Source organism: Odontesthes bonariensis, chromosome 13 (genome assembly GCF_027942865.1).
Source record: "Odontesthes bonariensis isolate fOdoBon6 chromosome 13, fOdoBon6.hap1, whole genome shotgun sequence".
Taxonomy (NCBI): Eukaryota; Metazoa; Chordata; class Actinopteri; order Atheriniformes; family Atherinopsidae; genus Odontesthes; species Odontesthes bonariensis.
The window spans coordinates 31153829-31225917 of NC_134518.1; the positions used below are offsets into that span (position 1 = coordinate 31153829).

At 39.1% G+C, this 72089-nt stretch overlaps 1 protein-coding gene and 5 non-coding genes across 9 annotated transcripts; 3 read left to right on the top strand and 3 right to left on the bottom strand.

Annotated features, from left to right (window-relative positions):
* Positions 1-2839: 2839 nt before the first annotated feature.
* tlx2 (T cell leukemia homeobox 2) lies at positions 2840-14340 on the bottom strand. Of its 4 annotated transcripts, none has more exons than XM_075481939.1 (6): positions 13177-14340; positions 6942-7154; positions 6274-6511; positions 3697-3874; positions 3381-3440; positions 2840-3241 (listed from the first exon to the last, which is right to left on the bottom strand). In XM_075481939.1, exons 1-6 carry the CDS (start codon positions 13682-13684, stop codon positions 3230-3232), a joined length of 1209 nt encoding a protein of 402 aa, XP_075338054.1. In that variant the 5' UTR covers positions 13685-14340; the 3' UTR covers positions 2840-3229. The 4 variants fall into 4 exon arrangements, with proteins under 4 accessions (XP_075338054.1, XP_075338056.1, XP_075338053.1 ...); XM_075481938.1 differs by having other exon boundaries at positions 2841-3241; positions 3697-3877; positions 13177-14339; XM_075481941.1 differs by lacking the exon at positions 6942-7154 and having other exon boundaries at positions 3697-3877.
* A 23746-nt stretch (positions 14341-38086) lies between these two features.
* On the top strand, positions 38087-38158 carry trnac-gca (transfer RNA cysteine (anticodon GCA)). Its single transcript has one exon. It is a non-coding gene; the product is annotated as a tRNA-Cys (tRNA).
* A 1223-nt stretch (positions 38159-39381) lies between these two features.
* trnac-gca (transfer RNA cysteine (anticodon GCA)) lies at positions 39382-39453 on the bottom strand. Its single transcript has one exon. It is a non-coding gene; the product is annotated as a tRNA-Cys (tRNA).
* A 123-nt stretch (positions 39454-39576) lies between these two features.
* trnac-gca (transfer RNA cysteine (anticodon GCA)) lies at positions 39577-39648 on the top strand. Its single transcript has one exon. It is a non-coding gene; the product is annotated as a tRNA-Cys (tRNA).
* Positions 39649-40217: 569 nt separating this feature from the next.
* On the bottom strand, positions 40218-40290 carry trnac-gca (transfer RNA cysteine (anticodon GCA)). The gene has a single exon. It is a non-coding gene; the product is annotated as a tRNA-Cys (tRNA).
* Positions 40291-57644: 17354 nt separating this feature from the next.
* On the top strand, positions 57645-57717 carry trnar-ccu (transfer RNA arginine (anticodon CCU)). Its single transcript has one exon. It is a non-coding gene; the product is annotated as a tRNA-Arg (tRNA).
* Positions 57718-72089: the final 14372 nt, after the last annotated feature.

Sequence of the window (72089 nt, forward strand, 5' to 3'; positions counted from 1 at the left end):
TTCTGGTGATCACTGAATGGATAGGGGGGGAAATAAAGGCCAACAAACAACTGCTGGTTTAAGCTTTCCTTTAGAGTTTAAAGTAGATTCAGTTCGTTTAAGTTTGATTTCATCCGTTTGTGCCCAATTCAAGAATATCAAAACTCTACTTTCACAAATATGTCAAAACCCTTTGATAGATTTGTAGTGCTTGGACACATATCAACAAGAAACTGTACAGATCGCAGGACTATTTTTGTCAATTTACATAGATGTATATATATATATATATATATATATATATATATATATTTATATATATATATATATATATATTTATATATATATATATATATATATTTATATATATATATATATATAGATAGATAGATAGATAGATTTAGTGCTATTACAACATTATTGTCAGTCTACAGTAAAACCCCTCTTCAATATGCACTTCTTATTTTGCAAACAACTCAAGCTAACAGACCGTAGCAGGACTTCATAGTCAAGAACGATGAACGCTTTTGTCAACAAAGCCTCACATGTCAACACATTAGCAGTTAGCTAACAGTTTGGCACTGTCATAGTGTTTGCTTTCCTGCAAAATCTAGCAGCTGTCAAAACCTAAAACTGTTTCTCAGAACTGTAGATTGATAACGTTAGTAAGAAAAATGTAACGTTTAGGTTTGTAAAGTGAAGAGATTAATTTCTAAATCTAACGTTTATCATCAGTTGTGTTAGAAAATTCGTAGGAAACTATTAACGTAACAATTGCTGTTATCTGATTGCCACATAACTGTTTAATGTTGCAAAGTGACCATTTCATTTGAAACTAAAGGACATATTTCAGTCTTTGCTCGCTCTCAATGCTAAACCCACAAAACATCAACAGCTGCTTTATGACAACTTAGATATTTACTACTTTTTTTCAAGAAAGGAAACACCTAATGGGAACAGGCAGAGCGTGACAGAGAGCAGTGCAGCATAGTGTACAATGAATAGTTTTTTGGTGCCTCTGTTCAAAACAAGGTGCATGATAGGAAGCCTGATATAGAGTCTTGTGTGCTTGTTCATCTTGTGTGGTGACATTTTATTGGATAAGGACAGGGCTCTTTGGTGGCAATGAAGAGAGGGTGAGAAAAAAAGAGAGCCATGACAAGAGAGGTGAAAAACATCTTTAAGCACCTGTGGTAAAACACAATGCATGGCTCTGAAAACAGTAAAAGAAGGAATTTTTCCAAAATGGGCCAAGTCACGTCTCCAAGCCCTGTGAGACAGAGAGATGAAAGCAGGAGGGAGTAGAGGAAATGGGGGTTGAGGAGGCGTCACCTGGAGAGCTGCGTGTTATTGACAGGATCCCAACCAGGCGAGACGCCCTAAAAACTGACTAACATTGGCACTATGTGGTACAGAAAGCGGAGGGTTGTTGGGGGTGGCTGCATTTGCAGACAGCTGTTTTGAACCAATGCATCAAACTCCTCTGAGCAAAGATTTGGAGGCTCAAGAAGGCACATGCCAGTCATATCCAAACATAAACACAAATATGCTTACCTTCAAGTTTGCAAAATGCCTTTCTAGTGATAGGTATTTGTTAGCAGCCGGCAGTGCCAAGAATAACAGGAGGCCAACGATATGCTTACAGTTCAATGAAAATGAGCGATTCCCTGTCAAAAGAGAAGAGGTAAGGCGCAGCGAGGCCCGTTTCCTGTGACGTTTGTGGTGACGACGCCTCATTTACGAGCAGGGAACCTGAATGATATGTTTACTGTGCTTCTAGATAGGTCGTTTTTGTTATGACTTGGGCGATAAGCACTTGCATGATAGACTGGATGAGGCGATAGCAAATGTTTATGACTGTCTGGTGTCTAGGTGGCCACGATTCTCATAGACAACAATGAGAACCCAAAAAGGGTAAGGGAGCTAAGAGGAAGGTTTGTTGTTAAAGAAGAATGCTGTTCTTGTTAAAGCCCATGTGTATTCTTAGCTCAGATCTTCATCAGCATTGCTCATATGTTCAAAACTCGAGCTTGACCGAGCTCAAAATATACTTTGAAGAGACATTAACCTAAAACAAGCATATTGATCAAATGTGAGTTTTCCTGGAGGTGACAGCTGACTGAAAGTAAGGCCTAAAATACTGGCAAACTTTCACCAAATCAAAGTACAGTTTCTTATTTATAAAGAATGGAAATCTAATGCAGCAAAGGATGTCTTGTTGATGACGTGCAAGAATAAATTCAGTAAACAAAAAAATCAGTATGTGACGGTTTGAGCCCTGCTGCAATGCATTAGGAAACAAATGACCAGTCACCTGGAGGAAAGGCACAGTTTTAAATTGTATGATGTGTTTTTTTAGTTTCTGGCTCCAACCACTGAACACATTTTCAGTTTAAGTTTAACACTGAAAACTGATGAAATAGCACAAAACCATTAAGAAAAAAAAAGGTTGCAGCATCTCATGCATTAACCTGACAGATGTGCAACTTGTGCTTTTTTCACATCCTCTCATTTCAGTTTGTGCTGGCTCCGGCTTTCATACATTTATTTACCCGTGTTGGGTGTAACTCCCGTTTTTTTTTTGGCAACAGCCTGCTTCTCATTCACACATGGGAGCTGTAGTCATCAGTTTTTATGGATAAGAAAGGTATTGCAATGTCCTTCTGATACAGTTCTGTGGCATTTTACCTTTGGGTGGTTTGAAACTTTAATGTGTAATCAGAGCCAAATCCCAAGATGTTAACTACTCCCCAGAATCATAAACTATTATTGCATTGTTTTCATAACAGTGACAAATGAAAAACAAAGATTTTCAAAAACAGGCAATGAATGTAGGAACCCAGCAAAATAAAACGAGGCAAGAAAAAAGAGAGAGGTTTGTTATCTTTTCAAAAAGTCACAATATCATTTAATATAAAACACTTTTGAATATAACATAATGAGGAATCCATGATCAGGACCAATCCACTACCACTTGAACACTGCAGTTGGGGAGGAGATCCGCCTCGACAGCAGCTGACTTCAATGGTACTTCCAAGTGCACACAGAAAAGGGTTGAAACATGCATTTACTACATTGTACAAAGTCAAAAGCGAAAAACAGGAGGTCTTTTATTTGCCTTTACTGGCAGAGAGTCTCTGCCGCCTTGTGAGGGATCCAGAGGCAAAGGGGGGGACAGTCTTGATAGTTGGGCATGTACAGAGGTGTCCATTTGTTTCCTGGCACTTTGGGATAAGTGCCTTCTTCTCTTTTAGACCGACAGCTGAAGGGAAAGCGGAAACTTGGTGTAAGGCAGGATATGACTTAACAGACTTTAGATATTTAAGATAACACTTGTAGACTTGCTTAATTTTGACAAACAGCATTGTTAGTCCGGCCCCTGTGCTGTGTGGTCCACCTACAGTGTTTTGTTGGTCTTGGCAGTAACAGATAGATGTCACACACGCTCCCCCACCACGTTGCTGGTAACGATCAATGAGTAAGGAAACACAGTGTCCATTCAATTTTTTTTTCTTGGAAGCAAGCATCATTCTTAAGTGTGATTTCCCAGTTTTTCAACGTCAGATATGTGAGAAATAGACTTTAGAAGAAATGGAGGAAATTCCTCTCTTTTGTCCATTCACACTGACGTTCTTTCCCCCCCTCCCTGACTCTTCTAGACAGACGTTCACACACACATGCTCACACTACAGATGCCACGGAGGTGACGGAGGTCACCTTATTGTCTTCTGCCCACGGCTGCAGGTTCTGCAGGGCGTAGAGGGAGGAGTTATGCAGGCAGAGGGGGTCCGGCTGCAGTGGCTGGCTCAACGTCTTCTGGAAAGCTTCCTGCTGAAGCTGCAGCATCAGCCGGTTGGCCTGCTGCCTCTCGGCCTCTCTCTCCTCTGCAGTCTGTCTTCTGCATGAAAAATGACGCAAAACGAGAACAAAAGGATTTTTTTTTATAGTGGATGTATACACATGGATTTGGGTCACATACAGCGGCACGTTAAGCAATGTTTACCTGATGTTCCGAACCAAAAAAATATCATTTAGATTTACTTTGAAAAGAAAAAAAAAGTAGAAAGAAAATTTGACTGTTTCTCATAAATTACAGGATTGATTAATATATTCAGGCCTTAAAGATAAAACATGACAAGAAAAAAAACTACAAATGCATGCTGTAATTTTTATTTTATGTCAAGAGTGAGAGAAGACTGAACCACTGCATCAGCAAAGATCTGAGAAAAATAATGAACTGCCTGCAGAAGTACAGTAAAGCTGGTCTTTACATTGCTCTGAATAAATAAATAAAAAACAAGAAATAAACAATCACGCCGGCCAGAAATTGGATTGTCTTTTCCTAGTTTCTCATTAATAGCAAAGGAGACCATGAGCAAGACAATTAAAACATGAAGAAATTAAAAAAGCAAAAAAATCCTTTTCTGTAGGTTTCTAAATGTTTCCCATTAAAACCTGCTCTTTTTTGCCAAATGGTTGCTATGCCTGAATGTTTATTCAACACCTGTGCCACAGACTTTTAGCTTCAGGCTAGGAGACGGCCGACCGCGATGAGTGACAGGTGACGGTGAGGGAACACAGCAGACAGAGAGGGAGGATATGCAGAGCACCTCCTGCCTAAAGGTGAAAAGTTACATCTGTTTTTCTTTTCTTTTCAGAGCAATAACAGCGCACATCCTGTCTGTCCTGTAGGACAAAAATGGAAGAGCTGCAGTGTTTATGGAAGAAGGCATCTAATGGAAAACACTGTATGTATATACTGACGTGTGGATATTTAAGTCCTCGTCTTTTCCAGATTGTGCTCCCATTTACACTTAGATGTGTGTGAAACGTTGACTTCATGCAGCATCTCTATTTCTGAGTTAAACACAACATACAGACAAATTCTCGTCTCATATGTTTCCATAACTAGGAAATACGCATTCTCCTATCACTGTTAGAGCAATTCAGTTGGCTTTTAATAGCAATCTTGGTGTTACAAATAAAACAACCTGTAACAAATTCATTAAAATCAGCAGCAGCATCAAAATGGCAGGCAGGAATCACAAGCAGGAACACACCTCTAAAACACTCTTTCATGCACACTAACCTCCATCCATTAGCCACACATTATTGTTAACAGCATTATCATAATCTGATTCCCTGGCTGTTGATTTGATCATCCTCTTGTTACTAGCGTAGTCGTCACGCAAAGACATCCCTCATGCTCATCCTATCAGGTGCACACTGCACGGGGACGGCATAAATCTCAGCAAAAGTAGGAAATCAGAAAAGCGAGTTAAACCAATTCCCCTGTTACTCGTGACGTGCCGTTCAGTCAGCAAATAGTTTTATTATTATCAGATTAACATTTTCATTAATTTGTATTGCATTTTTGTGGTGGAAACGGGTATTGTTTGGTGTCATTGATGGATTTTTTTTAGAGTAAAAGCACCTTTTTTGTGTTTGAAAAGTGAATGATCACCAAACCAAATTCTTCCACGTTAATCTTAGACAAATAAGGCAATAAAGTTATTCAAAAATGCAAAAAAAAAAAGCTTTTAACTGTTTGCCATGTGAAACTAATATGAAATTCATTCTAAAGAGCATTAAGGTAATTTAAACATAAAACCCCTTAAGGTAATGACTTAAGGTAATTTAGTTGTTCGTAATATACTTATGAAATATATGTCCTGCCCCTTTAACAATAGGCAGGGCATCATAATTCGATTTCCTACTCATTTACTTCAAAATGGCTATAAACAACAGTTAGAATGAAGTGAAAGTGTGTGTGTGTGTGTGTGTGTGTGTGTGTGTGTGTGTGTGTGTGTGTGTATTCTGTATATGCACTTGGCAGTCAATTCCTCCTGTGAGTGTTTCAGTATTGCTTTGGACAGCAGGTTTCTAAAAAGCCTTTCAGGAGGCTCAGGAGTAATTGTGCTTGGTCAAGTGAACTGGCCTCGACTGGCAGCTAAGCTAAGCAAAATAGGTGTTGTGTTGTACAACTCCTTGAACGCTGTGGGGAGTTTTACTTGTATTTGAAGGAAGACATGGATAAGCATTTGGGAAGCAAGTGTAAAACAGAGACAAATTCAGAGCTGTAGGGTTTTGGCTCAAGAAAGTGTCGCTTCTGAGTGAACATTCTGTCTTCATAAAGTCAAATAGCCCCTGAAAAAATCCATCAAAGTCTTTTTTCTTTTTGCATTAAGAGATCATGAGGGGGAAGAAAAAGTTAGGTATGCCATGTGGAAGAGAGAAACACTGTACTGCACCAAATCCCATTTAAAGTGAATGAGCACCCTGCTGCAGTCTTACCGCCATTTTGTCCGCCTGTTCTGAAACCAGGTCTTAACTTGTGCATCCGTCATCTTTAGGGCCTTTGCCAAAGTGGCGCGCTCGGCCGACGCCAGGTACTTCTGCCGGTGAAATCGTTTCTCTAGCTCGCAGATCTGCACCCGGCTGAAGGAGGTGCGAGGCTTTTTTCTTTTGGGTGGCGTCCGGTTCTGGTAAGGGTGGCCGATGCGTCGGGTCACAGAGAAGGGCGAGAGGGCAGCTGAAAAAGGAAAAAAAGTGGACTTAGATGGTTTTTCAATTTAATATTTCTTCCATTCATAAACATACTTATTATTTCTATTTTTAACTGTAATGACATCATTATTTCTGAAGTGTGAACTCATTTCTCTTAAGGCTTTGTTTGGAGACAGTTGTAAACACAGTTCCAATTTCCAGTCTTCATATTGAAAACAACACACTGGTTTTTACAGGAGAGAGGAACAAAAAGTTGATGCACATCAATAATTCAAAGTCATAATTTGCTTGGAGCTGACGCAAATTAGCTCAGTATTAAAAAGTAATATAAAGACTGGAGATTCAACATTTTGCTTTTTTTACATGTTAAATTGAAGCCATGAGAGTGGCTCTTAAAAATGAATTGTGACACAAATTGCTTTGATACAGTTATCGGGGGGAAGGGGGTGACTCACCTGGGCAAGCCCCCTTTGGAAAAGGATAGTCTGCAAGAAGGCCACTGCCGTCTCGCAGGTGAGCAAACTCAGGGTAATAGCATTTGGCTAATGTCTCCATAGTGCTCCAGACAGGGACCCTGCTGATGTCTCCCTTGGGGAGGGGACAGAGGGACCCGGTGGCCTCCGGCCCCCCTGGGGCATCCCCGGCTCGGCTCTCCTCTGCCTGCTCCGCTAAAGGAAAGGGAGACACAGTGAGGTCCCACATCTGGAGCACAGCAGCACCTGCCGCCGGGCGGGCGGGCACCAACGCATAGCAGCTAATCATATGAAGGAGGCCTAAATGATGAACAGAGTCTACTTTAATGTCATTTACTGCTCGCTCTTAAGTTTGTGTTTGGAGATGTTTTGCTAGAAAATGAGATATCTGCCATTCAGAGAAAATAAGTGACAACCAGCAGGGTTTCATAGATAAATCAGACACAAACTGGTTGGCGAAAAAGACTCATCCGTTAAAATACTACTAAACTACTACACTAAAATACAATTCTGAGACTTTGGAGGATATTATCCTCCCATTACAGAAATCATTTCTAAATATATAAAGTATTAGCACAAAATATCTTAGACTTAAACATCAAAGCTTCAACAGTGTTCTTACATGACTTCTTGAATGAAAACATCATTTCAGCAGTATTGACAACACATTTTACACATACTGTTATTGGTTTTCATGCAGATACAAATACTTTCACACACATATATATTATTGAGGTTTTTCTCATTTGATTAAGCTGTAAATCTCCATATCATGTATAAAGTATCTGAAAAAGATGTTCCTTTTTTTCAATGGCAATCTAGTTCAAAAGGAAGAGTAATGTGCAATAAGTATGCATTCATTATAAAACAAAATCAGGAAAATAATGCCACAGGGGCTTTGCCTTTTCATTTCCTTTGTTTTTGTGCCTTTTATAAAATATAAATTACACATTGTCACAGCATGAGTGAATGTTAAGGGTGTTCCTTCTTTCTGTGCCTCAGGTCCTGGTGGTTCACTTTCACGAGCTGGGTATTAATAACAACTTATCCTCTGCATCATAAAATATCTATGAATTCTGTCTATTTTGTCAGCCATGGGTAAACAGAAGATCAATAAATGTAATGAGATCGTTGGCCATGGATCCACTCCCCCAGCCACACTCTTATTTTGAAGCTGAATGGAGATGAAGTGCTTAAAAAATGTGTTCCTCCCGATCTTTGTGTTGTTCCTCTCCAGCAAGCTGTTTTGCCTGCTGTCTTACAGGGTGTTTATCTGTTTTTGTTTTGTCAGAAAAATCACCAGGAGCCGAAATGAATATGAAAACATCTGCATGGATGTCCCCTCGGGGTTACGTGCTGCCACTGCCGCTGCTCTCAGAGTTTCAGCGACCTGAAAATTCATTTGCTGCTCACGCGTTGGCAATTTGGATGGAAAATGGAACATGAAGCCATTATGTGCTCGGCACACATTTCCAGGGAGCTTGCCAGTGTCCCCTGATGGTCTTGAACACGAGTGGCAAATTGAAGCGCACACAAGCAGATGATTTGTAAAGTAAAGATAAGCAGCTAGATTGTGCCGTTGCAGTAGGTCACAGAAAGTTTACATCAGCTTTGTGTAAATGAGCAACACGGATTTAATGTCTGACGTGAAAACCTGCTGAGTTTATTGGCTTTTACTGTGGATTTATTGTAGCCATGACCTCTCTGTTTTATCCTCTCTTAATGTTAATCTCCTATGGTAATATTCATCTATAATATAACTTCACGTAATGCGCTGCTTCGATGCTCAATAATAATAAAATGGTAATTGTAGCCCTCTTATTTTCCTTTTGAGACTTGGACAGCCATCTGTGGTATTTAGTTGTGACTTTATAATGAAAAAACCCTGTGTTATCTCTAGAATATTACTATAGGGTGACTGTAACACCTCTTTGGCCTTTAATACTGACTCATTGTGAACTTACTGTACTTCATAACTCCAGCAGACCCTAACGATGATTATTCCATGATGCCTCTGCTCTGTAACAACTGAGTGGTCATTTTTGGTTAGTCGTATCATTGCCTAAATCAACGTGGAGCCCTACGGGTCACAGGGGGAGAGCATGCAGGCCTGTTGTTGCTCCCAGCAGCAGGTCTGGCTAAATAATACTGCATTAGAAGGCTATTTCGGGCCATCTGTGGGCTAACTAATGGGCCAGGCACATACAGGCACGTTCAGAGGCAACCCAACATGCAGCAGGATCTTTTGGAGATGCCAACTGCAGCAGAGTATTGCCTTACAGAGTCCAAAATGCTGATAGATATACAATACATGGGTTCTATGGATGCAGCATAAGTTGGACACGAGGTGTAAAACCTGTGAGACTAAAATAGATCAGTGCATATCTTATTGATCCCAGGAGGGAAAATGATCATAAAGAAAATGAAAAAGCTATTTGAAAAAGAAACAGAAGAATAGAGTAAAAATCTATTTAAAAAAAAAATTACTCTTCCAGCGACATCTTTTCAAGGCCTGAAATAACTGCTGAGACTGTGAACTATACACTGTAAGAGTGCACAGAGATGTTCGTGTAAAGAGAGAAAAAGGAAAATTCAAACAATTAAAACTTTCTCAGCTAGAATTAGAAATATGTTACAGCTGTTACAAATTAATTCGTTGCCTGTATGAATTATAATATTCTTCGTATTTTTCATGTCTTTTTTCATATTGTTTCTTTGATAATATAACTTTAGTGATGTCTTGCCATAAAAATGTTCAAAAGGATGCGGAGGGGCGAGATAATAATGATAAAACTAGACTTGTGTCATTTCTAAGCAATGCCCATGATGTGTAATGATGTTATTATAAAGCTCACACATAAAAAATAATGCCAGGAACGAGAACATTAAAGAAAATAAAACACTACTGTGTAGATTATAAATCTGGTTGAGATGAAAACAGTTACTTTCCCTTACAATTAATCATCAAACATGAACATAACTGTCTGTAATTATTTTTGTAATCATTTACTGTTTTCCTAAGCGACGTTTAAACAGAAAGTGAAGAGCCTGTGTAAAAACTGTGAACACTGACACATGTCGAGTTCACCCTGTTCACACTTGTTCATTTATTTATAGACAAAAATAAATAAATAAAAATATTCCCACGACATAGATGCAAGAGGGAGACGAAAATACAACAAAAATAATCAGGCCTTTACTTCCCGGCTGAAAATACTAAATCTGCTGCCTGGGTAACACAATTTAGCATAAGCATTATCAAAAGATAAAATGCCACCGTTGAGAATATGTTTCCCATAATAAAACCACTTATACTTAATAACACTTCTCGGTGACAGCGCCTCCCTTCCCCACAGCGGATATTACCTTTGTAGCAATCTAATAAATATACCCGTGAAGGATTCTAAAGGGGATATTGAAATATAACGTGAACATACATTGCTATTTATTACACTATACGGGACAAAAGGAAATACTCTGTTTTCTGCCACGTCTAGAAACAGGAGGGCAGCGACGAGTTCAAGCACAGATGTAGGCTAAAAGGATTTTTCTGACTTTTTTTTTTTCTGACAGATTTACTGGAGAGAAAAGGAGTTTAATTATGTTTTTTATTGGTGTTAGGTGGATTATAGAGCTGTTCATGCTGTATTATGAGCCTGTTTATTGTCTAAATGTACAAACGACCTGCATTATCTTCTGTCATTAGTATTACTGTATAATCATAATCAGCATTAATGTTATTATCAGCAGCATTTGTCGTGCTGGTGGTATTATCGTTGATCACAGGGTTAGTTTATTAATTGGATTAGGTGGGTTATCACTCGTATCTACTAATAAATTCACTTCACATCTGACTTTGCTTCTCGTGTGATGCTGGGGACTTTTTTTAAAACCTTTGTAAGCTTTATATTGTTTATGAACTTATTATTAAACAGCTTAAAAGCCTGCATTTGCATAACAGCTACAGCTGAGCTACTTTCTTCTCATCCCATTTTTTTACGCCGTTAAAACAAACCGCAAACACGATTAAAACAACCTCTCAAGATAGAGATAATAAAAAATGGAAATAAACTGTGAAATTAAATCGTTAAGTCACGCAAAAAGAAGCAACATTTGTCTTTAGTGCAGGGGGAAAAATCCAAAATAATGTGCTACAATTAATAACCTGAAAAATACCATAAACACTGTGGTGAAATGTGGGATAAAACAATACTAAGAGGAGGTAAATGATTTATTTTACCCCTTCGCACCAACCAGTGTGGAGGCTAAACGAGTCAGATTTTTGCAGATGGATAACTGAAGACTAAATCCTATCTTTAGCCGCCGTCTGATTCTGCGTTGGCTACCATGATATATGGTCGTCAATTTCTGCTATAACGTGAAAAACGAGAGTCATTTGTGCCATTTAACTGGTTTCTTTTTACATCCCGAAGCAAAACTCCCATTGCCGGCAGAGCTAGAAGCCTTTGGCAGCATGTTTAGCTGCGTAAAGCTGCACTGGACCGTTTCCCCCTCCTCCGGTTTCATCTTGGAAGGCGAGGAGAAAAACAAGAAACTGGGAGAAACATTCAAATCGCATGCTCTGCCATGAGGATAGACGACACTCTGCTTGATTTACGGCCCTTTATATAGGACACGTAGCACGCTAAATCTGGATTGTGTGTGTGAGTGTGAAAGAGAGAGACAGAGCAGGTGCGTTTAGCCGTCCTGCTGCTGCTGCTGCTGTTGTTGCTGATCTTTAGCTGATCAATACAGAGGAAAGAAATAAGCTGCGAAATAATTACAGCGACACAAAGCTGAGAGAAATTAAACGAGGGGCCCTCGGTGACTATGAGTAAAATTGATAAGCCTATTTACACCCTATCTTTTTGCAGATGACATATCGTCCCCCAGTTTTTAATAATTAATCTGATGGAAAGAACTGAAATATGAATATTTAATGCCTTGAAAGGAGGGGTGAGCGCGTGCAATTCCTTGATGCCCTTCATTTTCATCTGTCTTGCGATGACGTCATGAGAAAAAATACTAATGGAACCACCCATGCTAAAAATCAAAATAGGCTGCAACGCGTTTTATCAAATAAAATAAAAAAAGAAAAAGTTTTAAGGTCTCAAACAGACACACCGTTTCTGCACGTTGATTATTTAAAAAAACGGGTTCTTTTTCTAACTCTCCATATCTTTTTGTGACATGAAATGAAAAACTCAAACAAAAGTCTCGAACCAGAAAGCAAATAATGCTTTGAGGAATGAGAGTGTGGGGCAGTGTGCAGAACTGAGAATTAAACTGGGTAAGATAATGGGCATTATGGAGAATAAGAAAAGCAAAGTAAAGGGGGAAAAAAGAAAAGAAACCTCACAATATTTTTTTGCTTTTTACGTTTCATTTTCTCTATTTTAAGAGAAAGAAATATTTATGTTACATTTAAATATTATAATATATAAATATAAATATTTATTATCTGTCTTATTTATGCGCCATTAAATTCCAAATGCCAGCCCCAATTCAAGCAAATGCAAATAAACTATATTTAGAATAAAAAAGATGGTCTCATCTACAAATTGGAACGAATAAGGCTGAAGTCTTTCATTCACCGATTTAATTGGATACATTTCAATTAGCAATGCCAGACTATTTAAAAACAGCATAATAAAATAATAATAATAATAATTATTATAGCTTTACTTATATAGAATTTTACCTCTCTTATGTTATTACTATGACTCGTCTCCCTGTTTTCTGAATTGGCTCATAGAAGGGGGAAAAAAATCATTCATCCTCATGAAAAACCGGGAAACGTTGTTATCCGTCATACGCTGTAAATGGTGAGTGATGGTCCAATACTGATTCATCAGCATGTCTGTGTCAATTTCTCTACTCGTTCATCAGGCTGCCCTTCCAGCATAATAAAAGCGACTCTGTGTGCGCATCTATGATTCGTTATGAATTACAATCTAGATTAAAACATCAGCTCCATTTTGTTGATCTGCTGGGCCCCGCTCGGCACGCGCTCCTCATCGTAACAGAACCAGTTATGTACACGAATTTTACCATTTATCCACACAACAAAAAAAAAGCCTAATGCCACCTATTTTCATCTGAATGCAGTGTGGTGGGAAATGCACGTGGAAGCGCAGAGGGTTGCTCTGAGATGCGTGCACCAACTCTAACTCTGCTATAAAGCAATGGGAAACATTAAACTTCAGGTCTGGTTTACCTGTTAGTCTGTCCTTGGCAAACCTCCTACTGCTCTCCATCCACGGAAAGGTGAAGTTAGCTGCATTTCCCATTCCCATCCCGGGCACCGAGGGGATGCCGGGTCCAATACCCGGCGGATGTGTGGAAGGGGGAGGGGGAGGCGCAGCAGCCCCAGGCGGTGGTGGCGGCGGCATGGGTCTGTGCGCCGGCACCCGAATCACCCCGCCTGCGCCCCCAGAGTTCACATTTACGTTCATGTTCATGCTAACGTTCATGTTCATGTTGACATTATAGGAGCCGGCCAACCCCGCCGCTGCCGCCATGGAGCAGGCCGGGTTGTAGACGCTGTTGTAGCCGTTGCTGTAGACATTGGAGGCCAACGCGTAATCCGGGTCGCCGGTCCGGTTGGGCAGCATGCAACCGCTGGACTGGTCCGAGCTGTTAAGGATCTGGTCGATTCCGAAGCTGATGGGTTCATGCTGCTGCTGGTGCGTCTGGTTCACCTCCTCGATCCCAGTGTGCTCCATTTTTTTCTCTCCCGAAGATGTTTCACTATATCTTAAAAGTGTAGAGGTGTATTTTCGTCATATAGTGATTTACGTGAAAGGAAATCAAATGTTTGTTTGTATGCTGCAGTAATGGGCTGTTTTGTTGCTTTTCAAGCATCGACACAATCTACTCCCAGGAAACTAATAACGTGTCCAGCTCTATCCAAAACCGTGCCATTATTTTTGTCCAGCGGTGGGATCGGATGTTTCCTAAATTAAATGCCTATCCGCCGGGCTAACAAAAAGCGTAGCCTATCCATCTTTAATAAAGCGTTCTATCCCAGTGAATTAGTCACAAGACAGTCTATCAACAAGAAAAGCAGCCGACGATGCCAAATGGTTATCCAGCCTACTTACAGACCAAAATCCGTGATTTCGAGAGGAGGCAGCTCTCTGGAGAGACTTGATGCGCTTTGTTCGCCTACTCTGGCAGAGACAATCCATACGCTGGGGACATGGCAAGATAACCAAGCTCGTCGTATCAAAACGAAGAAGAAGAAGAAAAACGGAACAAACCGGAGGAAGCGAGAAGGAAACGCTGACCTCGCAGGCGTGGATATTAATTGGAGGTGAGAGCGAAAGAGGGCTCTGTTGTGCTGAATGGTGAAGTGCGTTTCAGCAGGTGAGACAACCCTCTGCGTAAAAGCTGCCATTCGGTCCTCCAGCCAAACACCTCCCTCCCTCCCTCCCATCTCTCACTCTTCCCCTCCTCCCTCCTCCACGCTAGGACGGTTGTTTTGCTCGGATCTCTTAAAGAGGCCGCAGCGTTCTATATTTTCTGCAGCTTTTCTTGTATCGAAGTGGAGGTTTGGGGCATTTTATTAAGGCTCGGGCCACAGTCAAGTGGCGTTCAACAGCCTTCCAGTTAATAGTCCCCCTACGACATAGAGATTCGGGAGAAATGTCACGTTGTGAAGAATGTTTGATGTACAAAATGTAATTTTCCATATTTGCAGATATGTAGTTTGAAAATGTTACAGGTTGTGTTTTTAAACAGATTTTCTCAAAGCGGTGATAAAAAAATATATATATTTTCATTAACTTGTATCTTCAAGAATAACCCAAACGTGATCAAGCTTTTGATTTTGTGAAAACTAATCCACATTGTTTCGCTTTTAACTCTTTATAGTTAATTACCTGTTCATTTTTGTAGTTTTGTCTTACTATCCAAAGCTGAAGGCTCCGGGGAACCTTCTCTAACTGCTTGGTTTGAACACCAGAGAGAGCATCTGGGGCCAGGTTTGGTGCAGAACTTAACAGCAAGCGAGAACCATCGTGAAAACAATTAAGCACGAGACGTTTCTGTGCTTGTGTACGTTGAATTAAACAGTTTACATCCAGTATTCCACGTAGGCTACTCACCCACATTCAGGTCAGTAAACTCTCGGCGAGGATGAGACAAAATGGCCAAAAAAAATATGAATGGGCCTGGTGATCTTTAAAGGCAGGACACAACAAATGGCGAGCAGATTGATGTGTGCGAGGCGGGCTGAGACAATGATCTGTTGCGCTTTGACGGACAATGAAGCCATAAATCCGCCGATATTGACGGGAAGTGTGCAGAGTACAGGCCTGGTTAAAAGGCACTGATAGGCCCATTTCAGCGTACATTATCACAAAGTAATGAAATGTAAACCCAGTGGTGAGCCAGATTTAGTCTGCGTCTGGAAGACAACATATTGACCCAGCATAGATAGATAGATAGATAGATAGATAGATAGATAGATAGATAGATAGATAGATAGATAGATAGATAGAAAATTAAACAAATAAATAAGAGGTGGACTCATGGAGCCAGATGTGAAAAGCGGAGCTGCTGATTTGCACAGATTATTTAACTTCTCTTCGCCCGAAGCGACGACGTGGATCGCCAGGTCTCAATTCAATAAAAATGAAAAATGGCTTATAATAAAAGGGCGACACGGGGAAAAACGAATTTAATATATCACCGTTTTATTACGCACTTATTTCACTTTCCGTGCGAATAAAGATATCTCTCAACTGCACGAGGTGGCTAGAGGGAAGCATAAAAATCAATTGTGAGAATTCAAGGCCATATCAATAACGGCGCGGGGACGAGAACAGCGCGAGTGGAGCTGCTATTAGGCCTGTTTATATTTGCGCGTTACGGTGAAATGAATAGGGACGAGAGGATGCACTGAGCCTCAGATCAGCTTACTGACAAGGTAATTGGCCGTTTATGCAAAACCGGGAGGATCTATGGGCAGGAAGGCGGAAAATAATGTTCGAAGGCCTCTTTGGGGTAACACCTCTCCCTGTCTGTGATGTCAGCTGCAACGATTTTGATTAATCTTTAATCATCTGTAGTTTTTTTGTGCATAACTCTCAATGCAAAGCAAGCAACGGTTTGTACACGGCGTCACGGCTGTTATACTTAACCAAGTGAAGGATATAAAGGCACACAATGAAACGCCTGACTGAAAGTGTGTCAATAAATAAATGTGTACAATTTCCCACTGTTTCTAGCCTCATGGTGGGAAACCTTTCACACTTACGTGTTCATTTTGAGTGCAAAACCTGTCATGATTTTAAAGCAAATTATTCTTAAACCTTTATATTTATATATATACATACATCAGAGAACCAATAAGTTTGCACAGATACGGCTAAGCTCATGCCATTCTCAGTGTTATATATCACTTATGTGAAGACGCATTATCACTATTACACATAGCCTAATCTAAAATAACAATGTATCTCCACTTTGGGGAAAATTAACCAAAATGAATGCACATTGAATTTGTCTTAAAGGGTATTTTTGGAAACAATTTAAAATACGAATGGAAGAATCATTAAATTCCGGTTCCACGGTGAAAATCTTCCAGCTTCCAATGAGACAGAGTATTATATGGTTATAAAAGCTTGCATGCTGAACAGAGTTGTAAAACTGCACACCTCTGATCATCAGGAGCAATATCTAAGATGTCTTTATTGAGCCTGACAACCCGATCTTACTCAACAAGACACCAAGTGTCTCTTTTCATTATTCTCAACAGTTCAGGCTGTTTGTCGTGATTAGCTCCCGAGTCTGCTGTTGGAATGAAGCACCAGGGAATCAAAGGGCTTTATAAAAGTTATCTCCTTTCTAATGTGCAGTTTGGGACTCTTAATGATGGATTGTGTAGCTTGTTGTCATGTGATCATATTTGATTGAATTACATCGATCTGCTGCTCTGAATTCATTTCAAACTATTATTTGTGTTTGAATGATGTTTCTTTCCTGTGACCAAGCAGGAACCCCCCAAAAATAATTCAGCACCATAATACACAGTCTAAATGGATGTATACACGTTATACACCACCTATAGATACACGTGCCTGCATTAACTGCAACAGCAATCACTGTCTCACCGTAATGACACACTTCTGTATGAATGGCCTAAGCTCCCTTGCTCTAAATGCCTATAAATGTATCTTTTGTCCTCCTCTTATATATCGCCCCTTCAGCTAAATTATCATTAAAAGTTAATTTAATAATCCATAGCGGCAAAACATACAGGGGGGCTTACATTATAATATTTTTTTTTTAATAAGGGCCCCTGATTGATCACGGCTTGCCGTTATAAAGATATATAAAACAGGCCAGTTTGTCTATAGGTTTTAAATGCACACGTAACGCGATGCTGTGCAGGATTGCAATCAGCAATTTTACTAATGCAATAAAGTCCCATAACCATTGAAGGTATAACCTCACAGCCATGCACTGACACACTCACACGCACGCTCTCAATAAGAGAGCCCCTCGCTGACTTTGCCCAAAGGCGTTGTCTATGGTTGCCGGCTGTGCGTGATGAATCGTTATCTCCAGGCGATGCTGCTCGCCTGGGTAATAAAGTACCAGCAAAGCGGAGACAAAAGGAATTTGTCACAGTTGCCTCCCCGATATATTAGTGACCTACCGGCCGATTTAGCTTTCATTTGGGTCGGGACCAGGGGGCTGCACACCAAATTAAAATGAACGGGGAATATAAGAAGCAAAAGGGCAAAGTTACGCTTGTACCAACCAATAGAAGCTTGGCTCAGGTATCGGGAGGGGTTCATCGTTTTCTACTTAAAATGACTGTATAGACGTCCTCCTGGGCCTACACAAATATATTACACTGCTACTAACAGTATCATTCATTTCTATGTGGCCTTTAGTTGTGCTCTCAGTATGCACAGGGCCATCCGAAACAGATTGTACACAGACTCGCAGGGGCGCAATGCTTCTGAAACAGCACAGTCAATCAGTCTCTCTTTATTAGTTTAGAGCATTAAAGTACATTTGAACAGGCACATCAATCTAGATTGGTTTCTATATTTATATAGTGTTTTAATCATATCAGAAAGAAAAGAGATGCACAGATGGCAAATATGACTGTCATAACACAGCAGAATGTAACATGCTGCAGCAAAGAAAAAGCTGAGAAATTCTGTATTTCTGTCATTTTCTGTAACATGTGAGAATACTCAAACAACATGGGCCACTATTCCCTCTATAAACTTTGCACCACAGTGTGGAGCATGAAGTTCTAATCATTTAATCTGATTAAGCTTGTTGCTGTTGTAGCTGCTGCTGTTAACATTGTTAGCTTTTCTTTTGTGTCATTATTTGTGTCAAGTTTCCTCGTTATTGGTGCCTATTCCACAATTCGTTCCCCAAGATGCTTCTATAAGGAAAAATAATGAGGACAGAAATAAGGTTGGTTTTTTTAGTGTAACCTGAGTCCATTAGTATGACTTATGTTAGTCTTGGTATAGCTCTGTTGTCAGAGAATTATCTTCTTAGAATTATTCACCTATATATAGTTCAAGAACTATTTGTTGATGGATTTGGTTTGAGCTCTTCAACTTAAAGCCAAAGACCCCACCAGGATAAGGAAATAACATTTAACACCATTTAGAATTTGAATCAAGCACGCAATTAAAAGTTGCATTTAGAGGATCCCAAAGATCATATTATACCAGTTAAAAAACCTAACAAAAGCTACACCAGATAGTAGGAGTGTCCGATAATGGATGTCCACTTCCTAAGTTGTCTGATAACTGACTCATTTAAATTGACAGCTGAAATGATCCCAGGCCTAAGAGGGGGGATCATTAATGTCAGAGATTAATGTGACAAAGCCTGTCAGCCTCCTCTGCTGCTGTTAGGTTGAATTTCAGAGCAGAAACACCCAGAAAAAACAGGGTACAGTGGTTCAAAAAGGGAGTTTGTTCATTTGTAAAGTCTTTCACACCAAGATTTGGAACACACCAGACACAATGGTTCTGAAATCTGAAATGCTTGTTTTGCTGTTCATTGCTATTTATTCTCTATTTCTGTAACGCATTCACAACCCTACAGCACATGAAACTTTTAAAAACAACGCCACCTCATCACTTTGTCACGTAATAAGTTTAGATTTCATGGTGTGAAAAAACAAAAAAGAAACACAACTAAAATGGGCGACTGTACGTGGACATAATTTTTTATTCTATAAATTTAAAAAAAAAAAAAAAACGGATGTCCCAAATGTCCAAAGGCTTGTTTGGAAACACATTTACAACCTGGATGGAGCAGAGGGGCCCAAAAACTTATGCACCCACCTCTGACTTTATGATGTTAAATGACATGCAAACTGACCAGTCAAGAGAAAAGATCAGCACAGGTTTTCATTACCCAAGAGTGTGAGCAAAAAGCAAACTTCAAAAGGCATGAAGTGGCACTTTATTCATCAGGGATAGCTATCTTAAACCTAATCACCTGCTCTGCCAACTTCATCACACCGCACTGTTTTCATCCAATAAATTACAAATACAGAGAGGTGAAGAGTTTTTATAAATGCCTAGACTTTGTGGCATAAAAACAGAAGTTGTATGATGCGTAGTTGTAAGAAAGCAGTTCAAGTGACTTATTGTGCCAATCTCCCAACCTCAGAGCCAAGCAAACTGTTCAGTCTTTACATTTTGTGTCAGTTCCTATTTTCAACATTAACCACTTTTCAAAAGGAAAATTCTTTGCTTATAAAACACACAGTGACCCAGTTAACTTCAGCCTGGTCGCATAATGTAATAATAGCTTCCTAAATAATGTAATAATTAATATTATTCCAACTCATTTGGCATTTCTTTCTTCACAATGCCATGATAATGTGCTGCTAATTGCTCCTGGATGGGACAGGCCAGCCATTCTCATACCTTATTCCCATTTTTTAAAAGCTATGCTGAAGTAAAAAAAAATCTATTCAGTATTATCACTGTTGATGTTCAAAATTGAAAACATAAAAAAGACAAAAAAAAAAGGGGTGACTATAGGCTAATAGCATTTTGCGGCATGAGAGCATTACTTCTTTAACGGTGAGTTTCTGCACTGGAACCATACTTCATGGAGGATGTTGCAGCCTGTGGAGCCTCTTTTGTTTTCAGTGTACAATAAACAGGGTTCAATGATTCAGGGAGAATCACCAGTCCGCAGAGCGCAGAGCCGCCAGTGTCCTGCAACAAATTAGAAAACCCATAAAGAACCATCGCCTGCTGCGGAACCCTTTTTATTGAGAGTGTAGAATTACATTATTCTGCATTTGGAGGGTTCAGTCCTTGACTCTTCGCCTCCCTCAGGGGAAACCTGGCGCCTCTTGCCCGTATCAGACGACTCGAAACTGAACGGAGAGGAAAAGAGGAGGGGGGGGGGGGGGGGGTATGGGTGTGTGTGTGGGGGGGGGGGGGGGGCATAGGAAAAAAAAAGACGAGAAAGCGCTGAAATGCAGGATTGGGACTTGAAGGATGGAGGGATGTCATGTGCACTGAGCTTCACAGGCCTCTGTAGAAGGTAACTTACTATTATTATTATTACCATTATTATCATTATTATTACTCGAACCGTTTTTCATCTCTCTCTAAATGTCAATTTGAAAATAAAGAGAAAAGCGACATCATGAGGTAAAATAAAGACCGTCACTTCATTACTAAAAGTTAGATTTCTGGACTCCATCTTTTCCTCGTTTCTTTTAAATGCAAACCGATTCATTTTGCTTTTCTCAGCTGTTTGCCTCAGATAAACCCATCGATTAGACATCAGTTAGATTCCGAGCCGGGGCTTTATTGAGTAAGTTGGTGAGCCTTAAAGTGAATTACAGAAACTGCTCTGCCCCTCCGGTGAACTATTTACGTGAATCTAATTTACTTTGATAAAGACCATCTATTTTATTTACTCTGATCGCCATTTTCATCGCAGCTTTATTGTGAGATTGTGGAAGATTATGAGTTTCCTTTTCAAACCAATCACTTTATTTAGGTGAATTCTGTCATTTAAACCGAAGACAATGGACTTTGGATATTTTATTCTTCTTCTTCTCATCACTATTATTATTATTATTATTGATGTTGTTTGCTTTGAATTGCAATTCTAATTACGGAATGGTTCATGATATATGCAATAAAGTTGTGTTGTTTTTTTTTTTCAATCAACACTCTTTAAGCAATTAACAAGCAACGTTTTAAAAAAAAAAAAATTAACATTGATGTATTTTTTGTCTACAGGAGTAAATCGCTAACAGCACCGATTTCATCCAGAACTGTTGCAACACAACCAGGAAGAAGTTCAGCGTTGCATCCGACTATTTCCTGCTGTGGTGGTGCAAATGAACATTCTGTTGCCTTTTTAATGACTAGTTATGTTTTTCCTTTTCTTCTTTCCCCAAATTTGTGTCTTATTTGATTCGACAATTCTATGCAGATTGAATATTTAATGTTATTTGTCACCTTGTTGTATGTCCCTCGTTTAAAAACGTTGTTTTAACAGAAAATGTACCCACCTCTTTTGCTAATTGCCAGCATTAAAGGCCGACATTTGAATAATCTTAACATCTGGGCCCCAAACTGTGACGAATTTCTACAGTAAAACTGTCTCAACTGTTTGCTCATCCTCCTCGACAACCCTGCTCCTGCACTGAGAGCCTGCTGTACACATGCGTCGTATTTAAGTGTAATTGGCCGTATCATTGGCTTTTGTCTTGTTTACAAAGCGGGCAACAGGAGCGGTAATTTAATTTCCTCCGCCGCATTGAAGGGCCACCAGCCGCCTGTCAAGCCGAGCTCAGCCTCCCTTTCCCCGGGCTGCGGGCAGGAGAATGGCCCCCGGCGATTCTGGAAAGGGAGGAGGAAAGAGGAGGAACGGAGGGGGAGGAGAGAGTGGCATCTGCCTCTAAATAAAAGTCAATATGAATGATGAAATGAGCTGAGATAGAAACAAAAATAAATAGATGAATATAAAACAGCATTTATAAAATGATATATGGCTATAACCAGGAAGGATGTAACATGTTCCTTTCATGTTTTATGTGTTTTCCCACAAGCATAACATTCTAAATGTATATCTGGAAAATCAACTTTCCAAAATGCATATAATACTTATTGTGCTTAAAGTCCAACTAGGTTAATTGCTGTCTATCTTTTTTCAGTATCAGCTTTTTTTTTTTTAGATTTCTTTACAGACATTTCATAGAAAGGATCATTAGATCATCACAGGAACAAGATGACTGGGAACAACAACAAAAAGGCAAGCTAACATAAACGTTATCTAAGGGAGTGATTTAATGAGATTATGATGAAAATAAAAAGCAACATTTCCAGGTTGAAGTCTTGAAAGCCACGTATGAAAACAACAAACAGGGATTTTATTAGCCAGTCGGAGGTGGAGTTACAAATATTACATGTGTTTGTTTTTCCAGAAAAGCATAAATGGGTTAGGAGGGCTTTAAATTCATGGTTACGGCTTTGGTTTACTATAAAACATCCAACAGTTTGAAGAAAAAACACGACTCAACTTTAGGAGCACGAAATCTGAAAAAAAAAAAAAAAAGCTTTTGGTTGTTTAATTCTTCTGTTTAAATAAAACGCTTTCATTAAGTCTTTGTGTTTTGTCCAGAAATGTTTAAAGGGGTAAAACTATTTGCAGTCTTACATGAATGAACTCTATAATTGGCATTAAACAGGTTTGAGGAAGAATTAGCCGTATACAGTGTTGTGTTTGTTTACTACACCAGCAGAGAGAAAGAAAGATGGCACATCAGGCCTGAGGGCACATCATTATTAGAGTGCCTGGCTTCCCTCCACCTCTTTACATCTACATCCCCACCCCCACCCCTCTACTAGACTCACTTCATCCACTCCTAGGGGTTGTCGAAGGCCAAACACAGCCAGTCACCTCGTGGAAGCTACCATACAGTGCAGCACTAATTACGCCATGATACAACGCAATATTCCTCTGCAAATATTCCCACATAAATTTCACAAGCCATTAAAAATACAGCGGGTGAGATCGTTTAAATCACGGCGTCCCAGTACATTACAGCATGATGCTGGATTTTACACCACCGCCAAATGTGCCAAGTCCCCCCGGTTGAATGGCAACCTGGTAGGCATTAACTCAACATAATGTCTCACAAATTAAAGTATTGCTGGGGCTACCACCACGGCATCAGATAAATGTGCTCTATTAGGAGACCCCAAGCTGTGCACAAAACAATTGATTGCCTGTTTGTGTTTTCATATGGCATCCGTGCACATGCGGAGTGATGGATGAGAGCCCGCCATCTCAAGTTGCTGTTAGTCGATTGCTGTTTTTCTTCCTTCTCTTTTAATAGGAAAGTTGGCCAGTCCACGCACACGAACGCTATGTTTTCTTTATTGAAGCTGGAGGAAGGCTGAGAAGGCGAGGCGGTGCAGAGGGGGCTGATGGGAGTTGAACCTGGGCCAACGTTGCCAACTGTAATTGTACGGTCACGAAGGTGTTAACTGCAGTAATGTTCACACCGTAGAATCTCTTCAGTCTTCATTTTTATTTTTATTTCGTGCTTCGTTGATGCAGCACGTTTATTTTCGGATGCAATCTGAGGCAAACTGAATCTGCATCAGCAGGGACGTCAGAAAGGTCAGCGTGTCGTATTTGTTTTTGAGTCAGTCACGTTTAACATAAACTTACATGATAGTCCAAACGCACTCTCACTGCAAAAAAAAGAAACAGCCACAAAAATACGCTCCATTCATATCCACAGACATGAGTTTCACAGTTTGTTTTTTTTGTGTGTCAACAATCCTCCCAACCTGTAAAACCTGTAAAGTACCACCTCTATTAGAGGCAGAAGGGAAATGTTTGCGTTTCCACACCAAAGCAGATGTCATTCTCAAGTGTTTCCTTTAAGAAGCCAGAAAGTCCTCATAAGGAGGAAGAAGGGGAGGTGGATGGAGCAGCCAACTATGGCTTTTTGGGGGGCAAGAGGTTGAGACCAAAATACATTCTATTTAAAATGCGACTGTCGCCATAGCTTGCTCATATCGATGAATATTGGTGTGCAAATCAGTGCAGAGACACTGCATAAAGGTGCAGGTATGTCACATCATGTATGAGCCTATTGTAGCTCAAATCCAACAGGCCTGCAAGGATACCGTGTAATGCCATCCATTCATTTAGTCATTGTTACAGGCTTCTCCCCAAGAACTATTGGTAGTTTCTGGACTGGTGCTGAATATATTTTGGTGTTTAAATCACTGAGGAATAAACACACTGATACTGATACAACTGAAAAGGTTTTAATCGGCTTGTTTTATTGGGCGTCACCGTGTTTAAGAAAACCACTTTTAAACATGTGTCTTGTTGTATGAAAATGGCATAAAGCAGACTTAAAATAAAATATTTTGTTTGAAAGTATTTCTTCCAGGTATGAGGAGTATTACCTTTTTTTTCATGTTGTGGACAGGAGCATACAACCTTTAAATTTAACTACAGTTGCTATGCACATGTATACTGGGAAACAGTTCTAAAAAAAAAACTTTGGCAATGAACAGGAAGTAGAAGTTTGTCACAGAATCTCTAAAGAATCATTTACAGAATCTTCTCACCTTGACACTCACAGTTTTCTGTATCAACATAATTGTTTCCATTCAAGATGAGAAGAAGACTCCATTGAAAAACAAGTGTGCACTGAATGGATGCAAAGACAAACATCTGCAATTACTCCCAAACATGTTTTTCAGTGCAAAGTGATCGCCTGTGAGGAAAATATGTCAGTGTGTTGGTTGAAGTGTTTAGAATTTTTGTCTTTGATACAGAAAGAATATTTCATGAGATGAAATCTGTGACCTTTAGGTTACAAGGCATTCTCTGTTCTTTAGGTTGAACAAAGGACACAGATGGGTATTGTTCCTTAAATAAAAATTCCTCAGTTTGAACCGTTTAATGTCCTTCTCCACCGTTTGGTGGAGCACATTTTTTAGATTTTTTGTATCTTATCAGAAGTTTGGGGAAGTTGTGGAAGCTGCTGGAACACTTGTCCACTCAGTTTAGGTTTGTAATGCTAAAGGAAAACATCACTTCTTTTTGAAATTGCGATTCCTTTACCATTTAATTTCAATTACTTTTGTCCTAAGAGCAAGTTTCATTTGCTTTTTTCTAAGTTATGACATTAAAGGGTTAACTATTTGTATTCATCATGCTTAAACATGCAACTCAGCTATTTCCTCATTTTCAGCGTCACTTCTCTGGCATCGATTTATTCAGCCATCTTATCTAAGTTCTGTCCTAAATGATGGAGGCTAAAAATAAAGAAAGCATGTAATGACCTTTAATGCTAATCCGTGTTTAAAATGCAAAGTTTTAACAATAAAAGTCTCAAGTTGATATTTCTAACAATTCTTCTGTGTCTTCATCAGAGAATAATCTTTTTTATTTCTGAGTTGACTGAAAGAATATCTCTTTCTTTCTCTCTGTCATGTCATGATAAAGTATCACTTCTGAGTCCCAATGAATTCTCTCAAATTAAACAAGCATTCATGATTTCCACAGATTGTGTTGAATGTCAGCATAAATTACAATACCATTAAGGGTTACCATGTGTTGTCTCAAAAGAAAAAGGCTTTCTCATGAGTCCCAGCTACTGTGATGAACTGGCGACCTCTCTGGGTGTACGCTGTTCTTGCCTGGTGGTCCTTGGGATAGGCTCGTGATGCATGAATGCAAAATGTTTAAACCGTAACCATGTAGCTATTAGTAAAGAATATTAAAAATACAGCTGTTGAAAGCATTGTACAGAACGACTCTCAAACCAACTATCTTTAGCACAGAGGGGTTCAGAGTGTGATAAAGGTCAGTGAATTATCGGGTTTCCTTATAACCTTTTGTGGCCAAGTTTATGTCAACACATATGGAGACGTGAGAGATCGATTTGCCAGTTAATCAAAATTCTGTTTGTAGCTGCCGGTATGGAACACTGATTATACCGAACTATGAGATACTGGCTAAACATAGCTCAGAGGTTGGCTTAGCCGCATCACAAAGATTATCAATTATGACATTATGGAGAATGTATAAAATGCTTCCTAAAAGATGACATCATTTATCATTTATCAGGTGCTTTGACCCCTTAAAGGAGGACATTTTGCATCCCATTTGATATCACAGATAACATTGGTTAAATGTGCACCTTGCAAACCAAGCTAGCTAGCTAGATTTGGACCACATCTGGGGGACATCTGGCTAAGTTTAGGCAGCCACACTCACCCTCAGTCAACACTACAATTCAAGGATAAATGTGGGCCACAAGTAAAATGTAGATTTGAGCCACATCTGGTGGACATCTGGCTAAGTTTAGGTAGACATGCTCACCCTAAGTCAACGCTGTGAGGATGTGGGCCACATTTGGGCCAAACATCTTTTGCTACGTGGGGAGACTTCTGTCCACAAACAAATGGGTGGACATGCCATTCTTCCATAAATGTCCCTATGGTTTGTTCATTCTTGCAGGGTGTAATGACTCATTATCACGCTCAAAGAGTATGCAATCTATAGTGATTGTGAGCGGAAGTGCGTGTGAAGTTTCAGAATGAACAAACAACCAATTAGTCGATCTGATTGGATGACATGCTGAATTGATGAGGTGTTGCCGGCTATGCCCACTTCTTTAAGATTCCAGGTAAGAAATTATTTTCACCCTCACTATCCTTCCAAATTTTATGAAGTGAAAAATGTATGAAAGCTGATGCAATGTGATTCAAATCCAGCATGAAACATCATCTTGAGTCAGAGTCATTACTGAAGTAAGGAGTCTGCTGCGTGAGTCCAGGAGAGAACAACTTGGGTCTTTAAAAGAATATTATCGCATTAATTGATGTTAAACACAATCAGTCTCATGCTCATTGCAGGTGCATTAACAGAAATAATAACCCTCTCCCCCATTGCTCTCTGCCATTACTCATTTCCACCAGCTCCACCATTCCCACCAACAGTCTGCCTCCTTTCACAACTCACTTTGATGTTAGGGGAAAGTGTTATTTTATGTTTTTTCGTTTTGTTTGTGTTTGTTTTTTTTACTTCATTACAAGTTAATTTCATAGTACTTGCGGCACAAAAAAGAAGCAATTTTTTGTAACGCATCGTCTTGTCAGCCTGAATCTTCGAATATATCTTTGAATTTAAATTTAATATAGACATTTAGATTTTAAATTTTCATAACATGAATAGATATTATGAAAAAAATATATGATATATAAGTGGCTCCATATTTTCATGCAGTAGATGTGGAGTCTCCTGCAGTAAACTGGGTGTTTTATCTTTGGGAAAGCAAGCAGGCAAGAGGAGGCCTGGCTGCCACAGCAGCCAAGGCAGCTAATTACATTTTCCATCTCAACAAGAATGGAGGATACCTTCCTATGTTATTAATCATAATGAAGGGAATATAATAAGATATCATAAATCATGCCATTGACAGTCATAGTTTGCAATTTGCAAGCCAAAGCATTCTTTTTCTTTTAATGGCCGTAAACTGAATGAATGTACACTGAGTTTGATGCATAATCTATTGTGCATGAGATTGAAGGTCTTTTAGCTTCTCCCTCCAACATTTTAGATGGACATAAAAAATCGTACTTGCTCAGGAAATCACTGTAGGTGTTTACATGCGTTGTGCAGACACCAGTTTATCTGATGCAGGATACTAATGTGATCACATTCAACACTGGTTCAACACATTTTAGGGAAAACCACCCTTCAAATGTTTTCTGTTGAGCAAATACCAAGAAATATTTGCAAATAATATGAATTCCACTCGTTCATCAGTGCCGCGTCAGTACATCTACTGCAGGGTTCATGTCCAGACAAAAGACTGTTTTCAGTACGGATAAGTTCATTGCTTTGTGTAGCACTCTCGATTGTGTTGTGAAGGAAATGCCATCACCTGTCCCGAGCATTGCCAGCAGTGAGAACACCTCTCACGCTCAAAACCTCCTGGTGTTTGAATTTCTTTAATTCATGTGTGGAAACAGCTTAACTCTGAGCAGCACAGCAAACAAGGACATCGAAATAAATCTTAAATTTCTTACAATATATGGCGTCTTGTTTATTTCTTCTCTTATAAGTTAAAAAGAAAGAAATGAAAAAGATTCCAAAGAGTTTTCAGAAGCTTTAACCATTTAAAACATTGAGCACAGAAGAACAGCAAGAAGCTCATAAGCTTGTGGGACATATTTTAAAAAAATCAAGCTGCATTTCAAGTTTTCTTTCCACTTTTTAATTGTTCCTTGTACAGACATGAAATGTTGACAGTTTGCGTGATTTCTTCCTGTCATGCAGTGTTCCCTGTTTCTCTGTTTTAGTATTAACCCTGTTCTTTGGATTTATGGTCTTCTTCTTTCTCTTTTACTTTCTTCCTGCACCTTTATTAGCTTCATTCCTGTTTAATTTGGCAGAGCATTGTGCATTCTGTTGTTTTTATTTCCCTTTCCTCATGCACATCAGCTCTCATTTGCCATTTTATCCATTTGTTTGTATAGTTTGCATTTAACAATCAGAGTATGAATACTTACAGGATTTCTTTGGTCTTTGCCAGTTTGTTGTCTTTTTTCCTTTGTCTTTGGTGCTCTTTAATCCAACCTGTTTTTATCCTTTGGATTTCTGAACTACCTCCCCTGGCATTGTCCTGTGTTAAGCTTATTCAAGCACTGAATAAAGTTCCACCTGTATCCTCCTGTGAGTCAATATTTGGGCCCTCAGCCCACAATTCAAACCATGAGACATTCATCTGTGCCTTTATGAACAAACAAGTTGTTAGTTCATCATAAGGCTAACACATACGCCTTGAGCCATTTCCCCGATCGCGCACACTCACATCTTCCCTGGATTCCTCTCCTCGCGCCTTAGCCCGTTCCACCAGAGATACTAGTAAAGGAGGTGAGGACAGACACAAGGAGAAAGGTAACAGGAATGTTAAGGGATGTCTTTTTAAACAGATATCCACTAAATGTGACCCACGACACAGATGCATAATCAACCACTCTTTGTTGACGCCTACTTAAATATTCAATAATTTCTGTTGGATGGGCAATAAATCTGTTTGTGACTATATTTTCACTTTTAATTCCATTTACAATGTGGGATTAATGGGCCACACTCCATTCAGACTTCAAAGCAACTGAAAAGACGTATGTTCGTTGTTATAACTCCTCTGTCAAGCCTCCTCTCTCCTTGATCCACTCTTATTTTGGTTCATTTTATACATCCTTCCAAATATTTAGCTATTAATGATTTCCAGGTCACGGGTAGAAGGACTGATGAGAGGCAAATTAGTTAAATGAGACAAAGCAAGAAAGAGAGACACCCATATAAGCTTTCCATGCACAATTCTGAATTTTGGGAGGAATTTGGAGAATCTGGAGAAGCTTCCTGCTGCGAAGCAACAGTGCTAACCGCTGCTTCTGTTTTATTGTGTCTTTAGTGTGTTTGTTGCCACTGATCTGATGTTCAGGATGGCAGGAAAGTGCAAACAGCGAACCACATTTCTTCTCCTGCCGTTGACCTGGCATTTCTGAATCAACCGGGGGAAGCCGATTCTATCACTGTGTTTAATAACAGCAGGAAAAATGAAAAGCTCCTGAAGGTAGCTATACCTCCTGAATGGCTATCTGGAGAGGGTAACAGCACTGCAATGTAATTTATTGTGACTGAGCTCACAGCCCTTGGGCTTCTCCCTCGAAAGAAAATCTAAAAAACTAACAAATAGGAAATAAAGGTATTTCTCCTCTTAATCCCTCTTACCTCAAGGGTGAAAGACATAGGTTAAGTACTTCTCAGCCCTATACAAGTGAGATAAGGTCTAAGTCAGTCTGGTCAGTATTTCAATAACGTCATCAATCCTGGAAAATGCAATCAGATACAGTCCAACTCTAAGCCCTGTTGCCCTTTGGGAGGTTGAGGGAGACATTCATTTTGGTGAGGAGGGCACATGATCTCCCTTTTGTAATTAAGAGTACCCAAATAAACTGTGTGTGTTACCCCTGAAGTGGAACAGTTAGAAACAAATAAAAGACTAATGAAGAAATGATTGCTGTTTTACAGGAAGAGGGAAGAGGAGGACTCTTATGGCAGTGAGCTGCATGCATGCAGTCGTCCAAACTTGCTTTGTTCATGGTTGAAATCAGTTATAAGCAAATGAAGACAGGTGTGTGTGTGTGTGTGTGTGTGTGTGTATGTGTGTGTGTTTGTGCATGTATTACGTGTGGAATCATACACAATTTCACATATTTAAGGTTGAAGGCGAACCTCCACTGATTTAAAACAAGAGCTTCGCAACCAGTAAAAAGTGCTGACTTCAGTTCTGAAGGAGTTTTTTTAAGAAATAAGTGATTTGACCATGAGAATAGGTTTAAAAGATGGAAGGATTTTACAGGCAAAAGGTGTGTGTCATGAAAGTAGACAGAATATGAAAAGACAGGACGTTCTGGCCTCCGTTACATTGATTACCTGCTGCAACGGCTCGGCACATATTTTCACCTTGGTCTCATATCATCATGACAACGTGAGTTCCTGCAGAAGGACGGAACAAAAAACTTTTTCTTCATCTGTCAAGATTTTTTTATTATTTTTTTAAATCATAATAAGGGCTGAATTTGCGCGCTGTCTCAGCCATGATTACTGAGCAAAGTATAAACATGCTGAATAGATTTTTTCGGTTTTGAGCGAATGTAAGTGTGTGTGTTTCACTAAACAAACTGTGGTCTAGGATACCCCTTCTGTCAGAGGAACTATTGCAACTGTGATTTTTAGAAGGTGTTAACTGGTCTCTCTGGCTGTCTGTGTGCAGATTTTGTCATTACAATAGTCGTGCAAAATGCAGTAACTGAACTTTACAGGTGTGTTGTTGATAGGGTTCAAAGGAGGGTGAGGTCAGGGAAAAATGTGTTGTTTTCTTCCTGCTTTTCCTTTATATGACGACAGTATAAACGTCTATGTGTGCTCTGAAGTTTATTCATCCTATACAGCATTGTTAAGGAATGGTTATTCTCTATTAATCTAATATTATGCTTAAATAATTGCGCATTTAAACTAGAAAAAACATTCCTGATTTCCTGGTAGTTTTAAAAAAATATTTTTTAATATTTTTGTTGCTCCACTAAGTATATTGTAGCCTGGTTTCATGGTAAATTTGGAAGTGGTCACAAATAGTCTGTTTTTCAGCCATAATTTGTTTCAACGTCATGCTTGTGTATTTTCCAGAGGAGGTTTTGTCAGGTTTGGTAAGTTGGAACGCTTGAAAGTAAGATCCGAGGAGCATAAGAGGAAATTTGAATCTGGCAAAAAATTCATTTGGACGGTTTCACAAAATGCCATGTGACTGTATTTCTATGTAGACTTATTTTCATATCCAAGTGCACTAAAAAGCTGCGCAAAAGACCTAATATTAATTTGATAGTTAGATTATTTTCAGAAGCGCCATCATTAAACAGAAAACATGTATTAAACTACTTAAACTATAACAACTTATGGGACAAAAGTATTGATTTATTTTTCTTAAGAGAAGCAGATGCAGTTTAAATGGATACATTTATGAATACTGAATCTTTGATATTTAGTTTGTAACTGTTAACAGAAGATTCTTCTTCTTTGCATCACAAAGATATAACCATCACATAAAATAAGGTGCAGTATTACTGATCAAACTAATACCCAAAAGCTTATCAAATGGTTAAATGAGGTTCATGACAACATGTTGTGGCAGTGAAGTTTCTCTCACATAGACTCTGTGATGGTGCCAACCTTCATAATGGCTGTGAGATTATTTGATATCATCATCAACTTTCAGTGGAAGTTTATCTCAATGAGAGGATTGCATCCCATTAGTAGCGTTGTCCAGCTTAAAGAAACTTTTTTTATCCATTTTCTCTGTGATCTGATACATCAGAAATATATCGTTCAACGGAACAGTGGTTTGTAATTTTACACAAAAACTTCGGCAAATTTCAGATCCTAAAGCCCCAAATTATCTATTTTTAATATTCTAAAACACTTTATTTATGCCTCTTTCTTTAAAGCTAAAATAACCTAGGATTGCTGGACTTTAAATTAGAATTTAGGACCCTGTTCAAAGGCTCACGAGCTGTGAATCACTTGAACGTGTTAAGCGTCCACAAGCTTCCCATAATTAAAATGTTTCTCAGTGTCTCTGTTACTCTATATTTCTTTAAGTGTGGGCCTTTTGTTTCATGTTTACCTCTCTTGGCAGATAACTGACGGCAGATCAAGACGGTGAGCCATTTGCGATGAAAGGTTTTGACTACAGAGATGAAAGTTTGTGAATTCCAAAGAACAACTATGTCTCTGGTTACAAAGCAAGGTCAATCCACTTGCAGTGACTACATTTAGTGTTCAGGGCGCCATAGGTGGAGGAAAACACGGCAGACATGTCGGCTATTTCAAGATTTCAGCTGCCAGTCTCCCTCATTTGAAGATACTGCTTTGGAGAAGACGTGAAAAGGAATTGATGAAATTTGTTCACGTGTCATGAAAAACTCGATCGTCTGTAGAAAGTGTGACACATACCTCTCTGCAGAGCCGATGCAGAGGCTTGTCGGAGTTATTGGTGTATTAACGCTCATCTGAAACATGATCTTCCACATCTGCGTCTTTCCACTGTGGCGAAATTCCTGGCTACTGTAACTAAAAGGATTGTTTTGTTCCACAGCAGTGCAACTTCTCTACTCCTTTGACTGTCCACCCATAAAAGTGTCAAGATTGAAATATCTGGATTAAGAATGAGTGAAGTGGCTGCCATTTTCAACAGCTTGTGTGAAATGTCTTTGTCGTTGACAGCACGGCCTTCCAGCAGGAGGAAAATGCATTAGCTTCAACAGATCATAGTCTGCCCCAGAAACCAGATATGGTGCTTTTGTTAAGAAGGGCACAAGTTAATTTATGTTAGAGCTTAAAATGAGCCTGTTGCTGCCTCTTATGTTAATGATGAAGCAGGTGTGAGGGGTTTAACCACGGAACAACAACTGGCCCTGTCTCAAGGTTGCGTCTAAATCTAGATTATTTCATTTCCAAACATTATCAGTACTGTGTAAAGTCAATATTAGTCAAAGTGATTATGTTTTATTGGAACAAACCATGAGGATCTTTAGAAAAGCAAATACAGCAACATGTTGGCACAAGTTTTAACAGCTTACAAGTTCCTTGAGAGGCTCAGGGAAGAAACCCACACACAAGCGATACACAGCAGCAGAATCAGAGACTTTTGAACTCTGCATTGCGTGTCCAAGCACGCAGAAGAAGGCCTCTGCTAATATCCAAGCATTCCCATCTGCCGTTGTCTGGCAAAAGCAGAAGCCTGAATAACACAGGTCTGAGAAGAAAAAAAAAACAAAAACCTGCAGCCTCTCCCTCCAGTGATCGACACGCTGACTCATGGAATGAGCACTTCAAGTAAGGCAGAAAGGAGGCATCTGGACAGCATCTCTTGCCTGGATCCTCTGAACTATCGAGCCTCTTGAAACGTTTTGTCGTCATGCTGTCCAGGCTGTGCCATTTTCATTCCAGCACAGACGCTCTGCTCTTCCACCTGTCATCTGCACTCTGTGCTCCCTGCGGCCGACCTGCTGACAGCCTGAACGTGAGGGGAGTCACAATAGCAGCAGCCAGGTTTATAGATAAAGTCTACATACAGTCCTGAACTGTCATTGTGTTCCTCTGGTGATGGAGGGCTTCATCTCCATGTTATCTTAAAACTAAAGCTTTTGGAAGCCATCAACCAGCAAAACATTCTATGATGCAAACTATTGGTAAATATGTAGTGTGCACCCAATTCCAACAAGATCTGACAAGCTGGAAATCCTGAGCACTAATTGGCAGAAATAATTTTGTTTCCGCCTTTGCTGCTGGTCCTGCATTTGTTGGAAGTTATTCTCCTCTTGCTCTCTGCACTTCATTTGATCTGTGTTCAGACAGAAAGAAAAACAAATATTTCCCTTCCATTATTTAAGGAAATTTGACCTTTTGTACAGTTTATTTCTACCAGACCAACAGCCGATTTAAATGTTTGCGACAGCACTTTACTCAAAACACCTCTGTTCATTTAATCTGTTCATACTTGGTATCAACCTCTGTCTGGGTTGATCTGATCACAAGCGGACAGCTCCAAGTGTGTCAGTGTGTACATGTTGGAAGTCAAAGATTTCCAACATGTACACTTATTCATTACAATCCCCAAACTAATAAGCATCATATTGATATCTGATTAAAGGTTTTATTGTTGTCAAATTATTGTTATTGCGGCGGAGAGAGCGGTAAACTGCATTCATTTTTATTTGAATTTTCTGATGATTCATTGCTCATTATGATTTTGAAGTTCCATTATTAAATTGTTTATTCAATTGTTTACACTTCTACTTTTTTTGGTGGCATTTATCTGGGTTTAAATGCACTTTTAATGTTTTAATTTGATTTTCAAATTGCAGTCATTTTCCAGGCTTGTTAATTCACTTTATTTTGGTTAATGATTTTTTTTTTTTTTTTCATTTTGAGCAACAGAGAGGCAACAGTTAACATCAATTAGTTCTACCTTGTCCTATTGTTGTTTCACAGTTACCTTCATTTCTGGGTCACGTGGGTATTATGAGCACTTACTCACTGCTGGAGACAGTTTGCATTACACTCTTAAATTTCAATTTGCTTCTCACTGTTTTCTCTTGTGCCCATCTTTGATGCTATAATTACATTTGGGCAATAGGGTCTACAGTATTTCAATTAAAGGAGAATGGGGCACATTTCTTTGCTTGTAGCCCCCACTTTGTGATTCATGACATGAATGCTGGGTTCTCATGATCATAAGACCAACCAAGCAGGACACCCAGCTGGGTGTAATTTCACAGGGAAAAATATTGCCTAGTTAAAGTACTGCAGCAGCAAAATTTACCTTAGTGCTAAACTTTGATAATGAAGAAATTGCATTTCATGGCAGTCTAATTTCAAATGTTCCAAGTAGGAATAATTAGAAATAGAATAAGCAAATATTTAATGTCTATCTCTCTGCAGGTGACAGTAAATTGTATTTTCCATGGTTCCTCGGTGAAAACATAACATATAAAAGAGTAATTAGACACAAAACAACTGCATAAAACATCTGTTTAAACTCCCTGAAGACCATCAAATAGCTTGTGCACCTACAGGGGCCAAACATAAATACAAGTATCTCATAAGATTACATTTGACACGTCAGGAACAGGACAAGATCTCGAGTTATTAACAGTGGCTACGATCATCAGGGAAATCAGTTTGACCCACTGCAGCTTGGTTACTTTTACAGACGCTTGATACAGATCTGAGTGCTCACAGGATGTCTCCTTCACAGAGCGTAAGAAAGCCCTCAGCCACCATCGCTGAACAGGTGATATATGAGGCTCAAACCATTGATGTTGGCCCCATTATAATCCCAGACAAAGATGAGTGTTTGGAGGAATACAAACACTACCCTCATTGCTTTAGCCCAGATTCATTCATTCATCAGCCTATCTCTGATCTCCTGCTTGAGTTGCAGTACCCTCACCTTTAAAGATGCTAAGGAGCGATCAGGTTAATGACTATTAACAGTGAAGATGGTTATACAGATGAAACCTTTGATCATTTCTGACTCAATGCAGGATTGTTGCTCCAGTTTCTTTGTCACTGACAATTGTAACAGCTGTATGAAGATAATGTATCAGTTTGTTTTTCAAAGGTGAACTAAATTGTGAGAGATTATTGTTCACACATATTTCCAAATGAGTAATGGTAAAACCGCTCATGTTTGTACTAGGGTTAGACTTCTTTCTTGGGATTCTGCTTCCAGGTTGCTGCTCTTTACTCATCCAACACACTTTAGTCGATCCGCAAATATACAGAAATATAAGTTATTTGCTTCCTATTCATTAATGTTTTTATCCTGTTCAGGGTGGCAGAAGATGGATGGGGAAGGTAGGTGGGAGTATCTGTGCAGGAACAGGGAGAATGTACAGACTTCACACAGAAAGGCCCCAGCTGTGAGGTGACTGTGATAACCACCCCTGGTAATCACTTTGATATGGTAAAATATGTGTAAAGTACATACACTTGCACTTAAACTTTGTTCCCCATCCCATTATGAATTGGTAGGTTTTGCACCAAAAGTTTATGAAACCTTGAGCTCTTCTTATTATTGAGAGGTAACACTAAATCAACCTGATGTCTCACAAACTAACCAGGTTTCCATTCACTACTGAAGCAACTATGAAGTTGATTTTCTATGATTTCCTTTTGAAAATCCACAAAACAGAAATGTGAATCAGAAATGTTTCCATTGACTGGTGTAAAGCAAGCTAACTGGGCTGCGTCGTGTCATCAGAAGGTGAGAGTTTACCTCAAGGAGGAAAAAATCAATTACTGTGGCAGACATCCACAAGAGGAAAATGGAAAGAACTTTTCTTTCAAAATGACTTACATAACTGGGAATAATCCAGGATATGATATCATACCTGGGCAGATGCTGGTCAGTCATGTCTTTTTCTGTTTGCTGGACCAGACTGGAAACAGCTGGTGGAGTCTGTCATTTCAAAGTCAAGTGTTTTATCATTATAATCATTGTTACATTTACCTTTCTCCATTCAGATCTTGTAAATACAAACCAAAAATGAAACCCAGCTTTTGACTCCATTTGACTTTTTTACAGTTTCAATTCCTCTAATTGAAATGGGCATATCTGTTTTTTGTTAATAACTTTCTAATGCACCACCGCTGACATAAAGATCTGACAAAGAGAACATATGTTGCTCTGTAATAGAACTCAAAAATGACCGTGACATCATATTAAGAAATTCTCACGGCAAACATGAAAAACAAGCACATTCCTGAACATTTCGTCACCACAGTAAAGATACTGACAGCTAAAATGTAATTTAGCAAAAGTACGATAAGCACCTAACCTTAAAGGACAGCAACAATTCATCTAAAGCTTGCTAGTATTATTATTCACCTGACGATCATATCAGTCCAAATAATATATATCACTACATTAGTGCTAAAATGACTCCCATATCATGCTGCTGTGAAGGTATGTTTGTTGTTCCTACTTCTGGGTCAAAACAACCGGAATACTACCCATAACACTAATAATGCATTGATTTTGGTAGATAATTGTCCCTCACTTTGTGTACTTCTAGTTTGTCGGCTCATAGTGAAGATAACATGACAGAGCAAAAAGTTTGCATAGGTTTACTTGTTGGTGTAAGTAAATTTACTTCAGTTAGTTTAGTCTTCTGTGATTATCTTCTTGACACCATCCCCTCTTGGCTCTTGTTTATGGTAAAGCTTTCCTAATCTGAAGAATCTTGATAAGGGGGAAAGCAATACTTAGGAAGGAAGGACCCCTATGTGACTATCAAGTCAAGCAGCCTGCATGCTCTGGCTCTCACATCTCCAACCGCTGAGCATCTAAAAACTGAGAGGAGATAGGGGCCTGAGGAAGGCATGTTGAATTACACATTTGACTCATGACTTGTAATCGTGCAACCCAATGCATGAACAATGGTGGTTAATGGGGTGTGGACGAGGTATAGCTCTCACTAAGTGCCATCACTCATGCATTTCAAGCCTCAGTGGTTTTGCTTCAACTGTCAGAAATGAAATGCATAATTGAAAAATTCTCCACAGTCCAGAAGGACGTTGATCTACACGGTCCTTGAAGTATTTTCAGTCAAATCTGAGAAGGCTACATCAGGTTAAACAGGATGGTCTCTGACAGGAGGATCATGGTATGAATCCATGCTAGATGAACTGATCACAGCTTTACTTTATTAACACTTACAGTGCCAGAAGCAACTCGGAGAAGGAATTTATTCTACAGCTTACAGTTTTTTAAAGAGTTAGAATAAAACTGTCAACTAAGCCTGGATTGTAAATTGTCCATAAACGTGCCAGTTTGGGTATTGAACGGGTAACATTATACAATTGGCTGCTCCCTGATAATATGAATTTGAAATAAGGAACAAGGCCACCAATTTAAGTCACCATATGTTGTTTGTAGGGCTGCGCAATGATTACATTTTTTTTTTATCTACTTCATACTGGGGGGTATAGCTCAGTGGTAGAACATTTGACTGCAGATCAAGAGGTCCTCAGTTAAAATCTGGGTGCCCCCTGTAATTATAACAATATCACATTAGTTATCTTCTCAATACTTAAAGGAATTGAGAAAACTTTCTGGTTACTGAGGAAAAGACAAATGTAGTGTTTAAAGCAAACATGCTTAACTGTAGGTTTATGTTGGTAGTACTAAAGTTGAGAAGTGATCAATTAAATGTATCTCAGGGCAGACTGGACAGGATATTACACCATGGACTAGCATGCAACTTCACTTCACATCCATTGAAATATTGCAAAGCAACCTTTATCTGTGGACATAGCAGTGTTAGTTGTCCCATTTGGCTGTGAATTTTCTATTCTGATAATGTGAATTTCAAGAAAGTAATATGCATTGGGTACTTATTCTGTACTTATATACTTATATGTATTAGGGCTGGGCAACGATCCATTTTTTAAATCTAATTAATCCCTGATTAATCACGATTAATCGCATTTGTACGCAAAATCCAAAAATGAATTCAAAAGTAGTGTATAGCTTTTAGCATTTTGTTTTATTTTAAATGTGCTGCCATATGAATGAAAGTGCCATAACATTTGTTGTGCAAACAAACTTTTAACATCAGCATCTTTCTGTAGTTTTTATGTAGAAGCCTCGCTCCACTGTCTGTTTCCTTGAATGACTTGCTGCTATCAGTTGTGTGTTTTGCCTTTAAGTGATATTTTAGACTGGAACTACTACGCTGAGAAGACAATTCAACTTGGCAGTGTTTACAGATGACTTTGGTTCTGTCGACTCCGCCGTCTGGAAGAACTTTAAAATGAAAATGGCCGAGTAAAAGTTCCGTACCCTTCTCCAGGTTTGGTGGATCAGCCGATTACTTTCTTTTCCGGTTCCGCAGCAGACAGCAACAGACTTTTACAATAATAAAAGCCTGTGAGCAACAGACTTTTACAATAATAAAATAAATAATAAAACCTGCGCTAGTGCACGATAAAATATTTGTTGGCGTTAAATAATTAATGAGTTAATGCAATAATTACGAGTTAACTTGCCACGCCCTTATATATATATATATATATATATATATGTACATTTGCGGATTAGTAGTTTTGGGAAGTTAACAATAGCAGTTTCAAACATCAGTTAATTGTTACCTCTCATCACTACAACTTGGCATTCAAGAGAACCAACTCCAAAAGTCCATCTGACACAAGATTGTAAAAGTGATTTTAATTTTTGCTGTATATCACAAATTAAACCTACAATCCTTGGAAACACAGGGGGCACCCAGATTTGAACTGAGGATCTCTTGATCTGCAGTCAAATGCTCTACCACTGAGCTATACCCCCCTGTAAGAAGTTTCTGTCAAGTACTTTTTAATAAAAGTTCCAATTCCATATGGCAGAAGCATTGACCATCAGTTTCTGATGTCAACAAAAAAGATGTCATTGATAGAATTTGTGTAATTGTTGGGGGGTATAGCTCAGTGGTAGAGCATTTGACTGCAGATCAAGAGGTCCTCAGTTCAAATCTGGGTGCCCCCTGTAATTATAACAATATCACATTAGTTATCTTCTCAATACTTAAAGGAATTGAGAAACCTTTATCATTAATGAAGAAAAGACAAATGTAGTGTTTAAAGCAAACATATTAAACAGTCTTAGCTGTGGGTTTATGTTGGTAGTACTGAAGTTGAGAAGTGATCAACTAAATCAATGTATCTCAGGGCAGACTGGACAGGATGTTACACCATGGACTAGCATGCAACTTCACTTCACATCCATTAAAATATTGCAAAGCAACCTTTATCTGTGGATATAGGAGTGTTAGTTGTCCCATTTGGCTGTGAATTCTCTTTTCTGATAATGTGAATTTCAAGAATGAGGAATATGCATTGAGTACTTATATACATATACGTATGTACATTTGCGGATTAGTAGTTTTGGGAAGTTAACAATAGCAGCTTCAAAGATCAGTTAATTGTTACCTCTCATCACTACAACTTGGCATGCAAGAGAACCAACTCCAAAAGTCCATCTGACACACGATTGTAAAGGAGATTTTTTTATTTTTGCTGTATATCACACATTAAACTTACAATCCATGGAAAAGCAGGGGGCACCCAGATTTGAACTGAGGACCTCTTGATCTGCAGTCAAATGCTCTACCACTGAGCTATACCCACCTGTAAGAAGTTTCTGTCAAGTACTTTTTAGTAAAAGCTCTAAGTCCATATGGCAGAAGCATTGACCATCAGTTTCTGATGTCAACAAAAAAGATGTCATTGATAGAATATGTGTAAATGTTGGGGGGTATAGCTCAGTTAACTTGCCCAGCCCTAGTTGTTTGTTTTTACTCTGAAACACAAAAGGTACAACAATCCATTGTCATTCTAGTACATAGTAGCCCTTGGTCAAGAGACCAGTAGTGGTTTTCAGGGAACTACGTTACAGATGCACATTGTCATTTATGCCTCTGCTGGTGGTGGTAAAACAGACAATGTAAGAAGGTTGGAAAGAGATACACACAAGGCACTAGAATCATGTTTTGGCCCACCATTGACAATTTTGTTTTTCTGTTGACTTGCTTTGCTATTCTACTGTGCTACTTTGTGAGGCATTAAAAACAGTAAAAGTGCTTGGTTAAGGTCAGGAAAGCATATTTGTTAGGCATTTAACAACCTTTGCATCCTGACATTTTATATGTTGCCTGGTTGGTGTGTCCCTAAAGTCCCTAAACTTTACCAGTTTAGGACACCCTGCACACTGATAAGTGATGCTAAGGGGATACCCTCTGTGTTTAACCTCGACACAGTGGGCTTCTGACCAAGTGATAGAATGTAACGAGTTGCAAGTGAGAAGAGGTTGCATAAGAAAATATATTACACTGCAAACAGAGTAAAGATAATTGTGTTTACTTGAACTAGCCACAAAGCCTTCATTCATAATTTTGGGCTAAAATACATGGATTCTCAATCACAATGTTAAGATACAGCACACCATTTTGTAGGTTGCTTAGTTTAGGTTTCAACACGAGATTTCACATGCACTTGTTCACAATACCCCTAGAGGTTGAATGTGTTCAAAAGGTTATTCTTTGAAATCTTGTAAGGTTTGGGCAACAGACCAATATCTCTGCAGATTTATGCGAAAAAGGGAATCCCACCATCTACAATATTATTAGAGTACACCTGTGCATTGTAGACATGGAAACTAAGATTCACAACTGCCATGCCAAAGCTTGAAATGATAGATTGGTTAATCACACCAGAACAAACTGTTCAAATATGCTGTTTTTCGGTCGTAAAAGACGCCCATTCATCAATGGGAGATATAGTTGTTCATTGACAGTTGTTTGGCTGCCAGGAAGAACAAAGGAAGTTCACTCAAAACAATACGATACGTGATTATAATCAATGCTCCGATTCTCATAACAAGATAAGTAAAAGCAGCAATCTCCTCCCTCAGCAGCTCCTTCTTCACTTACTGAAACAACAGCACACTAACTTTTGTGTCAATGTCAGCAACATGAGCGCCAAACCAATTGCATCCAATCAGTCTAATTTGCATCGAGCTCTGATGGTGGGCTCCAGCTGAGAGTGGCCTCCTAAATGAACTCTTAACTTTGTAGGCTCCTCCATCCTTACCTAAAGAGCTCTGCCACTCAGATATTGCACTGCAAGAAATGTGCATGTGATGCCTTTTTGTTTAGCTCCTGACAAGGTTATCAATGTTTCAACAAGGAAGATATTCATTTGCTATTAAAGGACTACATGCATTAACAATAATTGGTGAATTTCATAAAAATGCCTACCGTTGGATATGTATTTTTCAGAGAAAAAAAGGTAAATATGTGACATCTTTTCTGACTCTTTCATTTTAACTTTGAAGTTACTATATACTAATCTGAAAGGAAATGCATAAATTTAATATACCCCTCATTTTTTGCAGTGTTTTCAGTGTCGTACAGTTGCTGCCTAAGCAAGCGGATCCTCTAATGAACCAGCGGGTATCAGCAGATGTGGGTCTATAACTTAATTTCCCCCCTCAGCTATAGAGCAGATCCTATGGCGTGTAAGTGGTCTTGATGGATGAGCACTTCAGCTCATCATACCCCCACCACCATCAGCACCAGCACCCTTCATCCAGCACCCTTCAGCTGTGTCTCTGTCATCCCAGAATAACCTTGTAACTGCAACTCTGAAACGTTTCTTGTTGACGTTCATTGTGTTCATTCTAGTATTTTAGTTAAAAGCTCCAAGAGCTATGTGCTCTTTGCAAGGCTTTCAAATACACACGTAGGTCATCTATCTTGCAGGCACTTTGTCTATTATCTTCTGTCATTTTAAAAAAAAACAGAATCCAAAAGAGGACAAGTGATTTATTGTGGCACAATTATCATGACCTAGTCTCAAGTCAAAAGTGTGACATAGGCACGTAAATCTAATCTATTGATTTGTCTCCACAGATTTCCGCTGCTTTGTCGTGTTAGTGAAGAGAAACGTAACTCCATAGAGAAAATAATCACGTTTTATTGCGTCATATTTATTAATAAGCCACAGAATAGATGGATGATGACGTCACACAACAGTGAAGTGGAAGACTTGAGATCGCATCCTGACCTCTATTGTACTTCAAAAGGTTCTTTTTGCACTTTGTCGATGTTTCCTTGTGGATCTGCTCACTTTTTTGTTGCTGTTTAACACAGTTTTATACATTACGGTTAGGTATTAAAACCGAGATGGTTCGAGTCAGGTATTAAAAATTATAGTCAGATTTTGCAATGTACACGGTTTAGGCTAGGTATTCAAAATGACATGGTTAAGATTAAGAAAACATCTTGGCTTGAATTAGAATTTACCCTGCAATGGTTTCTCACATCAAAATGATCTTTTCCAGGATTACTGGCTGCCCAGCATTCTCAAACCACATGCCTCAAACATGACTTTGTCATCATTTTCAATGAGACTCGGCTAATTAATCTTCAACTGTTTAAAAAAACTTGATGACTTCACAGTGTTTTTAACTGTTGACATGTTGGTTCCCCATTTTGACAAGACTGAACGTGCAAAACACAGCAAGTTCATGAACATGAACATGAACTTTTCCTGGTCAAAAATTAACAGTCGTATAAATTTCATGAGCAAGCACAAATCAGAAGTTAGAGGAAAGCATAACAGCTATTGAGCTTTTACCTAAAATGGACCTTCAGTTGAGGTTTTTAGGCCTAATCAGAGTGCCCAGCCTGTTATTGTACTTTTTAATGGAAGTGTTCCAGTTACTGTACCCTCACACCTCACCTCTTACAAAAACAGACAGCAGTATGTCATATGGTAACGGGACCACTGAAACAGTGATGAAACCACACCAGCATAGGACATGTTCTCAATCCCTAACAACAGATTTTTTTTTACTTGTTTTTCAGCACATAGCTAAAGTTTTCCTGCTCCTATGTGTCCATCACATTGATGTGGGCTGTGGACCCAACAAGAAATAACTTAGTTATAGCATGCCAAGTCATGCTGTGCGTCATACACATCCTTTCCTGTTGACATGATATTTCACGCTGTGCACTGAAAGGGATGACACCGTGCCCTGTTCTTTTACTCCACCCCGAACCATTTGGCATGCAATGCAAAAAGACACATGAAAAGCCATAATGCATATAAATGACATGCAAATTGTGCTAGAAGTGGTGTGCTATTTATGTATATTGCCATGAGATGATATTTGTGGATCAGAGTAGGACTGCAGCGATTGTGACAGCAGAGGAAACAAGGCCCTCGTGTGTAAAAAGTGGCCTCTTTTTAACATTTACTGCTTGTCTCTCTACATAGCGAGCGGTCTAAATTTTTTCCTTCCACTTTTATCATTGCAAAACCAATATATCGTATTTTGAATCATCAGCTCCATAAATTCCTAACATGCTGAATACATCTCTGAAGGGGTTGGACATGCTTTCCATTTCCAAGTGTCTCAAGGCAGCACTTGCCTGTTGTACCTCCACTCAACCACACAGCCTGCCTTCTTCTCACTGAGCATGAACTGCCTACTGACTGGAATTTTTCTCATGACATTTCTCTTTGCCGTCACAGATTTATTCATCACTTACCAACAGCTGCCCTTGCGATCAAGTAGTATAATCAATAACACACTTTTGTAGTTAAACTAAGATTGAGCCAGTGCTATATTCAGTCACCATTAATGGTCAAATAAGTTCTTGCCCTCTACAGGCCTCTGGCTTCTCTCCAGAATGTATGAACTCCCCTTAGTGAACCATGATGCCTACTGAGAAGTCTGATTAATCAAAGACAGACTTACAGAAAGTTAATATCCACCAATTTTTGGGCTGACAACCTCACAGTTGTTGTTATGTCTCAGCTTGCCTACTAAATATTTTTCTAATAGGAGCAGCCAAGAGCTTAAATCAAGCCACTGTATGCTGCCTTGACGTGCTTGATAAGGTTTTTGGCCCACTCAATTTAAATGATCACTTTACCTCATCATAGGTAGAGTGAAGCATCATCATTCATTGTGATTTCTGATAAAAAACAAGGCAACTAAGTTACATTTCTGACCTTCTACGACTGTGTGAATAGATGCACATAAAATGTCTGGGGGCTGATGACAAGTGACAATGACAATCTAATAACAACATTTGAGTCGTGGTGTCACCTCGCACACCACTGAGTCTCTGACCAATGAAAATAAGGACTGACTGCTGCGCCAAGACCTTCGTTTGACTGAAGCAGTTCCAGTAATGTTCAGAACTGTTGATAACCAGGGTTTCCTGTTTAGACCGACTCTGGGCCAGGAAAATGTATGCTACATCAGCACCAACCCCTTTTTACTTTGCCAGGTTAAAAAATGCTTATGTAATGGCCTGCTGTTGGTGTTATGGAGACCAACCAGACTAACTTAAACTTTGTGACCACCATGTTTAAAAAAGGCTACTATCTAAACTGCCAAAGAGAGAAAAATAAAAAGTGAGTTTCAGTATGGACTTGAAGAATACCCGCCTCATAAGCTATATGTTCTTTACATTTTCCTGCCATTCAGTGTTTTAGTATTACTACTTTGTGAATGCTGTCTACATGGCCACATGGAGCCACAACTAAAAAAAAAACACAGTTTTCATCTTGATTTATGTTTTAGAGATCACATCGGACTATATAAGGAGACATGTAACTGGACGGTTTTGCACAAGATGGCCCAAAACATGTATAAATGAATTAATCTGTCTGCTGGATACATAAGCAGCTGTTTGCTAATATGTTTGTCACTAAAACATGATAGAGTGATAAAGTATAGATGTTATGTGCTGCTCCAATTTGTCAGCTAATGCCATTTGTGTGTGTGTAATAATCCAAGCTTCTCTGTTCTATATTGCTGCAGTCAGGCCATTGGTATATTTGAGTAAAGGGTGGTCAGCTTTTCGTGAACTTCCAGATATTACCCCACCAAAACACCATTCGCTTCTGCTTAAAAAGTCTAACGCAAAGAGAACAACACTCCAGCACTGGTCTGGTTTTACTGTGATGGAGTGCCCTACGAGCTGCTCATGGGCGCCGAGTTTGGCTTCATTTTTTATCTTCTTTAGTTTTGATCTGAAATCACGATGCACTCTAACTCCTGTGTATTGCACCACTGCAAAGACTCGTTCAAATAATTTAACATGACAGCCTTCTGAGTCGATGTGGTCTGAGAAGAGATGGAGAGACCGACCAACCTCACAAACCTACACACAAATCCAAACCCATGTTGATATACACATAGCACACACAAACTACACACACACACACACACACAAGTACACACAAACACCATCTTCTCAACATATCCTCTCTCCCTCTCAAGGGCAGAGAGCTGTGGTTGCTGCTGAAGGGCCGAGGGGACCATGTGGCGAGGCGTCCATATGGGGTAACCTGAGTAAGGCAGGGTAAGGCCACCGTGCGCCAGTTCACTCTGTTGACTGTTTCGACAGACATGTTTTCCCAAAGCAAGAAAAAGTACACTAAGAAGGGTGCCTTAAGTCACGGCTCAGTTCACAGAGACAACTCGCCTCAGGAATCTGATCTCATTCGCTTAAAGACTGCAGCTTGCTGCATTGCTCAGATCTGCTCCACTGGTGTAGGTATTCACCTTAACATAAGATTTCAAATCAAGAATATAAGTTTATATTTTCTTTTTTAAAGAATTTGGATTTATGTTTGCTCATTTGTACTTGTGATTCTCTTTATTTCCCTTTATGAAACCTTTTCCAGCAACTACAAGCTCTTTCATATCTCTAAGTACTTTTGCTGTCTCTGTTATTTTATTTCTCCTTGCCTTCAGTTCACCTGCGGATGTAGTCGCAATCAAAATTGCTAATTACCCAAGTGGCTTAATCAACATTACAATAATTACGCCATTAGGATACAAGCAAGCTGTGATGAGTGTGGGATGGTAAACCCATGTAAAACATGTGCTGTTTAATGTTTGATTAACATTGGGATACAAGGATTACTCAAAAAAATTAAGAAGCCGTAAGAAGAGCAGCAGAGGCAGGATTGATTTAGTGTGGGGCAAGTGCAGCCTTAATAAACTTTCACTGTTCTCTCTACCTGGTGTTTTTCTTCTTTAAACCCTCTGTTCTCTTAATTCTGCTCCCAAAGTTACTCTCATTTTGTACCTGATGTCTGGGCTCTGATTGTAAAACCTTCTCATTAATCAGTTAGAGCAACCTGTTCGACTAAGACCTTGTCATACATTCACTATTCATAAATATTCTATACGTTTAGCCATCATGATTTGTTTTTAGACTCAATATACTATTTATATCTCCTAAAACTGAAAGTAGACCTACTCTTTTCTTATATGTCAACAATGTACAAACTGAGGACAATATAAATACCAAAAGTCTTTTTTTTTTTTTTTTTTGCTTCTTCAGCCACAGCCCATTCATCAGAGTAAAACACATTCTACATTTCCAGATAACCTACCGCTAGGATTAAATGTACATTGATTTGTCAAGCAACTGAATGGAGCCCAAGCAGTTGCTGTTGTGAAAATCCCTTGTCGGTAAACCATATTTAAAAATAGTTCCTATTAATGGTCTTAATGAAAATGGGACAAAGCACAGAGTAACAGACTAACGGCAAAACCCAGGCTTTATTGAGCAGGTATACAACCTGGGAAATACAATACTAGTTCACACATAAACTAATCATCAGAAAACTACATCATTTCAGCATTCCTGTCAGACCTTGAAGGTCTTCAGCACTTACAGGAGCTCATCTGTGCCCACACTCTTATAGAAAATAACAGTAAAAAAGCATCTTGTGAGTTAACTCACCCAAAATAAATGTTCGGAGCCACAAATATGTGCAGGCAGGTCTTCCAGTTCAGCAAAAAAAAACACAGTAAATGACTTCCTACTTACTAAATGAGTAGCCCTCTCCTCAATTGTTTGTGGAAAAGAAAGCTAAAAGAATTGATTTCCTATTCAATGAGAAGATTGCCAAGCCACTCAGATTATCATCAATATTTAAGTGAGTGGTGAATAAGTGGTATTTAAAGACGGTTTCGCTGACGTCTCAACCTTAAGTGTCTCATTTTGGAGACAAGGAAGGGAGCATTTTGAGGGTAAACCAGGTCAATAATTGGAGGCACATAAGTCAACTGATGCTGTAAAGTGTCTTTTCTCCATTTTGTGTATTCTTTCTGAGTGACAGACTGAACTCTCAACACCATCTGTTTAAAACAAAAGTCTCCCTAAACTTGACCCCACCACCCTGAGGGGTTGGTTGACCCCTGCTGCCAGAGCTAGCCCGTTGGACAAGCCAGAAAACAGAAGCCTGGGCAAGAGTCAACTTGACTTGATGATTTAGTCATTTATCACATCCCTGTCTGTGGAATCACTACCTGCATTCAGCACTGACAAAACAAAAGCAGAAGGAAGACAGAAGGGTAAGACATTAACAGTCCATAAATCTGCCAGGGAGAGCCACAAGTGTTCTGTCTTTGCTGCTTGTTAAGATGATGGACATGAGAGCGAGACAGCTCGTTCCCCAGAACGCATTCCACACAGGCGTCTGAGTAAGGTGCACTTTCACTGACTTGCACAGAGCATTGTTGATTATGCAGGATCTGTTTTTCATCTTTTCTCACAGTTTGAGCCTGAATCTGCAACACTCGGGAGCTGCAGGCCAGCTTTTAATTATACAGGGATGTGTTTTGCTTTTCTTTGTTTAAAACAGGAGAAAGAAAACACTGTATCTTCAGTATTGTTGACGCACATCACATGTACAACTATTTGCATTGTTCCTGTTTTTTTTATTACTTCTGTCACTGTAAACTGAAGGGTAAAATCTATTTTCCACACGGTATTTTTTTACAGAGTTTTCTTTGTTTAAGTCTGAACAAACTAAAAGTCCTTGTTTTGCCAAGAAAATGAGCATTTTTTAATCTAGGTCGTTAGGGTGCCTGTGATTTGCAAAAACATTCTTGGCTGTGATTGGGTTTTGGTGTTAGCCACACTTTGGCTAAGCAAAGGGAAAAGATGTTGGTTTCAGAATCTGTCCATTGATGCACATATAAAGCAGGACCGCCTTCTTTCACCTTCGTAATATTGCAAACATCAGGAGCATCTTGTCTCAGAGTGATGCAGAAAACTTGTGCATGCATTTGTTACTTCAAGGTTGGACTACTGTAATTCTTTATTGTTGAGCTGTCCCAAAAAGTCTCTGAAAAGCCTCCAGCTGCTCCAAAACGCTGCAGCCAGAGTTCTGATGAGAACTAACAGTAGAGATCATATTTCTCCAGTTTTAGGCTCACTGTTAAACTCAGAATAGAGTTGAAAATGATTCTCCAGACATATAAAGCTCTTAATGACTAAACTCCGTCAAACCTTAAAGATCTCATAGTTGGATATTTTCCCAACAGAGCACTTTGCTCTCAGACTGCAGGTCTGCTTGTGGTTCTCAGAGTTTCTAAAAGCAGAACGGGAGGCAGAGCCTTCAGTTATCAGGCCCCTCTCTGTGGAACCAGCTGCCAGTTTGGCTTCAGGAAGCAGACACCCTCTCTACATTTAAAATTAGGCTTAAAACTTTCCTTTTTACCAAAGCTTATAGTTAGCGATGACTCAGGTGAGCCTGAAACATCTCGTAGTTAAGCTGCTATAGGCCCAGACTGCTGGGGGACCTCCCATGATGCACCTCTCCTCCATCTGCTCTCTTTATTACTCTCTGTGTACATATGACATTATTGTTGTCATTAACTTGTTTCTCTTTCTCAGCAGGTATCCCTGTGCTGGTGTTATGGTGCTTGTTGTCCCCTCTTTTCTGTCCTCTCAAACTTCAGCTGGTCGAGGCAGATGGCCGCTGTCCCTGGTTCTGATGCACGTTTCTTCCTGTTAAAAGGGAGTCCAAAGAACTTTTACCTATATGCTAAATATCCCTCTGTTATGAAAATTCTATTCAGTTTGTGCTAAGATTGCCTATAGAAATATATCTATCAGCCCACATTTATAGTGTATTTTCTTGGATATACGATGCAGTCCAGTTTAAAAACGCCCTTCTTAGAATTTAAATATGTAATATTAAAGGCCTGATCAATCTATTAAAGCCAAGGTATTAAGAGGACAATACCACAAAGGCCGAGAACGGCCATGGATTTATTTATTTTTTAATCACTGTTTTCTCGTGATAACGAATTCATTATTTCGTTATCCCGATATAACAAAGATCGTTTTCTCGTGATAACGAATTAATTCATGTGTTCGTCTTGATTTCAACCTACAAGAGCTGCCACGAACGGCTTCCGTAGCCACTGGCTGTAGCCTACTGGTAGGTTACACATTACATTAGTTTGTTTACTTGACTGGGTTTGTTTAGGGGCTACCGGTTAGCAGATGAGAGGCTGACAAATTTGGGTGGCAACCGCCATTCCGACATCCCGCTATTCTGACATCCCACCAGTCCGACATCCCGCTATTCCGACATTCAAACGTCCCACCATTTCGACAAGGCTTCCCATATAAGGAAATGTGAGTTACTCAACAGCTGAGGCCCTTCTTTCTGTTCATGCATTTTACAAGTTTTGCACGTGCACAGGTGTGACACAGTCTTTAAAAGCATTTTATGTGCACATTTATTCAGCACCTATTTAGCAACTATTTTGATATGATAAATAAATGCACATAAGGGAACTGAAGTGCGCAGACTTGTTGATTTGATTGGATGTGCGCAACTGCTCCGCTCTTGCATATCTGATTGTGATATATCGCGATGTGACAATAAAGCTATTAAGGACCTCTTGCCAAGCCACAAAATGCATGTTCTTTATGTAGGCTAAATAAAAAAAATTCTATATTATCGGGGAGTAAGATTAATCTACTCCCAGGTGTAACCAGTTAGGTCCTTAAGACATCAATAGGCTATATAACAGACCAACGTGCTAAAAAAAAAAAAAACATACCGTCATTCCGACCATAGGAGGAAAAAGGTGTCAGAATGACGGGATACAAAATTAGGTGTTGCCATTTCGACAATTTGAGGCCCATGTGGGACCGGTGGGAGGTCAGAATGTCAGCATGTAACTGACAAACTATCTATCGACCTGCTTCAGCTAAGGTAACAATTCATTTGTCATCACAAGAAAACAATCTTTGTTATATCGAGATAACGAGATAATAAGTCGTTATCGCGAGATAACAGTGCATAAAATAAAATAGAGAAATCCATCACCGTTCTCGACTTCTGTAAAATACATCAAGTAAGGTAGATGTCAAAGTTCTTAAAGTGTCAGGGTTTTCTCACATTGCATCATATTACATTTGTAATTAATAGTATCACAGCAATTAAGCATACGTGGTTGTATAAATCTTACTGGTGGTTTATGGGTGTAAATGACCATTAGCATGGTCGGGCATACATTTGAATAGTTGTTTTTCACGTAGGGAAGTTAAAGTTCAAACCAGTTACCCTTTACAGTCAATCAATGCTGAAAATGTTTAAGAAAAAGATAAAAGAAGAATGAATATGTGACTCATAATTCCAGATGTTCTCGTGTATGGGTCCATATAGCTGCAAGTCACAAGCTTGTCAGCCAAAAGAGTGCCAGCTAAAATTAGTTTCAACACTAAACCGGAGCAGTGCTAAATTTATTAAGACTTTAACTCTCAGCAGAATGGAAATGAGTCACTGAATTTGCAATTTGATGTTTTTAAGTCTTTTCACTTTTACAGCTGAATTTCAAGCCATCCATCTTGTCCTCAACACATCGGACACTTAATTTTGCCTCCAGATTAAAAAAAACATACAAAAAGGATAATGGCAACAGACGGAACACGAAACCTTTATTAGAATGAGCCACCACAGCCTCCTCCGTGTCTACAGGTGGACTTCAACTGTAATTAAAAAGAGAAAATAAATCCGACAGTTGACTCATGATGTGAATCCATGCCAATTAAAAAGTTCACACATAATAAATGAAGACATTTCAGAGTTTTAGAGCCTTGATTGCTTTTTGCAACAGCTATTAAACATTTTATATCAGACTAGTTGCACCCGGCTTGGTGAGTTTCAGGTTTAAAACACAGCATAAACTTTACAATGATTGGAAATTAGTCAGCTTTTTCATTACTTGTATATGTTTCTAACTTGAAAAACACACGCCTATATTTGGCACTGGTTACATTTGAATAGTGTTAGAAAACTAGTGCATATCTGTTGCATGGGTATCTATCTAGTTGAAACACTGGGATGTGCGATACTCTCTGCTGGACAATAGATAACATGCTGCAGCTATTGATCTCTGCTAGTATCTTAAGTTTTGGGGTGAGGGGCGCTTTATCAGGTTTCCAGGCACAACTGCTCGGTCTGATGACTGCCTGGTCTTTAGAGCTCCCTTATGTTACGGGGGCTGAGCGGGGATCTGGGACACCAGGGGTAGCATGTTAACTCTACAGAACTCAAAGAGAAATCCACGTCCTCACCAGCCTGGAAGCCTCGACTAAACTGCGTTGAAAAAAAATCCACTTACTGCCAGAAACTCACATGCTAAGTTATTTGTTAAAGTTTCTTTACAAATTGCTTCTGTTTAATTATCAAAAAGAATTCCCGTTTTGGGACATTACTCAAGAAATGTGCATCATTTTTAGCTGATAGCTTTTAACCAAGTCCTGTATTGTGTCCTGGCAGGCAAATTCAGACACAGTCACATTCAAGACAATTAGAAAAATAAAAGTAATGGCTAATTTGAGCCCAGCTTATCAACTACCATTATCACAGTCAGAGCCAGACACCCTTGCAGCGGAGCTGATTACAGACACGGCAGCGTTATACACTAAATGACTCATTTGGCAAATGCTTATGTTGTCTGAAACCTAAATCTTCATTTTCATCGATGCGTTTCAAGGGATTTGTTTTTAAATTAAAGAGACAAAAGATAACAAAAAAGAGACATATAGTGGGACACATAATCATTGACACAACCATTCAACAGTACAGTTGAGCCTCACATCCAACCTTGATAGACACATCCCTCAAAAACAAAAACACACGACTCACAAGGGAAATAAGCAACTGTGAGCCTAATGATGGAAACAACATAATGTGGCAGCAGCATTGCCTAGACTCCTCCCCAATAGTGCGGTTCACCATTGTGCGCTTGTATAATGTCCGTTTGGGATTGGCGAGCTAATTTAGCATGCTCCAGAACAACACCGTTTGGCCACACTGATCGCCAATCACCTGAAATTGGCCTGTATCATAATCAACCTCTTGTCCAGACACAAAAGAGGAGAGGACTGATTTCAAACTGAAGATTAAGATTAGAAAAATATACTTGTTGTTGTAATCTATTTATGTAACATCAAGCAGAGGGAGCTGAGGGAAAGCACAGATGTAAATCAGCACATTCTGTTTAATTTGAACCCACACACAGGATATTTCTTTCTTTTTCAATCCCCCTGTTTAACATTTTAATTCTGAGTCATCATCACATGTATATAAAAACAGCCAACAACATCTCGATCTACCATCACAGAATGTGAGATAAATTATCCTCACATCAGTCTAACCTCCTGAGACAATAGGGATAAATAAACCCGTGACTCCTCCAAAACAAGCACTTTGCTAAGGTGCTGTAATTTATCACGTCAGTGTTCAACTCTCAGACTGGAGTTTCTCCTGGCAGAGGTGGTGTGTCTCCAAAAGTCTTCCCCAGGGAAACATCTTCTCCACCTCATGGCTCTGGCCTTCTTTGTAACGTTATATCCACATCAGTGAGGCTGGCCCCATTGATTTAGCACTTAGCTTCATAGTCCCATATGAACAGTTATCATTTTTGGCTGGAGGCCAGAGTCCAGGCGTCAAAGTTACCGATCAATGATCCGAACTTTGGAAATGGGGGTAAAAGAGTTTAGGTTGAAGTGTAGATTACAGGAAATATGGGATCACAGGAAGATGGAAGATCTGAATGGAGACATATGGATACCAAATTTGGCTGTAAGTGATATGCTTTGTCAAATTTGAAAGATTTTTTAGTTAAATGGTTGTGTGAGTTACAGTAGTTGTCAACACTATCCTTCCAATTTGATCAAAAGATTTGACAAATACTAAACTTGAGGGACAATGCAGCGACTCAACATACAAAAATGTCCATTCTGTGATCGCTGACACACAAGCTAATTCTACGACTACCGAAAAAAAACGTTGTTTTTCTGCATCATAAAACACATCCAAAGTACACGATTTTGTTTCGAAAAGCTCGATTTGGGACAAATTTGACTGAACTAACATGTTTATAAGCATTTCAAAAGTTCAGTTCTGGTCAGAGTGACAGGATAATTAGTTATTTCTTGGATCCTGTAAAGTTTTTCACTGATCTAAGTCATCTAAGTCTAAGTCTTTATGGTGGTTAAAACAGAATATGATAGGTGTTAAGACATGGTTACTGTTGCTAAAAAGACCAGTACAGATTAATGGGTGGTCCCCGAAGACTAATCCTCATGCACTATGTGCCCATTCACAACCCTAATTTCCAACTCAGAAACTTTTCCCAGTAACTAGAGGCTCTTAAAGAATCCTTTTCCTGCTATTTTTGATGTCCAACACAAGTACAAGATACTAAACAAAGTACATGGCAGATGTTTTCTACTCTAGAAAGTCAGGGGTCGGGAGAAAGTACTTTTAAACGCACCTAGAGTTCAGGATAAAGCTTGCAAAGCTAAACATTTCTAATTTAAAAAACAAGGGATAGGAGCTGGTTGGCTCAGAGAAATCATGCACAAAGGATGAAAATAGTTAAAAACATTGGAAATTATTTTGACAGAATGGGAAAGTGGAAGAGACTAAGAGAATAATGTTGCAACACCAGCCGAAATTAAGCATAATGGAACAGAGACGAAAGGGAGAGAAGAGATCTTCCATGCTGAACTTGTGCTTAAGCTTCAATGAAACTTGGAAATACATCGAATTAGCCTTAAGATTTTAGTAGATTACTATAGATGCATAAAAATATAAAAAAAGAAACAATACTAATACCAGAAACTATGTAGATTTGTGAAAATACGAGATGAAATGTGCAGCTGAAGGAGCACAGAACAGGCAGGATATATAAAGGTTGCCTCCGTTAACAATGGGTCGAGATGAGGCTGCAGGAGATCAGGCACAAAGGGACTTCATTGGTACTGACTTCCTTTCTGAAAAGTCAAAGCTCCATCAAGTGGGCACTTGGATGTGGATTACACTTAATAATAAAGAGAATGCCCTTTTCTCAAAAGCTGGAGTTGCTGTGGTGTTTTTCCTCACTTACTGAAGAAACAAGAGGCATCGAGAGAAACTACTTTCTGACAGTGAGATATCTTTCCATCATGACAGTTTGGCTCCACTTCTAATTTCTGGACAGTCTGTTTAAGCACTCTCTTGGGATTTACGGGCAGCATGGCAGAGCAGATGGGAAGTTTTGCTTAGAGATCATCTGCATGAGACTTGAGATCTAACCCCATTCACAGGGGCCACAGTTTGTCTACATGTTTTCATGTCTGAGTTACTAAGTCGGTCCGCGTGGCCTCTGAAATTTCACTGAACAGAGACAGTTCCATAGTGAAAAATGGCCCCAGAAGGTATTCATTACAACCTGCAACAAGAACTCATTCTTGCAAGTAATGAATTGGATGCAGGGGGTTCAGTGGTTCAGTCCAAATGTATTAGTGCACAACTTTGCAGTTCGGTCCGGCATCCTTGGATTTAAGTTCATAATGGAGGTTTTTCATCAACTTACATGTAACAGTAGTGGTTAGTGGCTATAAAGGAAGTTAAGCATCTTTATTCACTAGGAGGTGAAATAAATGTGTGAAGGCTGAGGTGGTTGGGTTTTTCATCCGTTGTGACCCTCAACTTACAACTTTTGCATAAATATCTGTTACTGTAAAAGTAAAAATCAAGTCCAAATGGAGACTTGTTGGAATTGACTACTCACATGCAGAGTATATAGTGTTCACTATATAGAGGACTCACTTGTGGGTAGGGTTACACAGCTGCTGACACGACTTGAATGCACCGGTGCTTCTTCATTATGCACCATTCATGTATCAAATAAACAAATTCCAGCACCAAATATTTTTGTTTGACAACACTGACATAAATCTTTCCGACACAAATACGCATTTGTGATTTTCTTTGTTGCACTGCATCCATCTACACACACATTGACTGCAGCTGTAACTATGTAATGAGTCACTACACTGATAACGAATTAATTTCACCCCCAAAAATAATTCAGTGTGTCAACAGAGAACTGTTGGTAAACAACTGTTTGTTAGAGCCAAGACGAACCCATCTTAGCCTGCATTTAAATAGAAAAATGAGCAAAATTACAACTTAACCTCAACACATTTACTGTTTAGACTAAGTAACTTTAAAATGTGGTTCCTCTACATTAGGGATTTATTATCAATAACTTCTCAAGTCCTCCTTCTCAGACATCAGAAAAGTCTAGCCACTTCCCGGTTGAGATGTCTTAGAAATATTAATCGCTCTCTGGGCAAAATCACAATAAGGACCTGTGAACATTAGTACCAGCAACAAGTGAGAGAGCACACCATGTCGGCTTCTGGCTCCAGGGCGCAACACGTAATGGTCTATTTCTACCGATGCAGTGTACAGCTTCTGTGCACTGCTTTACAATTTTAAACACAGCATATGAGTGACACTAATGTGACAACATGGGATTACACAGAGACAACGGCACTTTGTATTGACTTACACTCAAAGCTTAAGGTAAAAGCCTCAGACAGGATATCATTCTTTGAGAATACATGACATGAAAAGACATTTCATGCCTAAAAAAAATTTAAATGAATAAAAAACACACTGATCGTATGTGGAATTATGTTTGTTAGTAGTTCTATGTTATGTGCTCTTGCACTCATATATGATTTTTGTCCCAGGCAAGATTTTAAGAAAGCTGATATGAAAACAACAAAGCTCAGAACAGACTTTAATCGTACAAAAACAGACAGAGAAGAAGTAGATGTATAAAAGTCACGCTTCAAAGACTGAAATTAAAATCTTATGGATTCAGTTTCCTGTCAAATGACAGTTCAGATAGATATGTTTTCATAAGAAGAATGCTTGTAGCTATAAGGAGTTGATATTTATGTAAGAAAAACTATTTTTTCTCAGCTTTTCCAGATTTAATAAACATCCCTTGTTATTCAGTATAAAAACAAACATTTTTCTCAATCTAATATTTTTTCCCCAAAGAAACTCGTCCTGGTAATCAAAGAATATTACCCTTTATTGGAAATGCTATTAACAGACGAGTGGTTTCTGAGTGGAGTAATTTAGCCTGCTCTTCCCACGTTGTCTAAAACTGGGACGGATAGAACGATGGCATCATCACCTTGTTAATTAATCTAATAATTTCTAATTTATTTAGATGATGAGGGATGTAGCTCATCTTACCCAGTTAATTGTCTATCTGTGAATTAAACTAATAACACTTCTGGAAATAGAATTCTTCACAAGCATTTTATTTCGTTTGGATTAGTTAAGCAGTCTGGAATATTTTGTTTCTTGAACTGGAAACCGGTGTACTAAACATGTATTTTTTTTTTAGATTTTATCAAACTAAGGGGAAAAGGGTGAGACTCACTGCAGCTGCATTACAACTGCAGCGACACCTCAGTTCTACAGTCTGATGTTTGCAGGTACACTGAATGCAAAATCCTACAAAGCTCACAAAATGGTATTTGACAAAAATGCACCAACAGTTGGAGAAGAATTGTACATAACAGAAGTATTGTTTTCAGCTTGATACTGGCTAATGCTCACATTAACAGCTAAAACTTGGTGTGATCTCATACATGTTGAAAGGCAAAAAGTTAGTGGAGGGAAGAATTAGACATTAATCTTTTGCTAATGTTCTTATTTCATCACATGCAACAAGTCAAAGTTTGTTTACTATCTGTAGGTAAACTTCAGCTGGATTTGTACACAATGCCAGGGTCTTATGGCGGCATTGGGTCACGTTAGAGTCGAAAATGTGCTGGCTGAGCCCCAGTGGCCTAATGGATAAGGCACTGGCCTCCTAAGCCAGGGATTGTGGGTTCGAGTCCCATCTGGGGTGATCTGTATTTTAGGACAGCTCAGTAGTAAGAGTGGGTCAAAGAGTGGGAAGGTTGGCGGTTCGATTCCCCGTTGCGGTTGTGAATGGCGGCCCACTGCTCCAGTGTATGGCATCTGTCTGAGTGTGTGACCCTGTGCATGTGTATGTCAACAGGTGCCAACCTGGATGGGTTAAAAGCAGAGGACAAATTTTGTGTGTATGCATGACAATAAATCTAATCTTAATCTTTAAAATAACTCTCTGCAGCTTCAGTGTGCTGGACATTCTGCCATTATGTGCCCTGCTCCTCAAAACTAAGAGCTGTGGAGGTTACAGAGATACAGGAGGACCAGAGAGAAATACATCCTTGTGTTTGACATGTAATAACCATGTAATGATGGCATTCACATGGTCTAGATGTATGTGTACATGCGTGCAATGTAGAAATGTTTAATGTGATGAGTTTATAGTAATGAAGATGTACAATTGGTTTTGACTGAAGGAAAAGGCAAACTTTGTTGCTTTGTAAAGACAATGTTTTTTTCTATGCTTACATGTTAAAAGCTCGATTTGATAAATATTAACAGAATAATTTCAGTAAATATGCCTACTCTTTAAGTTCCACTTGACATTTTTACCCAATACATTCACCCTCACTCTACTGGCCACATAAAGATGCGTCTTTACATCCTGGTATGCTGCACAGATGCATCCAAACTGCAGTTAAATCCTCCAAGATCACAGGGACAACATGACCACAGGAAACCAGACGGCCATCAAATCTTTCTCAATACAGAGGACACCACGTTAGGTGCTTGGCGACTCCACTCTGGAGTCCAGACTCCTGAGGGGAGGATTAATATTTATAACTGCTGACATCAGCAGCTCAACTGGACTATGGTAGGATACAAGTACTGTGGCAATAATCTCAAATCAAAGGTCTGCACCAAAATAAAAAGAAGATTGCACTCAGATTATATAGCTGCAATACAATTCATAATGTGAGCTTTTATGTCAACTACAGTGCTTTTTTCATCTTCATTCAGATGGTTCATTTGATTCTAAAAGGTTCAGCATGTTGGTTTTAGTGATATTTTGCTGCAGAATCCTCACCTTTTTCGTTACAAGCTTGTAGAACAAACTGTAAAGGCTGCTAAAAAAGAGGAAAACATGAGAGACCGACTCTGGAGCCACTGTTTGTGTTTGTCCCGGGCTTCTATATTGAGACGTGGTGGTGCACCGGGATGTTCTAAGGGGAAGACAACCCACACCATCTGTAATCATAAAAACTGCACATACCAAGGAAATAAATACTGGAACATTCTCATTTCTTTGTAAAAACCTACTTTACTGAAAACTAGGGGAAATTTCATTAAGTTAAATTTCTAATTTGTTCATTTGTTTAAACCTTTGTTTGACAGACATAAGAACAAATAAATGATTCTCAATGTCAATTTTTACACTGGAAGAGCTACAGCTCAGGGAGGAGAGTGGTTATCCTTCAATTGAAGGATTGTTGGTTTGTGAAGTTCCACAGTTTATATGTTGCCCTCCTACGTGTTTCTAACTTGTAATTCACTTTAATTCATTGAATCAATGAGATGTTTCGATGCAATCTGTTGGTTTCCTTTACGAGTCATTTTTTTAAATTGCCTTTGTATGAATTGAACTCAAATTCAAACTGAATTTGATTAAAAAAATCATCTGCAAAATGAATGAAAAGCAATTGCATTATTTTCTTAGTAAAATGAAGTTGCTCTGTGAACTTTTTCTTGTGTTTGTTCAAATAAAGATTCAAACAAATTAGAGAAATACAGATTTCTTTATTGCATTTTGGAATATTTTCAGCCAATGGGGCTTGAAATTCTTTGTGTTGAAGATCGCATTTCTGATGATGGACCCCAAGGTTTTTGACACTGGAATTTCAAATATGGTGATATCAGGAAACCAAGGTCCGCAGAGGTAACGAGGGCTAACATGGATATAGTTCGCTGATAAGACTTTTCACTTCAGAATGACGACAGACATTGACCACCCTGTCATCTTGGAGCACTCCTCCACCACATTATTTGATTTGCACTAGGCTAGAAGCAGAGATATTAGCCCAACATTGGCTGATATTCTGCTTGTTGAACACAACCAGCCAATCAGAAGATATCATAAGTGATGGTAGTGACCTATATTTATCTGGTGTGTCATTGACTTTGCCAAGAAACTAAGATTTATTTACATTTAATTTTGCTGGGGACAAATTCATTTAATTTAAGCAAGTTTTTGAGTTTGCACCATTTCAACACGCTTCAAAGTCATTTGAAACAATTATTTTCTACACAAATGAACTTTTTATGTAAAAGGTTATGAAAATTGTTTATTTTACACATCTGTAAGAATTTGTGCTCGTGCAAAGATTGTGTAATGAAACGCTCAAATACTTATTATTACAATTATTTTGTTACAGCTTATCTAATTTTGTTTCCCTGACATTAAAAATGATCAGTATCGACTATCGGTCTAATTATAATTGAGCCAAAATTACACAATCAGTCCATCCCAAGCCCTTAGGTGGGCTTTAACTGGAATAGTTGGCTGTTTTTGACTAAAGCCAGTGTAAAGGCTTATACAGAACTGAAAAAAGAGCTTGATTATCAAACCCTAAATCTCTCAGTTGTTACTGCTGTGTTCATCCTATTGAGTTAATTTCCTTCATAAGGGAATATGCTGATATTGGCTAAGAGGATGCCCTGTGATGGACTGACGACATATCCAGTGTGCTGTAGGTTTTGCGCTTTTGTTTTGTGCCAGAAATCAATGTCAAAATCTTAGTTTGTTGTCACAACACACGTTTCACTGGCTCATACAATTAATTGAATTTGTATGCAATCACATCCCTTCAAATTCCTTTTATGTCAAATAAAATGTCTAATAAGCAGATACCCTCAGAACTTCACACTTGTACTACTGAACACAATTTTTTTATTAAGCTACTCAATAAATGGAAAATATTCCACCCCTTAATTTACGAAGAGGAAATAATTCTTCAAAGCCATAACTTTACGTATTTTCAGCTGTATCCTCCAGTTAGTAAAACACAAGCCATTTAATTAAGAAATGAACAGGTGATATCAACAGTAAGAAAAGACCAGGATTAGAAGAATATTTTTAACTCTGGCAGTACATCTTTGTTTAAGAAGCTCTATAAAGATTTGTACACTGCTCCAAGCTAGGAGAAAATTGGGTGCCATTGCAACAAATGAATACCACTGTGTCTTGAAGGCAAATGAAAACCCTTCACTCTGAGTGGATCTGAGCAGCCAGGAGTCATTGGCGGCTCTCCCTGGTGTCACCTCGAGCCTATTAGTCTCTATAAAGGATGATGAATTAGAGACAGAGGGGGAGCAAAGCCTCAGTACCGATGCTGAAGTCATAAGAATGATAAAGTGAACAGCATGAGCACTTTAATGGGTGTTGCATGCAGAGAGGGCTGAGGGAAAATGAAATCTTAAAAACGGGAATTTCCATGTTGCTCTGCTCAGTTATGGAGGCCAGTACAAACACAGAAGAATTCCAAGTGCAACACTTTTCGTTGGTAGTTAAATGTTGTTTTTTCTCTGTCTTGATGGACTGCTGACAGGTTAAAAGATGAACACAATTGTATCAACAAAACGAAGAATAACTGTAGTTGTTATCTTTATATTAAACACATTAGTAAAATATTTCATACAATGACAAGTCACTGAGAGTAATTTAAAAAACTCCCAGACTCATCGAGTTTAGTTTCAAGCTCTTTGCAGATGATAAGGTTCTGTTAGCTTCTTCAAGCTATGAAGCATTGGAGGTTCACACTGGAGCGTGAAGCATTTGGGATGAAAGTCAACCCCTTCAAGTCTGAGGCCATGGTTCTCAACCCAAAATGGATGGAGTATTCCCTCCAGTTCTGGGAAGGGTCCTTGTCTCATGTGGAAGATTTACAAGTGGTGGTTGGATGCAGTGAGAAATATATGGGCAGATTTGGGCTTCGATCCACTCTTGTGAAGAGAGAGCAAATTAGTTTCCCCCTGAAGGTGGCTGGGCTCAGACCTTTAGACCAAGTGAGAGGACTGTTCATCCAGGTGGAGCTTTAGTAGAAACATCCAACTGGATGGGTGACAAAGACCTAGCCTGGGTGCCAACCGAACTTAGCCCCGCCCATAAAAGTTTTGGTCGGGAAGTTCGGTCTGGCTCTGCTCAGTTGGGAAATCATTATGCCCGACCAAGAATCGGTCGACCCAATCAGATTGCCAGGGCGGGCTTTATACGATGATGGACAGATGATCAACAGGGACATTATCGACTACGTCACTAAAGAGCGCTTGGTTTGACTTCGTTTGAAACAAACATGGCTGCCGCTGGAGAGCTAAGGTGTGTAGATTCTGCCATCGAGTCTGTTCTACAGGATCTCCACATTGCATTCATTTTGAAAGACGAACAGAGGAACGCGATAAAGCCTTTTATCGATAGAAAATGTGTTTTTGCCGTCCTTCCTACAACAAGTGTGTGTTGCTTAATCTACGTCACATACTACGTTGTTCTGATTGGTTGTAGGTCTATCCAATTGAGCGAAGAGGCATTTTTTCTCCTGGTTCGGTTGAAACACGCCCCATACTCAAAACTCTATTCTATTCTGACTACAATCGTGAGTATGACGTAGTCAGGCCAACAAAGACCAAACAATAGGCCAATTTTTTACGACTGCTTTGCCCCTTTGCATTTCCACTGACAAGCAGTAGCAGTTGAAGTGTCCATGGGTGTTCCATGGGCTTCATTAATTGGATATGCCTGTAAGTGCATTTGGATCTCAGTGCTGCATTTGATACGATTGATCGCAACTTTCTATTACGGAGGCTTCAACATGTTATTGGGATTAAAGTAACTGCATTAGGTTGGTTTAAGTCATTTTTATCTGATCGATTCCAGTTTGTTCATGGAAAAGAAGGGTATCCTTTGAATGGTGTTACGGTGTTTGTTGTCCCCTCTTTTCTGTCTTCTCAAACCCCAGCTGGTCGAGGCGGACGGCCGCCCTTCCTGAGTCTGCTTCTGCCAGAGGTTTCCTCCTGTTAAAAGGGAGTTGTTTCTCTCCACAGTCGCCTCATGCATGCTCAGGACAGGAGATTGGACCGGAGAGAGTTTCGGTTTCTTAAGCTAGGAAATTGTTTTTGAATTGGCTCTGCATGTATGAATTGGTCTTATTTTGATTGGATTATGATTACAATGAATTTCACTCTAACTGGCTTGAACTGGACTGTATCACCGAAGTGCCTTGAGATGACATTTGTTGGGAATTTGGCCCTATATAGACAAACTGAATTGAATTAAGTGTGTGGCCAATTAAGCCAGAAAAGAGGATTTATATGTGGTAGGTTACGACAGGCAAACTATACTTTCCTAAGCGTAACCAAGTAGCTAAATTTCTGCAGAATATATTTTTTAAGCTATTAGCAATCTAAAAGAGATTTTTTTGCTTTTTCAGAAAAAAAACCCTTCATATAAAACAGTCTACTCTCCTAAATCAACCTTTTGCCTCCATAGATGAGTATCAATCAATTCTGTACTCTGTGAAAACAAATGGCTATCATATAATATTCTGAAAGAAGAAACACTTAGTCTGAGCTCTTAATGGATGTTTGTCTTGCAAAACCTTTCATCTGACAGTGACGAATGAGGCGCAGTCCTACCTGAAGCAGCAGCTCATGCATTACTTCAGTGTTAATGGCAGGACATAATGATGCCAGAGGGTTTCTTTTTTTCTTTTTTTGACATTGAAATGCTGCTACTCTGCTCAATAAGCAACACCAACCAAATCTTTGTGCTCCTCTTTCACTTTGTCTTGGGGTAAAATATAGAATCCAAAATAAATCACAGGTAGGTAGATAAATCATCTACCTCACAAATCATAAAGATATCGAACTAATAATTTAGTCAGTATTTATACACTCAAAACTTGAGGAAGGCCTGCCAGCTGTTTTGATGAATGTTTGAAGAGGATTTGTCATTCATCGTTTGACAGTTGACATTTTCCTAGTTTTCAACGGAACATCAATCAATGACTATTTTATTTCTGCTCTTATTAAACGTCATTTATCATTGCAAGTAATCTGCAGTTCTACATGGTAGCATTTCTTTTATTTGCAGCAAATACTGGCTGTTGATGACACACACCAAGCTGTGTGGGGGAAAGTAACTCAAGTGGACGTTCAGATGAATGGATGCGCTAAAAGTGACACTTCTTCTTTACGAGTGTATTAACCTCTGCTGCTGCTCCTCTGTCATGTGAACCTGCAGTATCCTCTTCCCATGGAGTGTTGACATCAGAAAAGCTTTGCATAATATGATAAGTGGCTATTAATTACTTCTGTGACCGATAACAAAATGAAGGTGAGGTGTGAGGAGAGGCATTCATTTGATTGATGTTCAGCAGCCTAACTGCTGATGAGGCCTTCTTGTTTTTTAAAGCAAATTTAGCAAATTCACACAATACTGTTTTGAGAACTTATGGTCAAGACACTTATAACAGATTAACTGATTAAATCACATAAGGCTTTACACCTGTTTTGTGCAAAATCTGGTTATTTCCTTAAAAACTCCATCTTCTCTGTTGACATGATAAATGTCTAATTGGACAGCAATTATCAACTCAGTTGACACTCAAAGGGGACGGGAGCCAATCAGCTGTAGAGATCTTTCCAAATGAGTTATGATTATGAGAGCAGAGATGCAACTTTCACTGCAAGGAAGATATTCCCATTTATCTGTTTCAATATGACTTATTATTCAGAAGTCTAAAAGCAAATCACTGCTCAACAATACAGAAATGTTCTACACAGATTCCTGAGAGTCTATACATCTGTCACCAAATACATCAGAAAAACTTAAAAGAAAATAAGAAAAGTTCAACTTCTGGCATTTTGGGATCAAGGTGAGCGACTGCACCCAAGCAAAACAACACTTTAAACAAAACTAAGAATAGTACATCTTTCTTTACACCCATCACCCTCATCTGCCCAACTTCCTAACAGATACATTCTCTCATGAGAAGTGCATAATTCTTTAGAGCACTGTCTTATAAACAGTTGGCTTCGGTTTTATCAATATGTATGTGGTTGAAAGCCAGGCTTCAACCAAAAAAACAATAATAATGGTTACTTGCTTAATGGGTTTGAAATCATTACGGAGGTTACCTGCAGCAAGCATGCAAAATGTCAGACAAGCAAATTAATTAGTGTATTCATTGCCAGCTGTCTTATCATTCCAGTAATTAAGCAAAAAATAAGCTTGTGTTCCAAAAGGGAGACGTTAACCTCTGACACAAATTTCACTTTGTGAAAGTGTTTACATTAACTTAAACTATGATCTCTTCCTTAAAAGCTGTGGCACAGCAAGCCAACTGGCAGCTGTCTGGAACATCAGAAGAAAACTGCTCTCATTCTGGTATTTTCTGTGTCTTTCGTCAGACAGCAAAACGTGTCAGCTCATTGAGACTACGTGAAAGCATTTCCGGGACTGTCTCTCTGCTCTAGCGAAACCCTGATTTCATAAATGTGGCATCGTCTGACAAAATTCCTGTTCAAGAAACTTAAATGCACCATCTGTGCATCTGAATTCACTGTATGATGTGCTGAACATTTACACCCACAGTCCACAGCATCGGACATACTTCAGTCAATAAAACTTGATTCTTCTGCTGTGCATGTATACTATTACAACGATGGTGGTCCGCTTAAATGGCCCCAATCGAGCTGTAACCGTAGCTCAACTCAAATGTGCATGTAACCATGCTGACTGATTACCACACATGTTGTTTATTTGCGTTTACTTGCCTCATTATATGTACTGCCCGGTTTACTTTGTGCTCTGCCAGATTCTTGTCATACCTATCGGTTTGTTCATATCTAAATTCCAGCCCTGTTTGCAAGCCCATTTGGATTTATCTTTGGACCTTAAAATTCCCTGCTGGGATAGGATCAACAAAGTCTTTGTTTATTTTATCCTGGCTTCCATGTGTCTGCATCGGGTCCTCTCCCTGACAGTAGTTAGGTGGGTTTCTGGGATGATGACAGCACCCGTGTTTGCATAGCGAGGTTTGTTAAGTGTGATATGACAGAGATTTGCGTGATAAGTTGGATTGAATGCAGGTTCGCTGATTTCAGAGAAGAGCACGTCATTACACAGAAACAAACTGCGAGTGTTGTGATGTTAAAAAGTCTCACCCTTAGTTTTAGTTTTTAAAATCAACGCTCTTTTATCTAAAGGCCACAATATGCTGTGCACCTATTTTTACAAAGATGAGCATTAATATCAATTCCGTCTCTCATTTAGAAAGACACTGAATATCAGTGTGCCATATTTGTAAATGGAAGTAATTTGAGAGCAGCATCATAATCTTAATATATTGCTTATAAATTTCAAAATTGGTCTGATTCTCTGTATACAGCTCGATTCTCCTGCTCTGTATTCATTATGATACACAATGGAACTGCAACATCGTATTGCATAGGTCAACTGTGATTTTTTAAAAAGTCAGGCAAGAGGAATCCCTGATTATCGTGACTATTTTACTCGTGTTAAATGAGGGCGTAACTGTACGATCATAGATTTTAAAAAAGATCTTTGTCACACAAAAAGCTGCTGGTAAGAATGTGCATTGAGAAGAAACTGGCTCACAGCAGACTAGACAGCAGAAAGGCTTTTGTTGTTCAACGCACACGTCCGTCATCCAGAACGCTCTCTTCCTCCATCCTGTCCATTCTCCATCACTGGGTGATTAAGGCTTTTGGATGATGGATGGAGGCAGAAACACACTCTTTCTGTGCTTCTTCTCAGGGCCGGCATGTCACAGACAAACTCCCTGGTGGCCATCAATCGGAGATGGCAACCACTCAAACCTGAGTCCAATATCGTGACAGGACTTCAGACTAAGGAAGAAAAAGAAGCATGGGAGGAAGAGCACCGCACAGAGAGGGAATCTAAAGTAGAAAAGGAAAACAAGCTGTTGATGCTGACATCAAATGTACCTCAGAGGGTTGTCAAGAGGAAGCGCTGAGCGAGAGCGGGTCCGATATGAGCGCCTACAGACGGGAAGTGAGCGCCAGGCGGGGAGAATGTCTGCTGGAGGAGGATGAGCTAATGCACCAGGGAGGAAGGGAGAATCACCTCTTCCTCCTCTTGATTCGACTTGATTTATGTGACAACTTTAAAAACAACATTAGGCACAAATAAAATCACAAAGGATCACCCCGGTTGTAAATCAAAGACTTATTACTGTGATCCACATCATGTCAAGACGGCAAGGAAGCATTTTGTGGAACACATTTACTGTACTAGTAATGATGCAAGACTTTGTGGAGATGAAGATCGAGTAAATTCATTATCAGAACATGTAGGTGCATCGCTCCTTGCCTCTTCTCATACCAGTTAAATTGTTGAGAGAGGAGACGTTCACGTAATGTAGGAGGTTGTAGACATAAATGTTTTGTAATAACCACCTCAAGTCATTCATTGTGTGTGTTTATACTTTCAAATGGCCTGTTTCTTTATAGATTACCAACATAGATCATTTGTCATGTATTATTTTCTTTTACTGTTTTACTGATTTTCTTTCTGGTTACACATAAAACACCAATATTATAGAAAACACAGTGTTGTCCATCCCTTACATTTGTATTTTCTCTGCAGCAAAGTTTTGATTTTCATCTTCAGTGCAAGGTAATTATGTTGAATAAATAACAGAGAAATTGCATTTCTGTCATTGTTTATGTTTTTATCAAAGGGATAGGTATTGAGTCTGTTAAATAAGTGGAAATCAATACATTTCCATGAACTTCCTCTGCATTCAGGAGGATGTTGGTGTTAATACAACTCCACATAATCTTTGTGGCACTTGATGTATGATAATGTACGTATTTTAACCTGAATTTGACTCAGAGATGATAATGATCTACTTTTTATTTTAACTCCAAACTGTGAAAAAGTGGTGACATTTGTGGACAGAAGGGATTTCAGGCTGACTTCTGCTTTGTTCACAGTACAAAATGCATTTACTGAAACTTCAGAAGTTTTTTAACATCTGGTGCAAACACAGAGTCACTCAATCTCAGGTGGATGATTAAATACTGGTCTAAACAAAGGATGCACTGAGACCCAAATGTTCAGAACACATTCTGAGGTGGTTTGGGACACTCGTGTTCATATGACATACACTGTCGGCAACGTTGAGAAACCATGTTCACCTGATATGACTCCATGCAAGGAGGGGACTTTCCACCAGATTCCTTTTCTCCTTATGACAAAATATGTTGTGTATGAAGTTCAAGCTCTCATTTGTCATTTCACAGAAAACTCCATCTGAACATTACCTTTCATGTTCATTTCTGCAGTGACAGAAGCAGCTGTAATACCAAAAGTTCCGGGCTTTTTCTGTTGGTACTCAGGGTTGCTTTGGCCTGGCCTTACTCTGAATGTTTGGAGTAAAGCCACAAAGATTTTTTGCTCGTCAGCTGTAGTGTTTTAATGTAACAAAGCAGAACTGCGGGTGCAGCGTTTGTCATTTTTCGGGCTTTTCTTCACTGACAAGTTCTGAATGAAAACTGCAGAGCAAAGGTGAACTTTCACTGCGCTCAATTATTTCATGCAGTTTTTACTTTGCTCATATTGTGTCTGTTACATAACTGAGCTTATTGAAAACTCAGGTGACTGGATAGGCAATAAAAGGGATATTCCTAGCCTTACTTTGTTGCTCAACTGACAGCTGATCATGTGAGACTTATGCTGCAAAATGAGATCGGTTCACTCATGATACATTGTAACTCCAGCCATAAACTGACTTACTCATCATCAGCAGGCCCCTTACTTTCAGTCTTATATGTATTTTTTCTTTTTCAATTTCAAAATCAACTCTAGAAATTGATTGATCACTTTTTACACACGTGTGATTTGAGACAAGTATCCTTCCATTTTTTTATTCAGCATTTCTTAGTCCCTTTCCAGCAGCAAAGACATTTCTGTTTTTTTTTTTACTTTCATTGGATAGATCAAACTTGCCTGGGTTGCATAATCCGTCCATGTCGACATCAAGTTGGCCGTCATTTTGTCAGTGTTGCTTTATTATTGCATTATTGCCATGTAAGACTAGATGGATTTGATTTTAAACATCTGCACTGCATTACCTCATATGGAAAATAAGAACCGATCTAATGTTAACTGTGATAGATTGAACGATTCAAGTAAGCCATAAAAGTCTCTTTAAAGATGTCCATTCCAAATTAAAATGAATGGAAAAACAGGAATCAGATCTCTAAGACACAGATGCAAACGTAACAAAATCAACACTGATTACACATACAGTACATGATTTTCTGAAATCGTTTTAAATGAGCAAAATCACTAGCCTTTTTAATCTTAATACCTGGCTCTCCTAAAGTCTTACTCGGCCAAAACCCAAGTTTTTAACTTGTTTAACATGTCCATGAGATAATTTTATGTGTAACAAGACATATCATGACCAAGCTCAGCAATCTGTGTTGTAGCTTAGGATTTATGCTTTGAATCTGCAGAGTACCACTGAAGTCTCAGAAAAGAAAGTTCAGATAGCCTCGGTGCACTACAAAGACTATTTGGAGAAACCAGTGGCAACCAATTTCAACTATTTGCAAGCTGAGGCTGTGCAGCTATTTTACATGCGCTGTGAGGAAGGAGTGGCATGAGAACGTAGCAAGCTATGAAGAGAAGGCATTACAGGCTCGGTGGAAAACACAGCAGACCGCGGCGCTTGGCAAACTGAGGCTGCAAGAAACTTGCTCACTTGCTATGTCTCGAACAAAAGCTAACCGCAGAACCAAATAACTGCACCAATGCATGGCTACATAGGGTTAGGGACTGGGGGGCTAACCCAGGAGCTAGCAGAGCAAACTCTTGACATCCAGCAATCTTGCTTCCTCCTTCAGTCAAAAACATGCAAAACCTGCATGGTAGGTTAATTGGTGATTCTAAAATGTCTGTAGGAGTTGAGTGTGAGCATGCATGTTTTTTTTTGTTGTGATTGGCTGGTGACCTGTCCTCAATGGCAGCTGGGATAGGATGAAGCGGTTGTGGAAAATTAATGAATGGAACACATTTCATCCAGTATTCAGCAACTGCTGCACTGCTACTTAGCAATGACTTTAATCATACACTTATGGTGAACACTGCTTTATTCTTAACAAAAGTCAGAGAACTTCATTACAGCTTCACAGCTCTTCTGTTAATGATGCATTAAACATAAGACAGCACACTTAATACACTTGCTGAAAAACATTGTCAGTGTATTTTAGCTTTTCCTTTTATCTTTACGAGTGAAATATTTTAGAATACACAACTGCTTTTCATTAATCTGATTCATGTTTGAATGAGTAAATATTTTGCGATGCTAGGTCACAGCTGACTACTTTGGATCAAAAAACATTTACATATCATTTTCTGCATGGCACCAGTGTGACCTGCTGCAGTCACAATAACATGGACACTCAGGTGCAATGTGTTATTATGGCTTCTGATCAGCTGTTCAGAAGAATCTAACAGATTAGCATTAGCATACTGAACAAGTGCAAAACGATGCTGTCCAAACTTTCCTCGTACATTGTTTTATCTTAACTGATTTGCTGCCAGTGTCTTACACAACCACTCCCCTCTTGCTATGGCATATGACGCGTAAAAAGTGAAGACTTTAGTAATATTCCTCACTTGACCATCAATTTTCTCACAAATAGCGTCACTTTCACAGGCATATTCGAAAGAAGTTGTTTGAAACAATGATGCAAAATTGACAAGCATCTGAGTGACTGAATGCTGCATCTTTAACATATTAAAGTCAGTGGTTTTTATGTGAAAACAGCTTGTGAAACATGAAGAAACATTGTTATAGTCACTGTTATGGCCCATCCAAATTCTCAACTAAAATCTTTCTACAGTTTCTTTTTTTTCCCCAAAATCTAAATTCTGACCATTTGTGAATTGATTTATTGACTTCATTTCAAGCTGTTTTCCTGTCATTTCCCTGTAATTTAATGACAACAACGTGCAACGGGAGATGGACTTCTGACAGTTTGAGTGGCAGCAATGTCAGCAATGCCCTCATGGCAACTATCATGGACATGCCTGTCACATCCTCTCAGCCTGAAGACACCATATTTAATTGAACTGTCATCTTTAGGTTAAAGTAATATTGTTCCAAATGGCAGGACATTGACTCGGATCACCTCTGGCAGCAATTACAAACAAATCCAGCTCCACATCAGTTACATTACTAATGTCCCTCATGTCAGATTGATTGTCCCTTATCACTCAAACTGTCATCCGTAAAATACATTAACATGATGAATGGTCAGTCAGTGAAGTAATAATTCAGAGCTTTAGAAAGAAATGGTCATTTTCATTTTGACTGTTGACTGACTCAAACAGCAGTGATGCAAAAATGTCACTCGGGACGGAATGTTTGTTTCACATTTCCAGTCAGACATAGCTTTTTAGTGGATAGTGGAATTTTTTTCTGCAAAAAAGTGTAGTTTTAATTAGTTGTAATAGATATGAAGGTTTAACTGAGAGAAATCAAGAATACATATACTGTATATTGTCCAGACTCTAGAGGAGACATGACATTGTAAATTCCGTCTAAAACTCAAACACACAGCTCAAATGTGGGATTAATGCAGTGGATTGATTCAACACCTCTGCAGTGATGGTGGATCATTCAGTTTGACGGCAGTGACGATAGCTAATACCTAAAGTGTAAGTGGAGTTTGATGGGCTTCAGTAATTGATGATCGGATGTGTTTTCCCACCGATAATGTGTCTTTGCTGTCATGGGGTTGCTGCTTTCCTTCCTTTTGCTCCGTCAGAGCTCTTTCTGTCAAAACAGCGCATGTGTCTTCCCAATGAAGATGGATGACTCTCTGTCGGGTGGATATAGAGGGATTCGGAGGCGGAGTGGGAGACGGAGTGAGAGGAGAGGGGAAAGATGGACAAAGAATGCTAAAAAAAAATCTGAGAGAAGCAGATGGAGATGGGGAAAGAAAAGGTTAAGACTGAAATGGAGGGGGAAAGGAAAAACTAATGAGTTAGGGGAAGACGGAGCGACAAAACAAGGTGGGAAGAGAAACAGGAGATAAAAAGTTGGGGGAGGTTGAGGCACATAGTAAGGTGTTTCCTACATGGTTTAAATCTCTAATATGTTTGGTTTCCTGTACGGGCACATTGTCCTCAGACCAAGAGCAAAAAAAATGTGGACTTCTGTATTTGATAGTAAACACAGGACACCACAACATATTAAGTCTAATTTAGAGAGAGACTTTGCTATGTGAATTTCTCACATTTCAAATATTTTACAT

Coding starts and splice junctions, on each gene's coding strand:
- tlx2 (XM_075481938.1), bottom strand. CDS start 13,684: ATGGAGCACACTGGGATCGAGGAGGTGAACCAGACGCACCAGCAGCAG. Junction 7,155..13,176: donor TGCCAAGGACAGACTAACAG/GTAAACCAGACC, acceptor CCTTTCCTTTAG/CGGAGCAGGCAGAGGAGAGC. Junction 3,441..3,696: donor CGTGGGCAGAAGACAATAAG/GTGACCTCCGTC, acceptor GATCGTTACCAG/CAACGTGGTGGGGGAGCGTG.